A 72,089-nucleotide genomic window follows, 5' to 3' on the forward strand; every position below is an offset into this window, starting at 1 on the left:
ACAAATTACTTGCAAAATCGCCTTGCTCTTTTGATCTCAATTTAGTTTAACTTCTGCATTTGTGCAATACCTGTAAAAGAGAACAATCACTGTCTTTTAATAGGTTAGAAATTAGAGTTTGATTGGGACTCAATTTCTGATCTTTTATCATAATTGAGTCCTTGAAGATATCAAACTCTAACACTCTCTTTATCCGGATTGTGTTCTCTTCATATAAGGAGACTTTCTCCCCTTATCTAATATGCAACCTTTTTGATCAGATCAGGAGATATTGCTGCTTGATCAGCAGGACTTATCTCCTTCACGTGCATCTCACATGTGTAGGTTGATCATGATAGTGCTTCGCAAGATGGACCTGGTCCATGACTGAGTTCATTTGTCATTCTTCAAAACTTCACATGTTCTTGGGCCAACAAATTCCCCCTTTTTGATGATGACAAAATCTGTGCTTTTTACTGATCAAAAAGCCTGTAAGAACTCAGCTTAACCATCAACACTAAACTTAGAAAATTTTCTTTTCATCAAGGACCAGGTTAATTAGGTTATAAATATCACTTATTTCAGAATAATGTGTAAAGCACAATATCTCTTCCCCCTTTTGGCATCATCGAAAAGTTGTATACACAGTGTGAATTCCAGATTTTAATAAGTACTCATGGCCACTGGGGCAACTGCAAGTGCAATCATGGTGCAATCATCAGTAATCAATCAAACATATTTAAACTATCAAGGTCAGAATAATCATTGAACAAGAGAAAACAACAGTTGTCATTGAGAGAGATATGTTTCCACTAACAATCCACAAAAAGAAAGAAAAACATCCAAACCATGAGCAAAAAATAGAAAAATCCCTAATCTGGGTCACTAGGGGGGGGGTACTAGAACTAGTTCAGGAGACAGAAACTAGGAGTCCTAAGGCTTGGAGGAACTGGAGGGTTGAGTTTGGAGAAGATTCAGCATGTTCTGAAGAATTCCATCATTCTTCTCCTTTTCTTTTGTAAGCTTAATTCTGAGACCATCCCTCTCAGCTTCCATTTCAACCACACGAGCCTTGAGCCTAGCAATTTCAGCATCCTTAGCTGCACATTCCCGAACCAAAGTCCTAACCTTGCTGTTGATGGGTGTCCTCAAGGATGAACCAGGTTCAACTGGGATGACATTGATTGGATAGTCACAAGAAAGAAGAGGTTTGATGCCAAAGTGTTCTTTGCTCGAGGCCATTTCCCATTTTTTCAGAGGCACATTGAGCCTGTCTAGAACTGTGGTTAGTATGAAGCCATATGGGGTAGCATGAGCCTTGGAACCCTTTATGACCCTGTCTAGCAGTTTAACTATGAGGGCAGGCCAGTTGATTTGCTTTCCTCTCTCCAGGCATTCCATAAGAACCAGATCCATGTAGTTTGCTGTGTGCCTTCTCTTCTGTCTTGGCAATAAGCACTTGTTGACAAACTCAAACACCACCTTGTGCTGAGGCCTCATCTCACTTTTCTGCACAACTCTAGCTTCATTCACATTCTCTAAATCACAAAACCTTTTGGTGATTTCAAGGGCAGTGGGGAAGGAGTCCAGGCATGACCATCTTTGCCTAGTATAGTCATCAAACCCTTCAGAGGGTATGTCCAGAATCTCTCCCAGTTTCACAACATCAAACTGCACTTGAACTCCCTTCACCTAGCCACTGACAACTCTATCCTTAACAGCAACATTTGCCATAAATTCAATCAACTCATTTCTAGCTAGCCTACCTTGCATCTGAAGGATCATGTCCTTCCATCCCTGAGCAACCAAAGAGTCTACCAAACTCATTATCCCTAGTTCCACCAGGTCCTTCAATAATCTACCTTTTAAGATTTTTCTTCTGCCAAAAATGGCAAGCTTATCCTATCCTTCTCAGATTCATCATCATCATCATCATCATCATCTTCTTCTTCTTCTTCTTCTTCTTCTTCTTCTTCTTCTTCTTCTTCTTCTTCTTCTTCTTCTTCTTCTTCTTCTTCTTCTTCTTCTTCTTCTTCTTCTTCTTCTTCTTCTTCTTCTTCTTCTTCATCAGAAACTTTGGTTTGTTTATCTTTCACTGTAGATCTTGTCCTCTTGGCTAGTGTGTGTTCAGCAGCTACAGGCATAGAGGAGGACTTCTTGGAGGAAGTCTTGGGTTTCTTAGGCTTGGGTGTCGGAACCTCCACTGTTGTACCCCTCTCTTGATGGACCAGTTCCATCTCTTCTTCCTCAACAACCTCTGAGGATTCTGCAACCTTTCCCTTTCCCTTATCCTTTTTCTTTTTCTTGCTTTCTTCTAAAGCCTTTTGTGGATCAGCTTCACTCTGTTTTACCCTGCTTCTTGTGGCTCTACCCTAGGCACTGAAGAGGCAATAGGTGTTGGGGATGAGGCTTTTCTTTTCTTGGATGGCTTGAGAACATTTGGGGATTTTGGTGTAGTAGCTTTAGTTTCTTTGGGTCATAACTTGCCCCAACCTTTTTCAGTAGGTCAGCCAAGGTTTCTTCAGTAGATGAAACAGGTCCATCTCTTTGTTTGCTTAGATGAACCAACCCCTCAGCTGCTTCCCCAGAACCACTTCCTCCTGACTTTATGCCACTCTCATCTAACCTATCTTGTGCAACCCCACATATAGCAAGAACGGCTCCCTTCCCTTTTCCCCTCTCTTCACCACATGCACCCTCTCCCTCTTTTTCTTTTTCAGACTTCTTTTTACCTCCACTCCTACTCATCTTAGGCAACTCAACATCCCTAATGGGTCCAACCAGAACAAACCTAGTTTCTAAGTTTTCAACCACAGAAGAACTTATCTCAGAAGGATATTCTTGAGTCTTTTCAGAGCCAAAAGACTCATGTCCATCTCCCTCAGTCGCGAATTGAAAGGATTCAGACTCAGAGCTAGAATCAGACTTTGGACCTGGGCTTTCTTTCACTTGGGTAGCTTTCAACCTTTCATTTAAAACCTTTCTCAAAGCCCCAGATGCTACATTTTTTCGAGCAAGCATTTTCTTCCTTCGAAACCTATGTTTTGGAGATGCACTTGGTAGAGTAGGTGAGGATGAATTTGAAGGAGATGGTGGTGGAGGGATGCCAGGATGATCTTGTGGGTTAGACATGATTCTTCATTTCTTGAGAGAATTTGGGAATTTTGGAGAAGAGGGCAATTAGAATTGAAGAGAATTTGTTTTGACGGTTTTTGAATTATGAAGAAGACTGGAGATGTGGTGTGTATTTAAAGCAAATTAGACATTAAGTAAGTAACAACAGCTTTTTCAGGGGTCAAATAGAAGTCTAATCAAACTGAAATTCCAGAATTTTAATGATAGATTTGGCTTCCATAGATATTAGGCAAAAATCACGGTTTAGAGTTCTAGATGGACGGAACTGGTTCAATGCTCAACGGATAGAATTTTCTAGGAATTTGAAAAGTATAGGACTTCTTCTCATGATTGAATTATTAATCTTTCTAATTGTGCATAGTATAGAAAACATACCTGAGCTTTCATATGAACCCATACTGATGAACCAGGTTCTTCATATAGAACTCTCTTGAACATGCTTCAAATGCCATAATAGAGAAAATATTGTAAGAGATCAGTGAGTCATATATACTGTTGCGCAATGCCTTCTTGATGTTCTTTGGAAGGGCAACGTAAGGCTAAGCAACCGATGTCAGTGCGGTTGCTGTCCGCCAATGAGGTCCCCTCCGCACGCTAGACTAGATTGTTAGAGTCGTGCGGGAAAACCAATGTCACGAACAATTGTGGAAGCTGAGAGAGAATTGGGTTTTGAATGATGATGATGATTTTATTGATGACTGAAATGCTGATTACAAAAGATGCAGTGTCGAGGGGGAGAGACACCAGAAAATTGCTTGCTTGAAAATGTTTGATTGTTTGGTCCCCTTAATAATGCTTAAAAAAATAAACCAACATTACATGACTAGTCCTAATAAAGCTATAGAAGCACACTGAATGGAAATGATGTAAACTAGCCTATACTTACAATGAAAAGGACTTAGTTTATTACAAGGTAGAAATAAGTCCGATGACAGCAATTTTGTCTTGCGGGTCAGGGTCTGCGCGCGCGTTGCTGTGGGTGCGCGCGACACTTGCTGTGTTGGCCTGAGGCTGGGCGCTGGTGCTTGGCATCAGGATCTGCGTGCGAGGCGCTGCTGGAATGGGCCTGTAGCTGGGCGCTGGCGAGGCATCAGGATCTGCGCGCGCGACATTGTCAGGGCGCGCGGCGCTGTTGTCATTGGCCAGCCCTTGGGCGCTAGCGAGAGGCATCGGTGGGGCGACAGAGGCTCATGCACGCTTGTTACTTGGCACAGCCAAGACCACAGGGCCGACCATGGCGCTAGGCATTGTGAGGCTTGCTAGGCCGCCATGGGGCGCGACCAAGGGGTCATGGGGCGTGTTTGGAAAGCAGCCCATGACATTCTCCCCGACCTGAGTTGGCGCTGTCCTCGGAGCCTTATGATGATGATGATGATGATGATGCTTCTGGTGGTTGTTGGATGAGAGGTATGCGCCCCTCTGTTCTGTGAGCTTGCTATTGTAGCGACGCAATGATTTCATGCGGCTGACATGGAAGACTGGATGGATCTTCCACTAGGATGGAGTTTTCACCTGGTATGTGGACTTCCCAATGCGTTTTTCAATGGGTAGGGGCCCGATGTATTTTTGTTGCAGGCGAGGGTCATGGGTCCTTTCTGCAAACAAGTACCGCTTTGGGATGCATAGCATTACTTTTTCCCCTGTTTGATGTTAGGCAAAGCAAAGATTTTGTTCGGTGAATCTTTTTGCCCGCTCTTGGGCTTTGACGAGATAGCTCCGCACTATCCCCATGTTACGCTCCCATTCGCTCGAGAAGTTGGCAGCTCGAGGAGATTTCGGCATGGTTGATGCATTCACCGTTTGCGGGAGAAGCGGTTGTTGTCTGGTAACAATTTCAAAAGGGCTTTTGTTTGTATTATGGCTCTTTTGAGAATTGAAACACAGTTGAGCAGCATCCAAGAGCTTCACCCAATGCTTCTGTGATCCGGTTGCAAAGTTGCGGAGATATTCCTCCAGCATGTCATCGAACCGGTCTGTCTGGCCATCCAATGGTGGATGGATGTCTGAGTTATGAATCAATGTTGACCCAAAGCACCTAAAAAGATGGGTCCAAAAGTTGCTAGTGAAGCGTGAGTCGCGCCTACTAACAATGTCTTTGGGCAGGCCCCAATGTTTGACAATGTGCGAGAAGAAGAGTCGAGCTGTATCTTCTGCTGATGCGTTTTGCGGGGCTGCTATGAAGGTTGCATAGTTTGAAAATTGATCTATGACAACCATGATGGATGCAAGATTACCGACTTGGGGCAATCCCGTGATGAATTTGAGGGAAACACTTTCCCATGGTCTCTGTAGGACATGTAATGGCTGCGAGGGTCCTTTCTGTGATGAGTGATCCGACTTGTCCTTGTGGCATGGCTGACAAGTCTTCACACGCTGAGGAGCGTCACCAGTCTTTTGAGGCTGATGACATGATGGCCGATTGTTACTACGAAGGGTAGCCGGAACCAGGGGTTCATGTCTTACCTTCTCCAACTGCATGGCCGAGATGTTTTCAGCGGCCATCTTTATGGAAAAGCATGGTATGGTGTAGGGATTGGCCCTGTTTCCTCCCATCATCAGGAGCATGTTGGCATATGGTACCGGTATGGTGTTGGTTTGCCTATGATGTCGAAGTCATCTATGATTGCAATGCGCAGGTCGATGCTTCCTTTGTATGGGCCAAGTTTCACTGGAACATTTTTAGCTGTTCCACCCAATGTCTGGGGTGGTGAGTTGATAGCCTTGACGTGGCCATTGCTCTTTTGCACAACAATACCTAGGCGCTCTACTTGCGTTGACGATAAGTATTTGTGGGTGGCACCCGTGTCTATCAATGCGTGAAGGGGCTTGCCGTTCACTTTCAATTCGACAAACATTAGGGTCCTCGCTTGTTTAGGAGGCCTCTCGTCCATCTTTTCCTTCCTTTTCTTGGTGATTGGTACTGATGTTTTCTTAGGAGGACATGCACTAGTCCCCGCTAAGGCATGCGGGATAGAGCCAACAACTGCATTGAAGGCACCTACCTGGTCTTCTTCTGATGTGTCTGATGCGTCTAACTCATCCTCGACAGTATGATGAGCATTGACCTTTATGTTTGGGCATTCATTGTTCCAATGTGCCCCGCCGCAATGACGACATTCTAAGAGAGGCTTTCTCCCCTGATTGTTGTTGATAGATGCAGCACTGTTGCTGTTGGAGGGAGGAGTCTTAGTTTTGGATGCACTCCGATCTCCCCCACTTTTGCTTGGGCCACCATTGCTGGGATGGTTCCCGTTGAATCCCCCTCTGACAGACGGCTGGGGCCTGTCGTTCTGAGTTCCCAAATGATAACCGCCAAGGCATTCTACAGCTTTAATGGCCTTGGGCAGGGTATCTACCAGTTGTCTCTGTAGTTCCATACGGGAATGAGGTTTCAAACCTTCTATGAATGCGAAGAGTTTGTCTTTGTCCCCCATGTCGCGTATGTTTAGCATGAGTAAGGAGAATTCGCGCACGTACTCCCGCACTGATTTGGTATGGCGGAGTTCCCGTAGCTTTCTCCTTGCATTGTATTCCACATTTTCGGGGAAGAACTGCAGGCGTATGGCTGCCTTTAATTCATCCCAATTCTGAAGAGTATCTTCACCGGCCTTGATGGCTTCGTATTTGACCCGCCACCAAAGTTTGGCATCACCTTGAAGATACATGGCAGCAGTCGCTACCTTTTTGGATTCTTCCAAATGGCCCACGTCATCGAAGTATTGTTCGATGTCGAAGATGAAGTTTTCCACTTCTTTAGCATCCCGGGATCCGTCGTATGGCTTTGTCTCCGGTATCTTAAGCTTTTGTGGAATGGGGGTGAGGTTTGCTGCACCCCTGATATGGTTGTTGCCTCCTCGAAGTAGGCTCTGTAGGGCAGCATTGACAACATTGAGCTTGCCTGTAAAGTCGTCTATGGTTTGCTGCATGACAGTTAGTCTGTCTGCCTCTTGTTGCTGATAGGCTAAATCGTCGGCACGCTCCTGTTGGAGGTCCTCAAATTTGCCATGAATATTGGCAGTTTCGATGGCTGCCGTTTGTCGGTCATCGTCAGAGTCACAACTGATGTTTGCAATGTCATTTTCTGCCTACCGCATTCGGCGGTCTAGGTCGTCCAACCTTTGCACTAGGTTGTTGTTTTGATTAGGCACCGTATCCACGATGGGTCGTAATCGGTCAACCGTCTCTTCTAGGGATGCTAGACGCTCCCCATGATTCACCATGGTCAGAAATGGTGATGATGGCAAATGTGTTCCCTCATCCGATGTCGAGCCTAGGCTCTGATACCAACTGTTACGCAACGCCTTCTGATGTTCTTTGGAAGGGCAACGTAAGGCTAAGCAACCGATGTCAGTGCGGTTGCTATCCGCCAATGAGGTCCCCTTCGCACGCTAGACTAGATTGTCAGTGCCGTGCGGGAAAACCAATGTCACGAGCAATTGCGGAAGTTGAGAGAGAATTAGGTTTTGAATGATGATGATAATTTTATTGATGACTGAAATGCTGATTACAAAAAATGCGGTGTCGAGGGGGAGAGACACCAGAAAATTGCTTGCTTGAAAATGTTTGATTGTTTGGTCCCCCTTAATAATGCTTAAAAAAAATAAACCAACATTACATGACTAGTCCTAATAAAGCTGTAGAAGCACACTGAATAGAAATGATGTAAACTAGCCTATAATTACAATGAAAAGGACTTAGTTTATTACAAGGTAGAACTGAGTCCGATGGCAGTAACTTTGTCTTGCGGGTCAGGGTCTGCGTGCGCGTTGCTATAGGCGCGTGCGACACTTGCTGTGTTGGCCTGAGGCTGGGCGCTGGTGCTTGGCATCAGGTTCTGTGCGTGAGGCGCTGCTGGAATGGGCCTGCAGCTGGGCGCTGGCGAGGCATCAGGATCTGCGCGCACGGCATTGTCAGGGCGCGCGACGCTGTTGTCATTGGTCAGCCCTTGAGCACTGGCGAGAGGCATTGGTGGGGCGACAGAGGCGCATGCACGCTTGTCACTTGGCGCAGCCAAGACCATGGGGCCGACCATGGCGCTAGGCATTGTGAGGCTCGCTAGGCCGCCATGGGGAGCGACCAAGGGGTCATGGGGCGTGTCTGGAAAGCAGCCCATGACAATACACTTGTCACAGGAGTATACTAATTAAAGTATAAAGCTGAGTAAGAATTAATCTAGATATTTACACAGGTTCAGAATTCCTAGCCAAAAAAATATTTTTTTTATTTTTTTCATTGTGCATTCTGAGCTGGACCTATTAGGTGATCTTAATCATCCCTAATTCCAACTTATTCCTTTCAAAGTTTTCTCTACTCAGTGCTTTAGTGAAGATGTCAGCAATTTGCTTATCAGTAGCACAGAATTCTATGGAGATCAATCCTTTCTCATAGTTATCTCTTAAGAAGTGGTGTCTAACATCTATGTGCTTAGTCCTCTTATGATGAACAACGTTCTTTGTCATACTTATAGCACTAGTGTTATCACAGAATATAGGAATGCAACCAACTTCAATGCCAAAATCTACCAGCTGTTGTTTGATCTATAACAATTGAGCACAACAAGATGCAACAACAACATATTTAGCCTCAATAGTGGATAAGGCCACTGAATTTTGCTTTTTAGTGGCCTAGGATACAAGACATGAACCAAGAAAGTGAGCCATACCTGAGGTGCTCTTCCTATCCACTAGGAAACCTGCATAATCAGCATCAGCATATCCTACTAGATTGAAATTACTACCTTTGGGGTACCAAAGACACAGATCAGTGGTGCCTTTTAGATATCTTAGTATCCTCTTGATAGCAGTCAAGTGAGACTCTTTTGGATTTGCCTGAAAACGAGCACAAAGCCCTACACTAAAAACAATGCCAGGTCTGCTGACAGTTAGATATAAGAGTGAACCAATCATACCCCTATACAACTTTTGATCAACTGATGAACCAGGTTCATCAATGTCTAATTTAGTGGCAGTTGCAATGGGTGTATCTATTTCTTTTGATTCTTCCATTTTAAACTTTTTGATAAGCTCTTTTGCATACTTCTGCTGATGGATCATGGTTCCATTAGGACTTTGTTTGATCTGCAAGCCTAAGAAGAAGTTAAGCTCACCCATCATACTCATTTCAAACTCACTCCCCATTAATTCTACAAAGTCCTTACTTAGCTTATCAGTGATGGCCCCAAAGATTATGTTATCAACATATATTTGTACCACACGGAGATCCTTACCTTTTTCCCTTAAGAATAAGGTACTGTCAATTTTACCTCTTTTGTAACCATGCTCCAGTAGAAATTTGGACAGTCGTTTATACCATGCTCTTGGGGCCTGCTTGAGTCCATAGAGAGCCTTGTCTAACTTGTACACATGCTCAGGACATTCTTTGCTCTCAAACCTTGGAGGTTGTTTTACAAACACGTTTTCTTTCAGGTAGCCATTCAGGAAGGCACTTTTGACATCTATCTGATGAAGAGTGAATTCCATGTGTGCTGCAAAGGCTATGAGGAGTCTGATTGCCTCTAGTCTTGCAACTAGAGCAAAAGTCTCATCATAATCTATGCCCTCCTCTTGGCTTTAACCTTAGACCACCAGTCTTGCCTTGTTTCTTGTAACTGTTCCATCTTCATCAAGTTTGTTTCTAAAGACCCATTTTGTACCAATAACTGATCTGTCCTTGGGTCTTGGAACTAGATGCCAAACTTGAATTCTCTCGAACTGATTGAGTTCATCTTGCATTGAATTCACCCAATCTGCATCCTGCAAAGCCTCAACAACATTTTTAGGTTCAATAAGAGATAAAAATGCATCAAAAGCACACAGATTCTTTAATTGTGATCTAGTTTTGACTCCAGATGTTGGATCAGTGGTAATGTTCTCAATAGGATGAGAACTTCGATACTTGTGAGGTTTCACAACTAACTAGTTTCTACTAGATGTTTCTCCCATGTTCTGTTGCTGAGGAACAAGGTCATGAATAGGTTATTTTAGGGGATTTATTTCAATTCCTCTTTGATCAGTTCCCCCTATCAGGTTGCCCTGGATGGAAGAACCTGTTCCATCACCTGTTCCTTCTTTTGGTGCCACTTTGACTTATGCTGAGGCTTCAGTCAAATCCTTTACCAATCCAATGGCTTCATCTTCATGTTCTTGTCTCTCAGAAAGAATGTTAGTTTCATTAAATACTACATATACACTTTCTTCTACACACAAAGTTCTTTTATTGAACACTTTATATACTTTGCTATGTGAAGAATATCCCAAGAATACTCCCTTATCACTTATGGGATCAAACATACCTAGAGAGTCTTTTCCATTATTGTGCACAAAGCACTTGTATCCAAATGCCCTAAGATGGGGTATATTTGGTTTTCTCCCTTTAAGTAACTCATAGGTAGTCTTATCTACAAGAGGTCTAGTCATGCATCTCTTGATAATGTAACATGCAGTGCTTACAGCCTCTGCCCAGAAGCTATGAGGCAGTTTACTAGAAAAAAAAATAGTCCTAGCCATGTCTTCAAGAGTCCTATTTTTTCTTTCAACTACTCCATTTTGTTGAGGGGTCCTAGGGGCAGAGAAGTTATGAACTATACCATTTTCATCACAAAATTCAGCAAAGTTAGCATTTTCAAATTTAGTTCCATGACCAGACCTGATTGATGCAAGTTGATTTCCTAATTGTTTCTGAGTTTTTCTACCAATGGCAGTGAACATGTCAAATACTTCATATTTAGATGTTAGAAATAGTACCCAAGTAAATATAGAATAATCATCAACAAGTACCAATACATATTTCTTTCCTCCTCTACTCATGGTTCTCATTGGACCATAGAGATCCATATGGACCAGTTCCAATGACTTGGTTGTACTTACCATTTTATTGTTTTTGAAAGATGATCTTACCTGCTTCCCTCTTGCACAGGCCTCACAAACTTTGTCTTTTTTGAACTTGATATTGGGTAACCCTATCACCAAGTCCTTAGAAACCAATATGTTTAACTGATTCAGACTGGCATGACCAAGTCTTTTGTGCCACAGGAGGGGATCATTATCTAGCACACTTAGGAAGGTTAGTTCATTTTCTAAGAGAGTAGACAAATCTACAATGTAAATATTATTAACTCTTTTTCCCTGCAAAACAATTTTGTCAGTGGTAAGGTTAATCACAAAGCATTCAGTAGAGGTGAATGCTACAAGGTTACCTCTATCACATAGATGTGACACACTGATCAGGCTGTATTTCAAGCCATCTATCAAGTAGACATTCTCGATAGAGTGAGAGTCTGTCTTACCTACCTTTCCAACCCCAATGATCTCACCTTTCTTCCCATTTCCAAAGGAGACATTGCCTCCCCTTAAGTCCTCAAGTGAAAGGAACTGGTTCTTTCTTCCAGTCATATATTTTGAGCAGCCACTATCCATGTACCATATTTGGCTGCTTCCCTTCACTTGGACCTGCAAAAAGAAATCAGGGGTTATTGTTAGGAACCCAAACTAGTTTGGGTCCCTTTCTCTAGGCAAAGGGATAAATTAGATTTCTTCTAGCCCACCCAGGCAACCTATTTTTTTCTTGAACAAAAGTTTTGTTCTTTTGACTGGCCTTTTCTTTTGCATTACATTCATATTTGTACTGGCCAGTCTTGCCATAGTGTGTGCAAATTTTGTTCTCAGGAAGAGTGAGGTACTTACTTTTAGGATCCCACTTAGGTGCTTGAGTCCCATAACCAAGTCCTCTTTTGTTGCTACTGTGATGTTCTTGTAGCCAGGAGAGTGCATCAGAAGCATTGTTTCATTTGGAAGTTCTGTCTAGTTCATGTTTTACCTTCCCTAGATCTTCTTTTAATACTCTTATCTGCTCATCTTTCCTGTACATCTCATCCTTCATTTTTTCTAAGTTTTCTTCTAGGGTGAGATGTGTGTGATCAACTTTCTTCTTTCCTGTTCCTAGTTTCAGTTTTAAGTTCTCAAACCTAAGTTCTAGGACACTAGTGTCAAGTTCAAGAACCTGGTTCTTTAACTCAGTATTTTCACTTTTACTCTCATTAGCCCTAGACTTTAGATTTTTGCACTTGGCTTTTAAAATCATACATTCCCTAGACAACTCTTCCTTCTCATTGTTAATTATCTCAGACTCATCAATGAAGTCTAGCAGAAGCTCAGACAACCTTTATTTAGACAGGAATTTAATCTTGTATTTGAGATAAAGAATACTTACTTTTTGTTCATCATTTGATTCTCCGATGGCCATAAGTGCTTGTTGATCTCCAGCTTCATCTTCTGATTCCTCATCTGATGTTTCTCCCCAGGCAACAACCATAGCCTTTGTTGATCCTTTGTTCCTTTTTGGTTGAACCTGTTCCTTCTTCTTGTTCCTTCGTTCAACCCTTTCCTTCTTCCACTCAATTTCCCATTGAGGGCAATTCTTGATCATGTGATCAATCTTACCACACTTGTAACAACCCTCATTGGTCTGTTTCTCAAGAGCCCTTGGTTTGTGAAAGGTTGTACCTCTTGAAGAACCCTTTCCTCTCATCAGGTACTTTTTGAAATCTCTTGTGATCATAGCCATTTCATCATCCTCCAGATCTGAACCTTCAGCAATTTTGAGAGCCAAACTTCTTTCCTTCTTTAGTGCATCGTTTTTCATGGTTTGCCTTCTCAATTCATAGGCAGTAAGGTTTCCAATTAGTTCATCCAGCTTGAGGGTAGCAATGTTCTTTGATTCCTGAATAGCAGTGATTTTGCTTTCCCAAGAGACTGGCAGAACCCTTGTCAAAATCTTCTCAACTTTGTCTTCTTCAGGAATAATCCTTCCAAGAGACTTAAGTTCATTTGTCAGTGTGGTGAACCTTGTATACATCTCTTGGATGGTTTCTCCTTCCTTCATGGTAAAATTCTCATGCTGAGAATACAACAGTGTTCGTCTGGACCTCTTCACCTGAGGTGTTCCTTCATGAGCCACTTGCAAAGTGTCCCAGATTTCCTTAGCAGTGGTATAACTTTGAATTCTACTGTACTCATCTGGACCTAATCCACACACAAGCCATTTCTTGGCCTTGGCATTCTTCTCCTACTTCTTCAGGTCTTCAGCAGTGCAGTCAACTCTTGTCTTTGGCACATCCACTCCTTCAGCATTCTTCTTAGTGGTTGCTAGAGGACCATCAATGACTATGTCTCAGAGTTCATAGTCTTCTCCTATGATGTGATCCCTCATCCTGTTCTTCCACCACGAATAGTACTGACCATTGAAAAATGGAGGCCTAGCAGAAGATTGCCCTTCCCAATTCCCAGGTGGTGCACTCATGTTGATCTTTTCCTCAGGTGTTAGCCTTTTCAAGGATAACCCGCTCTAATATCAATTGATGTTCTAAACGTCAATATCACACAAGAGGAGAGGGGAGTGATTTGTGTGATACCCAATTTTTGTTCTAGAAGAACCTGGTTCTTCTAGGTGTTCTAACTACTAATATTTACGGAATAAAGAGTACATAAAATAAAGAACACATAGATTTTTACGTGGAAAACACCTGGCTCAAAAGGTGAAAAAATCACGACCTACTACTCAGTAGGATTTTCCCAAACTTACACTAAAATCACTAAGTCAAAATAGCATTTACAAAAACACTTTGTAAACCTAAGGATTAACTCTAATCCCATTGTGGCACACAGCCTCAACTGTTGCGACAACTTCAAGTTAGCTTATAACACTATAGGAAAATGGCAGAGTTCCGACCGTCAAAACGGTCGGAAATCACGAATTTTCGACTACTTTCCAACCAAAATTGGTCGGTCGAAAAACGGTTGGTCGGAAATCAATTTCCGACCGAATCTGTCAGTGATTTTCGACCAAAGTTGTCGGAACGTTCAAAAGACCTGACGTCCAAATATTCTCAAAATTTACCGACCTAATCAGTCGTAATAATATAAATAAAAATAATTATTTAGTTAAAATTAAATAATAAAAATATATAATTTTCAACCGAATCGGTCGGAAAATAATAATTAAAAAATAAATTTTATTTAATTTCCGATGAAATCCATCGAAAACGATTTAATATTAATTATTTTTTTAAAAAAATTGGGCTGGTGTCCTACTGTTTCTGTCGGAAATCAGTCAGAATTTTCTATAAAATTGGGTAGAATTCTGCCCAATTTTTTGCTACACCACTTGTCAAACTATTACAATACAATAACACCAACAATATCAACCATTAACACAATCTAAACCAATAATACCAATCATTAACACAACTTAAACCAACAATAGCAACTATTAAACCAAACTATTTTGGGCATAAAAACATCCAAATAGTAGGCCGCATTTAATTTTATTAACAAAATATAAAGTTGTCTCTCACAATCAAGTTTATCAATCAACCAAAGCATCACACCTAAACTACTACACATTAGATTCAGTTTATTCATCCTCATCATCAGATAGATCATGCTCATGTTTTCTCATGAATTTTGCATCTTAACAAATGTTCCGAATTGGGAGTCCAATTGTTGCTTCAAATCACGAATTTTCTTTCTCATATCTTCCATGTGATATTGATTTTAGAATAAGAAGAATTGGCTAAGAGTGGGTTTGGATGACCTATAGGTCGTCGACGTACTCCAAGTCCGTAGATTCTGCCTTTGTTTACTCCACTTGCTGCCTCTGTCCACAATGAAGTTATATCATTAGGTATTGGTTGAGTTGAAGGAGGCTGAGTTTGTTGTCATTCGTCCACCCTCTTATGATAATCTTCCTGAAATGAAAATATAACTATTATGTAAATAAATTAATATTAATAAATCATAAATAATTATGAAGTTAGTATTTTACATATGTGTTTGACCCACGCGTCTCCACCCAGTGTTCTCTTATACCATCCTTCTTCTTTTTCTTATGTGTCTCCTCGAAGACCTCAGTGTGACTCATATCTCGCCCTCTTTCCTTTTCCTTCATAACAAAAAGTATGAGTTAGACATTACAAACATAAAATTCTATATGTAAAACCAAGAAATTTTTTATAAGTAATTACCAATCTTAGTTTATAGGCCGCAAAACTAATCGAACCTCGAAAATACTATTTATTTCATTTTGATGTTGAGGATGCCATGTACACTTTGTCTACAATATAAAAAAGTAACATTAGATGAAAAAGATAATTATTTAAATAAATGTAATCAATTTTTAGCCTAAATTGATTCCACATTTGGTCTCTGATATTGTATGTTATCTGTCCCCAAGAATTCCACGGCTCATGATAAAATAGCTTCATAGAATCCACAACCAAATGTGTAGACTGAAAGGATGGCAAAAATCTGCATTAAAATTAACATATATATAATTAATAAACATCAAATAAATTCAAATATTTAGGATCTACAAAAATAATTATGCAAAAAACAAAAATTGATTAATCTACAGCAACAATTTAATAATTTAATGGATGAAACTGATAATAGATTTCAATTAAGCTTAATTCAATGAAAGTCAAAAGATATTAAAAAGGTTAGGAGTAAGACATATTGTCAAAAGTAGTCAACTAGCACTAAGAGTTTTAAAACATTCTTCGTACTTTCTCCCTTTAAAATTAGTACCTTCCCCAATATAATCAAATGAGATGAATTGCTATATATGTAACAACTTTACAAATTAGTTAGCAAAATTATTTAGTAAAATTATCCCCAACTTAGTAATGTTATCCCCAAATTAGTATGTAATTTACCAACATATAAATTTAATTTAACAATATATGACTCTAAATTCCAACATATAACTTTAACATATAACCCTAAATTACCAACATATAACTCTAATTACCAACATATACCTTTAATTTAACTACTAACAATAGTCATAGATTTACTTTAGCTAACACCAATCAATTTTTACAAACCAAACTAGGAGCAATTAAACAAAATCAGTGTATTTTTTTAAAAAATAATAACAAAGGAGGGCGAGGGAAAACTTACCTGGCAGTGAAGGGTCATCGACGGACCTGCAGTTGGGCGGCGGCGACTCCTGCTAGTTGATGGTTGCGGCAGAATTGGGTGGGGGAAAGTTTGAGTGAGAGAGAGAAGAGAGAAGGAAGAAAAGAGGGGAAGGAAAAGAATGGGGTCGCTGGAAGGTTTTTTTTAAAAACTTTCCGACCGATTCGGTCGGAAATTTGGTCAAAGTAGTCAACCCTTATTTTATTAAAACATTCCGACCGAATCGGTCGCTACGTATTATTTTTTTTTTAATTTTTTTTAATTGTTTCCAACCGAATTGGTCGCTAATAGTGATGCGTAATTTTCCGCCAAAATTTATGACGGATATAGATGGGATATTAGTCGTAACTATTATTAAAAATTAAAAAATATATTTTTATGCATTTTTCGACCGATTCCGTTGGAAATGTCCGACTACTTTTTTCCGTCGGAATATTTCGGTCGGAAATGGGCCATTTTTTAGTAGTGTAACTTGAACACTCAAATTACCTAATACACTTGCTTCTATAAAAGCTGAAAGGTACAATTTTAAACCACCTACTACAATTGAACTAGAATAAGAAAAAACGCAATGAAACTGGTTCTTCTATCTCGTTCAAGTAGCTTCAGGAGTGCACACTCAAATCTCACACAAATTGCTTGCAAAATCGCCTTTCTCTTTTGCTCTCAATTTAGTTTAACTTCTGCGTTTGTGCAATACCTGTAAAAGAGAACAATTACTGTCTTTTAATAGTTAGAAACCAGAGTTGGATTGGGACTCAATTTCTGATCTTTTATCGTAGTTGGGTCCTTGAAGATATCAAACTCTAACACTTTCTTTATCCGGATTGTGTTCTCTTCATATAAGGAGACTTTCTCCCCTTATCCAATATGCAACCTTTTCGATCAGATCAGGAGATATTGCTGCTTGATCAGTAGGACTTATCTCCTTCACGTGCATCTCACATATGTAAGTTGATCATGACAGTGCTTCACAAGATGGACCTGGTCCATGACTGAGTTCATTTGTCATTCTTCAAAACTTCACCTGTTTTTGGGCCAACACAGATATAGTGGGACAACATGTAAAATACAAGTGCAGTCATTGTTATTTAGCCTTGTTATTTTTCAAAATGTCTATCAAATTGCAAAATTTATGAACTAAATGATTGGTTGGATTCTTTTCCATGGAACATCCTTTAACTCGAGGTCAATGTTTAATGCTTCATTTGTACTTCAAGAATTTATCGTTTTAAGTTAAGGTTATGTCCAATAAATCTTGAAGTAGGGAGCATTTGTAGGCATATAAATTTATTAAAATTAAATTCATAAAATAATTTGGATTATATTTTAAATTCAAGATATATTGGTCCAAATAAATACTATGGGCTAATATAATTGAATTAATTATATAAGTCCAATATATATGGATTAAATAAATAAGTCTTAAACCATTGGGCTAACCCATTTAATTGGGCTAAAGTGATGAACTCACTTCATTAAGCCCAAGATGACATCTTCCTAGAGGCCAAGTTTGGTGTCACGTGTCAAATGACGTGGCACGCCGGAAGAGCCAATAGGATCATGCCACATGCCAAAATGACAAGGCATGCCAAGTCACACTAAAAGGCCAATGAAATCGCGCCACGTGTGCAAGTGACATGTTCTGGCCAATCAAATGCGGCCATGTCACACTTCAATTTGATTGGTCGGAAAGAGTTTGTTCTTATCATAACTCTTCCTTTCCACAACTATAAATAGGGGTCTTCAAACTCAGAAAAGACACCAGAAGTTATAACAAGAAGCAAGAGAGAGCTCGTGGATCAAACGCCGCAAATTTCTCTATAAGTTTCAAGCTTCAAGTAATCAAGTTCAAAAAATCAAGTTCAAGTTCAAGTTCAAGCTCAAGAACGAAGAACGAATCAAGGTCAAGTTCAAGAACATGATCATCGTTCGTGGAAACAAATATAGATTCAAGATCAAGCTCAAAGGCCCTTGAATTTATTTACTATTGAAAAGTAGAATCAGAGGAATCATAGAGATCGTAACACTCTAATATTCGAAATAAAATATTACGATTGTTGCGACATTTCGGCCTTGATTTTATTTTCTCGACGCAATTTATTGTCTATAGAATCTTACATATTTTTGTATCTATTGTGGTCTTATTTATTTTCTAGTACTAGTTGGACAAAATGTCTATTCTAAGAGCATGTTTGGAAAGCCACCTTGGAAATAGATTTGGGTGTAATTGAGTGTAATTACATAGTTTGACATGTTTGTTTGGCCAAATAATTACTTGGTCAACATGAAATTTGGTGTAATTGGAGGGGTATAATTACACTCTCCAATTCTCAAGGGGGAGGTGAGAATTGGTGGTAATTACAGTGTGCAATTACAAGATTATTTTTTAGTTTCTTTCCTTTTTGTTTTATTTTAATTTATTTTTTATAACTTTTTATTTCTATTATTTTATTTTTAATTTTATTTTTACTTTTTAATTTCTTTTGAAATTTTAAAATATATTTGTATTTGTACATTATTTATCTTTTGTTTCTCTATCTTTACATCTTGTGATTCCATGTAATTGCTTATATTTTATTTTTTATTTTTTGAAACTACACCTCCTAATATTAAAAATATTAATGAGTCATTAACAGACTTGGCATATAATGAGTGATGCAATTAAAGTGAAATTTCATTGTTGAATATGGTTATAAACTTGTCATGTTTTCTAATCTTAAGTTGCAGTGGAACTTACTATATTATGTCGGAATTTGACATATGTTAAACTATTTTTTTTTGAATTTTGAAATTGTATTATATTCATGGTTCTAATTTACTTGTTTTAGTAGTATTGGCTCACATTGCATGTTGTTCATTTTTTAGTTAGAATTAATAGATTAGTTTTGTAAAATATTTGACTAATGTTATGACATTATATTTATAAGTTAATTTATTTTATCAAACATGAATTCCATGATGTTCTTATAAAACGTATATCTTAAATTTTTGTAAGTATCTAAACTAAATATTATTAATTTAAAAAAAATATATAAATTATTTTTACAATATTAGTTATAAATATATGATTACTAAATTAATGTATATTCATGAAAAAATATACATCTTAAATACCAAATATAATATCATTTATACTTATAAAAATTTATAGGTATATATTTATTATATTAACTTTAAGTTTTGATAATTACTTAATTTAAAATTTAATTTAATTATGTAATTACATTTGTGCAGTCAAACAGTAAACATGTAATTACACTATGACAAACAAACAGATCGTCGTAATTATACAACTGTGTAATTACTAGATTGTGTAATTACTACCCTAGTAATTACACCAATTCCAATTATATGGTGGCTTTCCAAACAGACTCTAAACTTTTTTTTCTAGGGAGGGGTAGGCCATAAGTATGCAAAAGATCCTTGATAAAATTTGAATTTGTGCAAATATTCCTATGGGTTCGACCATTAATTACGTGACAACTCAATCTCATCTTTTTACAAGTATCTAATGCTTCAAATCAATTTTCTTTACCAATTTATTTTTTTCCAATTTACGACAAAAAAAGATTATTTAGTCCTACGATGGCAAACAGAATTGCGACTCTTGGATTAGACACATATTATAGTCTTTTTTCTTGAATTTTCACGTACTTCCAGCAAATTCCAAGCCTATAACTTTCCCACGTACTTATCTTTTTTGGAATAATACTAAGAAAAAGATTCTACAGTCTAGAAGAAAAGGGTTGACAGACCCTTTCAATTGTCGCAGATTTCCAAATTTCCCTTTGGAAAAATAAATTGACGAAAAAAACAAATGATCTATTCAAAGCATACGATAGAGGTTTCACACTTAAACAACTTATGAAAACGCCACTGGTTTGTCCTCCTCATAAGTAAAGTAATGACTAACAAGTCTAAGTGGGCGTTTGGAGGGTTAATTTCACTTATGTAATTATGTTTCAATTTCACTAAAGTCACTCAATTATTTTTTATCACTTAAAAGTAACTAAACTTTCACATTATCACTTAAAAATTATTTTGGCTCAAAACCCTACCATAAATATGACATGACATAAAATTTAATGAGAAAAAAATCAAAAATAAATATCACATAAGCTTAAATAGACCATACCCACTTTAGATCCATTTCTCTCTTAATTTAATTTGACCCATAACCCAAATGGGTTTCAATAGCTGGGGAAAAAACACATACCCCTAATAAAATTAGGTCTTGTGTTTTTTTGTGGGATTTTTATCGTACAAATATAATGTTTCTTTTGTGTAAACAATTGCAATAGGTTATCTGTAATTGCATGTCCATCGTGAAAATAGACTCTTATTAGCCTTATTATTCTTGTATGCTTATAATACATTAATATGTTACGTAAGATGAATACAATACTATTTTAATTTCATTAGAAAATTATAAATATGTTATGTAAATTGGATACAGTCATTTTTTAACTTCAGTAGATTTATAAAACGACTCGGATGGAGCTTACAAACAAGATAAGATTTTTTTTAGTATAGAATAATTATAAATAGACATTATGTAACAGAAAAGACAAGAATTTTGTAGTATAGGATAATCATTTTAAACTAATGTAAAATGTAATATTTTTTTTTTATTGAAAACATTTGGGTTATGGGTCAAATCACATTAAGGAAGAAATGGATCTAAAGTGGGTATAGTCCATTTAAGTTTATGTGCATTTATTTTTTTGATTTTTCTCATTAAATTTTATGCCATGTCATATTTTTGGTAGGGGTTTGAGCCAAAATGATTTTTAAGTTGAGCCAAAATGATTTTTAAGTGACATTGTGAAAGTTTAGTTACTTTTAAGTGACAAAAAATAGTTGAGTGACTTTAGTGAACTTGAAACGTAGTTGAGTGACCATCAGTGAAATTAACCCGGCGTTTGGACATAAGAATCATAAAATTCCAAAAAAAGGTAAAAGAAAAATTTCAAGTGAAAATGATATTTGAAAATTAGAGTTGTGTTTGGACATGAATACAATTTTTGGGTTGTTTTTGAAATTTTGTGAATGATCTGAGTGAAAATTTTGAAAAATAGCTTTTTGGAGTTTTCAAATTTTCGAAAATTTTCAAAATTCATTTTCAAGTGAAAATTGAATTTTTTTTGTCCAAACACTAATTTCGAAGAAAAGTGAATATTTTTCGAAAAAAGTGAAAAAAATTCTTATGTCTAAACGGGCTCTTGAGTAGTTGGTTGTGAAATTTACATGCACTCTATCGTTATTCTAGTGTCGAGCTTGCCTTCTCAACACTTACGATAAGATATAGGTTAATCTCACATAAAGAGGGATTACAGTGTAAAGAGTTTAAATACTCTACATAACTATGATCAGCGTTACATCATCACTAAGATTACAGAGTAGAGAGTTTGCTTTCAGATTTTAATAAGTTTAATTCATAATTTATTCTCTCATTTCATTATTTTTTTCTATTTATTTTAGTTGTTAGGGGCATGTCGGATTGAGGCTATGGGTGGTAGGTGGTGTTATACTTTCTATGTGTATGTTAAGAAATTAAAAAATAAATGCAAAATAAATTACACCATTTTTCAGGGAAAAAATTACACCATTCCCTCACTTATGAACCGAAATCATTTTTCTTATAATTATCTTAACTTTTAAATTCATATCATTTGCTCCAAGCATCAATCAACTATTATTATCTATTTTTAATACTAAAACTTTCCATCAAAATATTATCTGTTTTGCTAATATTATTATTAATTACTTTTAATAAATATGTCTTTTGAAAAATATATGATCAAGCGCCGAAAAACAAATGATACATTTTTTCGCGAAAAATGATTTCCACCGTACCACCCCATGTAGTCAAGAAGAGGGGCTATTAGTTTTGACGGAAATTAATGAATTGACGTTCATTTGGCGTACGAATCTTTCCATTAAGAATGATTGTATTCAAACCAAGCAGGATGGCTGCAAATATAATTTTCTCTCTTGTCTCTCTCCAAAGCGTTGAAATTAGAATATATCAATCTGCCATTTGAATTAGTTGCATGGATGAAATAGAAAATGATAAAAATACAAAGTTGAAGAAACTTGGTTAGTTGACTAGTTGACATTTTTATTTAGGGGGGAGTGTAACATGCCAATATAATAACTCTAATTTAGACTTTTATTTTTGTCGTCTCTACCTGTTTTAGAAGAAAAAAATATTGTTAAGATTTGGTGGCTGTCCTATAAGAAGAGTTCTCTAAAGAGAAGAAAGTCTGCAGATGCTAAGAGTGAGTATAGCTCAAAGAGACATGCTAAGGAAACATAGCTAGCGCAGTGGATTCTATTACTACTAAGATCAAGGTAAGAATTATAAGATTTATGTTAGAGTTTAAGTTATATCTATCATCGGTGTAAAGAATTTTTTAAACTATCATGTCACTCAAACATATCTACAGATAAGTCTCTATCTTGTAAAAATTCATTATATATATTGACGGTTTATGTAACATAAACAGTAGTTGTAAGAGCTTTTTTCCCCATAAATTTCATCATCTTCTTGTTATATGATCATCTTTATATATGCAGATCTAGTGTCTATGAGCCGAGGGTCTTTTGGAAATAGTCTCTCTACCCCGGAGGGGTAGGGGTAAGGTCTGCGTACACTCTACCCTCCCAGACTCTACTGGTGGAATTTTACTGGGTTGTTGTTGTTGTCTTTATATATGCAGACTTCTTCTTCTGCTGCTGCCACCATAATTTTTACTTTTTCTTCTTTATCCATCATTTGTTAATATGAATAAGTTGCAGGATTTCATTATTTCTCTTTGAAGATACAATCAAAGGGAGCTGTGTAAATTATCGACATATATGGTTTTTATTTTAAGATTTCATGCGTGAAGATCTTCGATCAATAAATCTTAATTAAGAAGTCATGTTCATAGGAAGGAAGTAATTTTCTATTAAAAATCCTAGGTGAATATATCTCTATATATCTATATTTATATATATAATGTGAATATACCTCTATATTTACATATATAAATATATCAGCAACTAGTGGAAGCAATTTTCTTTTAAAAATTCATGGTGAATATTCTATATTTACATATATAAATGTGGATCGAAATGCTTAGGGATAATGAAAAAGAGACAAAAGGGACGAGAAAGAGAAGAGCTAAAGGAGAGTTCCTTTTCTTTCTTAATTTTTCTAATAAATAAATAATATGAGCAATTTGTCTGGAACTATGTGCACACTAGTGAATTGTTTAATAGTCATCGGTTAGAGTTCATATTATTTAATACTGAGATTACACCACGTGGTGGTGACTTTGTATTATTCTTGAGAGATACTTTATTCAACTTGGGCTGGTCACCAGTTCCAGAAGAAAACAACTATATATATATATAACACTTGGTCAATAACTTATAGTAGATCTAGTACTAAAGAGTGGAGTAATATTTTGAGCCGAAATGACATGTTTGTCCTTTTATCCCCCCCCCCCCCCCCAAAGCACATCGTATTTCACATTTCATCTGTATTAATTAGTCATTCTTTGGGTCCAAATTAATATATCATGTTCATGCAGGCAACTCTAACAACCACCATGAATACCAATTCAAGAGACTCTTCCTTAACCTATAAGAAAAATCAGGTATACACTTGGTATATATATAGATACTGTGTTTGTGAATAGATGACAAAAATCTTGAATGCAATATATATATATATATATATATATATATATATATATATATATAAAATTTTAGTTCGAATCCAAGTGTAGCTAATTTGGTGCTAAGTCGTGTACATGTTTTATCAGGAGGATCAGCTGAATTCAACAAAAGCTCAGATTGGCGAAGCGAAAGAAGAAAACGAAAAACTAAAGTCCATGCTATCTAAAATCATGAAGGATTACCAATCTTTACAAATGCATTTTCAAGGCATATCTCATAAACCTCAAAATTCAAAGGATATTATTGCAACAAGTATTGAACAAGAAGAAGAAGTGGACCTTGTTTCACTTAGCCTAGGGAGAAGTTCAAGAGAGTTCAAGCAAGATGAAAAAGAATATGATCAAAATGAGTGTAAAGATATTAAAAAGCAAAGTAAATTATTTGATGGGCTTGAGCTGGGTTTGGACTGCAGATTTAGTCTAGATTTTACTGAAGTCACGAAAAATTATGATGATAGCCCAGAAAATAGCTTCGAGGAATCAAAGAAGGAGCATATCACTGAACCATGTGTACAAAATTACACTAGTTCAAAAATGCCACGAATTTGTGGAGATGAGGATGAAGATTTTCTGCAGCAGAACCCTCAAAAGAAAGCTAGGGTATCTATAAGAGCTGTGTGTGACACTACTACGGTAAGTAATCACTCAATACTCAATATGCTTCATTGAAATTGTCTATAAAGAAAATCGGGGCAAGTGCAAATATAGCCATTTACATGGATGCTATTTAGAGATTTGTCAATATTTATTTTGTTCTGAAATTTTAAACTAAAAATCTTAACTTCAGGACCGTTTAGAACACTTTTGTCCCCAAGAAATGAACTGAAAAACTGAAATTTAGGATGCACTCACTAATTTTTTAATAACAATCCTTTGGAGTGGCTACGTGGTGGCATTTCTATGAGAAAATCTTGATGTCCTATAAGTATATGTTAAAGGAATTGATGGTTTTATCTGCTAAATAGAGAAAGTACTTATTACTCAACCAAAATCACATTAATCATGTAATGAAAACAAAGATTGTATTCACTTTGTATCTAACACTCCTACTAATTTAAAACGTTCAAAATTTTTTGTACTATATTTTGATATGATATTTTCGATATCAATCTAATTCTGCAAGAACTATTTTAAGATCATTCTGCACCACTACACTTGTAATATAAATGTTAAATAATTGGCATATTGTTACTCCATTGTCCAGTAATCTGGTAGTATCACTTAAAATGGGATGGATGAAATGATATGTTATGGATCTAGTCCAATGTTTAAAAATTAGTTAATCGGTAAAGATAGATGTACTTGATGCCCCGCCCAAGGTAAGACCGGTTTTCGCGCAAGCAGCTGCGCTCTTGCTTCTTGCCCAAAGTATAAAGAAAGTCAAGATTGTTCTTGTGGAGAAAAACCTACTTCCTTGCTCTTGTTCCTTTTGGGAATGCAAGATTTTTTATTTTTCTAGTTAGGATGGATTGGTCGTACAATGGGAATTCCAAGCCGTAAAAGGTAAAGTGAATTCCTATGACTCCTCTCACTCCAGCGAACCGGACCGGGAGAGAGAAAGAATTCTTTTTTCAAGGCTGCGGGTGGGCATATCCACATGAAGTTGGTACTCAATAAGATGTTAGATGTGAAATTAATGGAGTTGCAAATTAAATGCAGATGAATGATGGATGTCAATGGAGAAAATATGGACAAAAAATAGCAAAAGGGAATCCATGTCCTAGGGCATACTACCGTTGCACTGTCTCCCCATCCTGCCCTGTCAGAAAACAGGTAATTACATCAACTGTTTCTTGATTAGGACTTAAGCAATATTATATACATGTAAATGTTTTTACGCTATCCGTGTACGTAAATATAGTATATATGTAGAAAGAGAGTTTAACCTATTATAGTATATTATTCGGAGTACCATTGTTATCAAGTTATCATTGAGGTTTACAGCTAATCAATTTCCATATAAATAATTTGTAAATAATTTTTATACCGGCAATACATAAAATTTAGACTCCATGCAATAATAGTGTTCACTCTTAATATGATGATTCTTTCTCTAGGTTTTCTGACCCTCTTCTCTTCATATTTTGTGATCCAACACAGGTTCAAAGGTGTTTTGAAGACATGTCCATATTGATCACCACCTATGAAGGAACACACAATCACCCCCTTCCATTTTCAGCCACTGCCATGGCTTCCACCACCTCTGCTGCTGCCTCTATGCTTAGTTGCACCTCCTCCTCAACATCACAACAAGGGATAACAGATGCTAATAATAATAATCTTAATGGGTTCAACTTCACCACTTCAAATTGTAATAACTTAGCCACACATGCACCAAATACTTTTTACTTACCAAAAACTTCCATTTCCACATCCCAAACACACCCTACAATCACTCTTGATTTCACTACTGTTCCTGCTACAACATCATCATCTACTCATACATTCTCTTCTCAAAGATATTCTTCCACTTCTCTCAATTTCTCCACACTACCATCAACTCCTCCTTCTTCTTCCTTCATTAATTCCTTCAAAAGCCAAGTTGGCGCTTCATATCTTGGGAGGCCATGCTTTTCTCAGCCCTTCACTTCCAACAACACTCGGAATACGGAGGACAGTGATGGAGCCAGAAATTCTAACATGTGGATTCAAAAAAGGTCAAAAGTGTCGCACCTAGGATTTGACTCTGTGACCTAAAGCAAAATTTTGAACCACTTTTACGCTTAACTAGAATCTGCCTTAATGTTAATGGAAATAAAAAATTCCTATACACAAAAGTATTTGCTTTTGATCAATTTTGTATAGTGTAATTTTCCGACAAAGGAGATTTTTGCATCAACCATGGCCATTTCTATTTAAGGACCCGAGTCTTGGATCGATCTTTGTTGCTGCAATTTCATCAATAGTTTGCAATGGTTTGTGTTCGAGGAAGTAATTTTCTTGAAGAGAACTCAAGCAAAAATTTAAATCGGTAGAGAATTTCCATCAAATATGAAATATGTATCAACCATACAAGAGTAATGGAATTTTGAGATACTTGAACATGTTTCGCCCATGCAATTTCGAGAAAGGAAACTCGGTATTTTTTGGGTAAATAACTCAATATTAACCAAGTGTACCACTAAATATTTTTGGAGTATAGGGGCCAGTAGTTAACATTAGATTAATTTTAAGAAATATGTACATAAAATACGTAATTTGACGGATCGGCCATGGATTCACGTGCCCTATAAATTAGTCAATAGATCCGCCTAATCTATAAAAAAGTTGTTTTTATTATAAATTTATTATTTGAAACCTATTAAACACTACTAATAAATTGGTCAAATAATTAACTTGTTTTTTTCAGCACAAATAACCAACTAAATATTTTCTTATTGAAAAAAAAAGTGAACCTAGTAGCCAATAAACTCTAAGGGGTCGTTTGACAGGGTGCATAAGAATAATGCTGAATAAGGTGTATTAGTAATGCAGTATTAGCTATGCTGATATTAGTTATAATTTTTTTATTCATTGTTTGGTTTGATGTATTAAAGCATTGTACAATTTCTAAAAGATTTGTTTGTTTACAAAAATACTCTCATAACCAATCCATCACTTTATCTTTTTAAAAGAAACATATATTGAAGAATATTTTTATATAAAAAAGGTTTTAAAAAATAATTATTTGATTTGTCTACATATATTATAGTATAGAACTGAATATTAAGAGAGAAAGACCACACCTTCTCTATTCTCTAACCAAAATAGCATCCCAAATTGCCACATCTCTACTCCCGACAGAGGACCCAACCTCTAAAATTTCACCGGAACCACCAGACCACTCTACTGAAGTCATTCAAATGGAAATGGATGAGGATACTCCTCAAAAAATTCTTTCAAGGAAATCCTACTAGAAAGGAACCTAATTTCCTCCACATCGTATGAGCTCAATCACTCTTCTCCCCTGTTATAATTAAACGCGGGGAATATCCCTACTCTTTTGACAAAAGAAGACAAAAATAGGTTGTATCTCCCGTGAAAAAACTCATTAATAGTGAAACTATTTAGAAAAAAAATCTCACACTAGTTGCTGCCAGCAAAGCTTGCGCAACCATGGAATCCCACTGAACCCCAAACCATCACTGATCTGAGATGGGATTATTTCATTGTGAAATTTAATCTTGAAGAAAGCATGAATAAGGTCCCGACAGAGAGGCCATGGTTTGTGAGGGGCCATTTCCTTTCTGTACGCCGGTGGGAATCCAACTTTGTTCCGGCAGAGTTCAAATTAGCTATTACAACAATTTATATTAGACTCCCACAACTACCAACAAAATTTTATGATAGAGCAATCCTAGAACAAGTGGGCAATAGAATTGGTAAATTTCTGAAAATAGACACATGTACCTTATCCACTCTAAGGGTCCGTATGCTAGAATTTGTGTCCAAGTTTCCCTTGATATTCCTGTCACCACCTATGTTACCATCGACACCCATAACCAACCCATCCTATATGAGGGGGAAGGGATCCTTGGCGAGGGATGTGGGAGAATTGGCCATACCCTACGAAATTGCTCATTCCTCCCCAAGCTTAAGGAACTAAATAATCTGGTAGATCCAAAAAATACCACACCAAGTGACGGAACAGTCCTAGATGAGGACTCCCTATGGCGATAGTTCCCTTCACGCGGAACAAAAAAAGATTGCACAAGGGAAATCGCACACAACGACTAGCCGGAGCAACAACGAAGCAGATCCCAACCCAGGTAAAGCGGTACAGTAAAGACACAAGTACGTTCCTTGACCTGGTAGCCACCACCACCAATGGGAGCAACCCTGAGGCCCATAAAGAACTGGACCTAGGTAGCCAGTTGGGCTCTCACGGGCAGGCTCTAGGGAACCACTAAAAATTGAGGCCATCTTAGGCCAATCCTGACAAAAGCCCAACACCATACTTGGGCCAAGTCAAATCAAATGCCTCCTCACACGCCAAAATCACTAGGCTGAAACGACATCTGCCTTCAAGCATAATTCCAAAAGATGCTATTTTAGAGAATATTTTCACCCTAAAAAATCCCAACTCAATCTACAAAAATCGAATTGAAGATTTCACCCCTCCACCCGCACCCACACCCCTCTTCCTTGACTCTGGTTTCTCTAAATCGGGTACTCTTACACATAAAGAGAGTATCTCTTTTCCATACTAACGTGCTTACACCAGCACGACACCCAAATCGCCCCAATCTCTTCTCCGATCATGCCTCTTCCAGTAGAGGCAATCAAGTGCCTATTACAAATTAAATGCCCAATACTATCAATGAGGTGACACTCCTTGTCAATCCCTCAAGATTGATTGCAGAAGGCAAATCGCCTCACGCGAAACCCAAAGAAGGAGAGATGACTTATAACCAAGTACCCCTTCCCCCTATCATTAATCCAAGCCAAACCAACGGACTCCTCCAAGTTGATCTTCCCCATGAAAAACAACACTCCCTCTTCCCAAGCCCAAACCATAGCTCCAATAACCATCTCCTCCACTCTACTGCCACCGGAACTCACGCCGGAGTCGTGACTGGAGATGGCTTTTCAGGGTCACTCCAAAATCTCCAAGTGATGGTAGAGATTGTCATGATGGAAGTAACCATCCAAAACCCTTGCTACTTAGCATGCTTGGCGACCCAACAATCACTCTTGATTTCACTACTGTCCTAACAACAACAACATCATCATCTACTAATACATTCTCTTCTCAAAGATATTCTTCCACTTATCTCAATTTCTCTACACTACCATCAACTCCTCCTCCTTCTTCCTTCATTAATTCCTTCAAAAGCCAAGTTGGCGCTTCATATCTTGGGAGGCCATGGTTTACTGAGGCCTTCACTTCCAACAACACTCAGAATACGGAGGACAATGATGGAGCCAGAAATTCTAACATGTGGATTCAGAGGCGGATCCAGGATTTGAGGCTTATGGGTTCCTACAGTAATTTCAGATTAATATACAATAATAACTAGGTTCACAGTCACATATTTACCAATATTTAGTGAATTTCTTAATATAAATATAGAGTCTATGCAAGAGTTACTGGGTTCCCGGGAACCCGTAGTCTATGCACTAGGTCTGCCCCTGTGTGGATTCAAAAAAATTCAAAAGTGTCGCACCTAAGATTTGACTCGTGACCTAAAGCAAAATTTTGAACCACTTTTTTCACTTAACTAGAATCTTCCTTTATTTTAAGGGAAATCAAAAATTTATATACACAAAAATATTTGCTTTTGATCAATTTTGTACAATGTAATTTTCCGACAAAAGAGATTTTTGCATCAACCACGACCATTTCTATTTAAGGACCCGAGTCTTGGATCGATGCTGCAATTTCTTCAATAGTTTGTAATGGTTTGTGTTCGAGAAAGTAATTTTCGTGAAGAGAACTAGCAAAAATTTAAATAGGAAGAGAATTTTCCATCAATATGAAATATGTATCAACCATATAAGAGTAATGGAATTTTGAGGTACTCGAACATGTTTCGCCATGCAATTTTGAGAAAGGAAACTCGGTATTTTTTTTGGAGTAAATAAATCAATATTAACCAAGTGCACCACTAAAGATTTTTGGAGCATAGCAATCAATAGTTAATATTAAATTAATTCCAAGAAATATATATATATATATATATATATATATATATATATATAATACTTTGTTCACATGCCATATAAATTAGGCAATAGATCCGCCTAATCATCCTATAAAAAAGTTGTTTTATTACAAAGTTATTATTTGAAACCTATTAAACACTACTAATAAATTGGTCAAATAATAAACTTGTTTTTTTTCAGCACAAATAACCAACTACATATTTTCTTTATTGAAAAAAGAGGTGAACCCCAGTAGCCAATAAACTCTAATTGCAAGTTCAGTGCCACGTTGAGTAAGACCTCAGACGTGGCAGAGCTATAGAAACCAGCTAATTAACTGCCAATATTTCTTGGAACTTGGAAGCAACACAGAGTACCATACCACACAACATAAACTTGACAGTTCTCACACAGATCTTTCAGAGAAGATGTTGCGGAAGCAGAGAGGTAAGTTTTTGGATTAGGCTTTTTTTTTGTCCATTTTATCATTTTCTTTCCTTCTTTTAAACCAATTGATCATGTTTAGTGTTTGGCCATTGTGTTGCTAGTCATTGCTAGTATAATGATCAGTCTTAAACATTTAACTATGCAAATAAAGTCTTATATTGATAGCTGAAAAGATTAGACAATTAATTACATATCCTAATGACGTGAGGTCATTTAGGAAAAACTGTACGAGGCTTGGTTTAAAGTGTATAATATCAGAACATGCTAAGAATATTTTGGGGCTGGTTGAGCCTAACATATACTACATAGAAAATACTAAAAGGAGACAAATTGACTTTACTGGTCCTAGGAATAAATTCTTGGGATATTTTGCAGCTATATAGAATCGACTCGTATAAATAACTGTCATTTAATGTTGCATTCAACAAAAATTGCTTAGGCATGATAGAAGATGGAGCTAGCTGAGGCAAAATATGGTCTTTCCAGACAAAGAAACAATTATGAATGACTCACAAAGTGTTAAGCATATGTTGCATCAGTCTAGTGTCATATAAATCCAGTAGTACATGTTGGTGAGTATCTAGTATAAATTTGTCACTCTAATTATTGTGTGTGTGCTACTCAGAAGTAGATAAAATAAGCTCTATTCTTTGAATTTAATGCAGTAAATGGCACAAGCACAAATTACAACAACAACAACCACAACCACCTAGTATAATCTCACTAGTGGGGTCTGCGGAGGGTTGTGTGTACGCAGACCTTACCCCTACCCTGGGGTAGAGAGGCTGTTTCCGATAGACCGTAGGCAACCCTCCCTCCAAGAACTTTCCACTTTGTTCTTGGGGTGACTCAAACTCACAACCTCTTGGTTGGAAGTGGAGGGTGTTCACCACTAGAGCAACCCACACTTGTCACAACCTCGTCACAAGCACGAATTATAAAGAAGAATTCACAGCTTGCAAGCTCTGATGCTTACTTTGAGATGGTCCAGAGCAGAAAGAAACTGCCCCTTCAGTTGCAGGAATCCTTAACAGCTGCTTTTGCTAAAATTTCAGTTTCATCCTTCCCTCAAGTCCCTAGAGGCGAAGGTGATCCAAAAATATGCCAGCCTTTCATATTAGTTACTTCCCTCTGCTCCATTCTATGTGACACTGTTCTTTAGTCTGTTCCAAAGACATGGCACCTTTTTATATTTGGAAGCAATTTAACTTTGAACTGCACATTTTTATCCTTAATAACATGATGTTATAGCCACACAAATGTCATGATATGTTTAAGGTGCCAAGTATTTACATAAATGAAATGAAATGGAGTACCAAGTAGTAATAGATTACTATTATTTCTGCACCCTGGTAGATTTCTTGCAACCTCATTGCAGTGATAGAACTAGATGCAGAAACTTCGATTGGTGATGCTGTCAAAATTCTATCTGAATCAAACATCCCGTCAGCTCCTGTGAGGAACTCAGCTGTCCAGTATAGTAATGACTGGAGAGAACGATACTTGGGAATACTTGACTACTCTGCTATTGTTCTTTGGGTGCTCGAGAGTGCAGAAATAGAAGCAGCAGCCCTATCGGCCAATTCAGCCGCAATTGCTGGAGCTGGTGTAAGTGCTGCTGGTGCTCTTGGAGCACTAGCATTGAGCAGCACAACAGGTCTTGTTGTTGCTGCTAGCCTAACTGTTGCCGCAGTTGGTGCAGCCGTGGCAGGTGGCATTGCTGCAGAAAGAGGAATAGGAAAGGATGCTCCAACTGCAGCGGATAAGTTGGGCCAGGATTTCTACAAAGTTATACTTCAAGAAGAACCTGTTATGTCAACAACGGTAAGCTGCTCTTGCAAAAAGAATTCCCTTAAGCTTCTAGTATTTCATTCAGACAGCTTGATAGACCAAAAATTCATTAAATATTTAATCAAGTTGAGTACAAGAAACCGTACCATTATCATGAACTTCAGTCATTAGTCTGAAACAGGTGTGGCAAATGGGTGGGTTGGGTCAAATTTGGGCGGATCAAAATGGGTTATGTTAATAGAGTAAAAATAGCACGGTATAGCCAGTTTTCGGACTGGTCATTCAAAAAATAGTCAGCGTTTACCAAGTCAATGAAAAATAACCACTATTTTGCTGCAACAGAGACCGGTCCAGCATAATATACTGGAGTTCGGTGCACCTGTGTATGAACTCCAGCATATTATGCTGGACCAATATACTTTGCTAGCTCCAGTATAATATACTGGAGTTTGGAGCATCGGTGCTCCAGTCTCCAGTATATTATGCTGGACCGGTATACTTGCTGGAACTCCAGTATATTATGCTGGAGTTCAAGTATACTTATGCTGGAACTCCGTCATATTATGCTCGAGTTACAGCATACTTATCCTGAAACTCCAATATAATATGCTGGAGTTCAAGTATACTTATGCTGGAACTCCAGAATAATACACTGACGTATTTTCCGGGTTTTGAACAATGTTTTCGCTAAGATTTATCTTTACATGAAAAGTGGCTAAATTTCATTTACTTTTGAAACTGTGCTATTTTTGAAAGACCAGTTGTAAATCTGGCTATTTTTGAATTTCACCCGTTAATAGACGATCATGACCCAATCTACCCAAAGTTTACTTGGGTCAAGATGGTGTTAGGTTTTAGTTTTAATGATGAAAAATAATAGAAGTGTTTTTGGTGTAGGAACTCAAGGTAATCAACCAAGATCAAAGTGCAACAATCAAAGCCGAAGGGAGAAATCAATCAAAGATTGATTGAAGCACTAAGAATCCGGCAAGAAAATCAAATCAGAGATTGCTTGAAGAGTTAAAAAGGAAAAGAAGCATTGAAGATGGAAGGACCCAGATTTAAGGAGCAAATCCGGCGCTACCAAGACTCAAAGATGGAAAGTTGTCAAAGTCCACACATCAAGGAAGAGTAATGGAATTAACCTTATTCTTGAAAGAATCAATTTCTTTCTAAGGATCAAATCTCTTGGGTTGGCACATTTCTTCGGTAACGGTTTCCTACAAAGTATTTATACGCAACCTTAGGTCTCAGAGAAATATACTTTGATCTAATCAATTATTCTCTCTTTGTTCTATTGTAAACAAAAACTGTAGCTCTTCTAAATCTGTTGTGTAACAAGTTAGAGAAGAAAGAGAGAAAAATACTGGTGAGTCATTGTATCAAGAAAAGACGAGTGACATAGAAACTGAGCTGCTGGTGTAAACTAAACCATTCACTTTGTACTCAAGAAACTCAATCACTGAAAAAGAACTCCCTTGCAATCCAAGGGGACTAGACTAGGACTCACATTGAATCCAAACTAGTATAAAAATTTCGGTGTCTTTAATTCCTGCACTTTACTTCTGCATTTTAATTCTGCACTTCTTAATATCTTGCTATTACATCTAATCGACTAATTGGAAAACTAGTCAACTTATAATAATTACTTTTAAAAATAAGCATTTCACCCCTTCTTGTGCTTTCAGATGGTTGGGGCAAGACTGTAAAATATATGATGATTCGTGTGTAATATTGGTTTGAGATGAGCTTAACTGTAGCGATATGGTCAATAAGGACTCATATAGTTGACCCTGACTTGCATGGGATTGAGGTATAGTTGTTGTAAAATGATGACTCGTGCACCTATTTTTGCAGGTGGAGTCCATTGTAAAATCCTATCCCGGGGCAACTTTTGTACCAGTAGCTACAGATAGTTCTATGTTGGCTGTCATGCTGCTGTTATCAAAGTATAGGCTAAGGAGTGTGCCCGTGATTGAAACGGGGAAGCCATTATTGAGGAACTTCATAACTCAATCCCCTGTGATACAGGGCCTTGAAGGATGCAAAAGAAGGGATTGGTTTGACAGTATTTCTGCTCTTCCTATATCGGATCTTGGTCTCCCTTACATGTCCCCTAATGAGGTTAGCTATTTCATAGCTAAGGATAGTATTAATCTTTCTGATAATACAGAAAACGACGATGCAAAGTTCGTGATTTTTTCACATATGCACCAGGTTATTAGCATCCGAAGTGATGAACTGATTTTCGAAGCATTTAAGAAAATGAGAGATAACAACATTGGAGGTCTTCCAGTTGTTCAATGGCCAAAAAAGAAGATTGTTGGCAATGTAAGCATAAGAGACATCAGATTCTTGTTACTTACGCCTGAACTCTTCTCCAATTTCAGGTATATTTTAGGTCAACTTTTCTGTTTCTCTTGATATATCGGATCATTTTCAAGATTATTAGTCCCCATTTTAGTGAAACTTTCTCATAGTTGAACTATGTTAGCAAATCAGACAATACTATCCATGATAAGCTCGCACATTAAGTCAATTCTCAATTTTACTATGATGAGAAATAATCATAAGAGTTTAACTTTTATGCACTGGCCGTTTAAAACTTCAATACTATCAGGTCACCTAAATAACCATGTACAGGTAACAGTCTCCTAAAAAGTGAGATAAGTAACGTGGAAAACAAGACAGGTTACATGTTACAACAAGTTAATAAACATTCATCAGTTAAATCCTTATCGTACTAGCTCCTTCATATTTCCTATCTATCGTTATAATGGCATTGGAATTTGGCCATCCTGATTGCAGGCAATTGACTGTTGAGGATTTTATGAACACAGTTTCTTCAGCAACCCATGAACCTAGTAAGGTTGCTACACGGATAACATGCAAGCTTGATTCAACTCTTGGTAATGTGAAAGACATTCTTGCTTCCATGTCAGTTCGCAGGATATATGTCACAGCTGATGAAGATAATGAAGTTGTTGGCGTGATTACTCAGAGATGTCATCTCTTGCTTCATCTTCGATCCACTAAAGTTTTTTGATAACTATTTTGGTTTTTCCGCACATGCATGTGCTGATGAATAAGCAAGATGTGTGTTAGTAGATGCAAATAAAATACAAGATTCAGTCAGTTTAACATGTACAAGATTTTCTTTATGTCATTACAACAATTTGTTTTTTCTTACTATTCTACTTTAACCGAGTCAACAGACAATTCTGAGTTTTAGAGAAGTAAATGTGTAGAGCCAAGTGTAGTGTGTAGTAGTAGGCACTTCTAGGCCTCTTCCCGGTTACTGGATCACTCCGGTGCTTCGGGTACTACTACAGACTCTCTGCCATCCATTGCAGCAGCGCCTAGGGGAGGAAGCTATGACCTCTGGCTAACCGTACTTCGAATACATATCTACTCTAGAGGCGGAGCAGCAGTATTGGCTACGGGTTCGGCCGAACCCAATAACTTTAGTTCAAATCATGTATACGTCTTATAATTTTCATTAAATATGTAAAAATTAGTAATTTAGAACACAGTACCTTAAAAAGATTGGGATCCCGAACTCATAAGCTTGTAAATCTGGCTTCGCCTCTGATCTACTCTTGATGTTCCCAAGTACACCGTGACACACTTGGTGTTCACAACAGAATGTGTATTAATTAATTATGATTTAGTGATAAGAATATATGAGAAGACACATTTTGGTACTCATTAAGTTGGTGTAAACACCGGATGCAAGCAAGGTTTCTCCGAGATCCCAGCATAGATTCTCAACTAAAAATATATGATTTGTATACTTGGGTATTATTCTGATGGAGATTAAAAAAACATTTATTCAGTAAGCTACTGAACTGCACTATACAGGAGGCATACAAATGACTATAACAAGGTAAAAACAATATCATGCCAGATCTCTAATCAGTAAAACTTATTGCTAAGGTTTCCACTGATTTTCCCACTGAGGTTCCCGCTGAGGTTTCCACTGTTAGTTGCTCCTTCTTGAACCTGAATTGAGTATTGCATATGCCAAAGAACATCTTCAATTGATGGCCTCCTGCTCGGTTCTTTTTCAAGGCAGTTTACTGCAATCTGGACCATAGTTTTCAACGATTCATATGCAAATGTACCGCGAATACAAGGATCTGTTAAATCTCGTAGCTTTGATGGTGATTCCGCTAAGCAAGTCTCCACCTGCATGTCATAGAAGATGCAATTTCGGTTTTGAGGTTGTCAGACGGATTTAAGTTATATACACTGGCATCGTAAAGATAGTTTACACTATCGGTGAATGTAAGCAAGTTAATTATCATTTCTACTGAGTTATCAATTAGTGTTTATTTGGAATTATCTTCTAAGTGACTTGATTGTGCAAATAATTTTTGTACCGTCAGTACATAAAACTTAAAAACTCGTTAGATAGATTGTGTAAACAAACTAGGCTCACATAGTTCTATGTTTTGAGAGTTATTAAGGTCTTATTATTGTTACCTGAAGCTTAAGGTCTTCTGTTTCACTTTGAGAGTTGATTGGCCGACCAGTAATAGCCTCTAGTAGAATTGTTCCCAATTGATAGATGTCTTTCTTTTCTGCTTCTTTCGCGCTGAATGTGAAGTTTATATTAGTACGTAGATTGGAAATGATAGCAGAAAGCAAAGAAAGTAAAGGGAAAATGGAGGTAAAAAGCAAAACCTGGTTAATTGATCCGGCCCAGCAAGAGGACTTTCAGAACCAACCTGTAAAAATTTTGGATGGTCAATAACGCGTTTTGAGCAAGATTTTTGTATAGTTGTTTGTAAATTTACTAGTATTACCTTAGAAGGCAAAGATATATTATAGCAGCTTATTCTAGCAGTAAGAGTCTCATCCAACAAAACATTCTCAAGCTTAATATCATTTCCAGTGACTCCTCCAGTGTGCAAATACTGGATTCCTTTCGCAATTCCCATTGTTATTCCCATTCTCTGTGGCCATTTCAATACATCCCTTTTTCTCCAATCTGCCAAAAGAACAAATTTGGGAAAATAAATTCAGGCCTTTATCGTTCAGATTGCAGTTTTAGGGATGCGATTAAAATAATAATAATAACAATAGCTTACCGCTAAGATGATCCTTTAGTGATCCATTGACAACATTTTCAAGCACAATAAATACAGTGCTAGCTGTATTTGGGTGATCTTGGTAAGTGACAACACAATGTCCAAGTACACTAACCAAATGCCTATGTCTTAGCTTTGATATCATCTCCATGTGCTGCTGCAGAATTTGAGGTGAATGCTTCTGCTTCAATTTCAGACATTTCACTAGGACCACTGCTCCATCTCTAAGCCAACCTCTATATAGCTGTCATTAATAAAACACCAATTCCCATATCTCAAAAAACATGTCAAAAAGAAAAGCCTGTATTCTCCAAGATTTTTGACAAACACATCCATATTACTATCTCCTTTCCATATTATCCGTCTTTTGAGGTTTTTGCATACCCTTTAATAAAGACATTTTAATAGCCTTAATTCTAAGAGGATTTGTCTACATTATACTTTATCTCTCTCTTAAACGTCTCGCTTAATAAATGCTCAACTAATCGGAGCAGTAAGGATGAATTAGGAAAAAGATAATAAATGTTTCTTGTTTTCTAAAACGCTGAATAAAGGGCAGCTCGGTGCACTAAGCTTCCGCTATGCGCGGGGTCCGGGGAAGGGCTGGACCACTAGGGTCTATTATATAGAGTCTTACCCTGCATTTCTATAAGAGGCTGTTTCTACGACTCGAAACTATGACCTCCTGGTCACGTGACAACAACTTTACCAGTTACGCCTAGACTCCCTTCTTCTCTAACATGTTGAATATTTTGAAATAAATTCAATTTGCCAAAACGACAAATAATATGGATCGGAGATAGTAATATCTCTCCCTCTTATTTCTTTTCATTTTTATAATGAATCAACAATTTTACCTGACCCTGGGAACCTTCTCCAACCAAATTAGTTGGATCAAAATTGTTTGTTGCATCTTCCATTTCCTCAAGAGTGAAAACATGATATGGTGGCAATCCTAATGATGTCAACCTCATTGTCCTCCTTGCATTCCCTGATCAAAATCAAGTTAATAATAATATTGATTAAACTACAATCTAAAATATTAAAATTCAAGATTCATTAAAGAAATTTACCTCCATCAGCAGTTTTTGAAAGGGTTGAATTCTTCTCAAAAGCAAAGCTATCATTCTTATACCCTTGAACTCTATTTCTTGTAACTTTCTTGACAATGAAAAATACCAACAATCCAATTGCACTCACTATTACCACAATGCCAACAATTAATCCTATGACAACACCAAGTTTGATTGTAGATTGTTGTTTCTTCTCATCTTGATCTTTTGGAATAGGCTTAACAGCTATTGCTTGTTTTTCACAAAATGTATGTGGATGTTGATACTTAGTACTACTTGTACTTGACAAACAATTCCAAACATTAATCACTGTCCTGTTTCTTGAACTTGATCCAAGACAAGCAGGCAATTTTCCTATCAAAAGATTACTCGAAACATCGACAAAATTAAGCTTATTGCTACAAGAAACACTTGCTGGAAGTGCACCACTTAGTTGATTTTTAGCAACATTAATGGATTGAATTTCTGGCATTGAAAACAGAAAAGAAGGGATTGGACCAACAAGTTTATTTGAAGAGAAATCAAGAATTTGCAAATGAGTAAACTTGTTGAGTCCATTAGGAATTTCTGATCTGAAAAAATTGTTTCTCAAATTGAGTGTAACAATATTATTTCCTATAGATGGAAACTTAGGTCCTAAATGATTGTTACTCAAATCCAATTCTTGAATTGCTACTAACCCTTTCAACTCTGGTACAGATCCATTAAACAAATTTCTAGCCAAAACAAGAGATTTCAGATTCTTGAATTTTACTATTGATGATGGAATTTCACCAACAATGAAATTTGAACTAATATTTAGTACCTCAAGTGAGTGAAATCTACTAATCTTGGCAGGTAATGGACCCCACAATCCAAGTGAAACTAATGACAATTTCTTTAAACTTGAAAGTTTAGTGACAACAGTGAAAAATGAATCAATGGAAAATTTACCAGATAGAGCTTGAGGAGTAGAGGATTTTAAAGTCTGAGGGGGGGATTTTTTGTTGCCAACAATTGTTAATTCTGTTATATGATTACCAGAACAAGTAATAACAAGAGAAGGAGATTTAGGAAGGTAACAAAAATTTGTCCAATTATTCCAACTTTGTAAAACTGGTGGATATTCAAGAAACTGTTGAATTTGGAAAAGGATTCTATTTTCAGCTGGAACTAACTGAGCGTAAGAAGATGGAATTAATAAAAACAAAAACAGACCAAGAAATAAGAGACTGAAAGGAAACTGGGAATTGTTCCTCATTTTCTCTTTTTAGCAGAAAAGAGAAATCAAAGCTATAAAAAAAACTCAAAATCACAACAATATTTTCAGCTCATAAAAGAGTGAGCAGTTTTGTTTAAACTGGCTAGAGAGTTTTGTGGAATGAAATAATTTCAAGAATCCAACAATAGAGTAATGATACACAGAAGAAGAAGCTTTAAATGATTACATTAATAAATAATGGAGTACAGATGTGTTGTCTGTAGCTAGTCTAGTTGTACAACTTTTGTGACAAGGATTCCATCCTATGCCACACCGTGTATTGGTAGAAAAGAATGTGCAGAGAGTGAGATAGAGAGAAGAAAAAAGAGTATAGTAATTTTTATACACTAATAAAATAAAATCAAGTTATCTAAAAGAAAATTACAAATAATTATCTATAAAAAGCGAAATTAGTAACATAAAAAATAATGTATCTTACATGTGACAATAAATTTAAATACATTAACAGTATAAAAATTAATTATATTGTTAGTTACAAAAGATGTAGAGCAAGTCCTCGGTGCAACGATAAAATTATCTCTGTATGAACTATAGGTTACGAGTTCGAGTCGTAAAAGCAGACATTAATGCTTGTATTAGGGTAAATTGTCGATATCACACCATTGGGGTGCGACCCTTCCTCGGACCCTGCGGGAACGTGAGATGCTTTGTGCATCGTATTACCTTTTTGGTTAGTTATAAAAAGTGCAGCATGTTGCATGCAACATTTGTATTTGTATGATCCGGGGAAAAATCGCATCCTAAAGGAATATAATGTAGACAGTTTAACCTAATGCAAATGCCAATGATTAATGATACTTATAGTTTGAACCCCTGACTAAGTTATAATAAAAATAACTTTTCATGTTATTCCAAGTCTGCCCTCGTACAAATTATTAGTGTATATAAGTGAAAATTCCAAAAGAAAATGGTGAGAAAGAAATGTGGAGAGAGAGAGAGAGAGGGGGAGCTGCTTAAAAAGAATAAGGGAATTGAATGAGGGGAGGGGTCAGAGATGTGAGAGGAAAGAAAGTGAAGTTTCAATGTGAAATTAAGGTAACATGGTGAATGGTTGGATCTGTCAGTCGGTGCATATGTACAAAACAATAAAGCCAATGCACATTTCCTGGTCCTGCGGTTAAGGATAGAGCTAAGGGGCTCTTTCTTATTAAAAATTGCAACTTGTTTTTTGTAACGTAGATTGGATTTATATATATTTTTGTGCATGGATGTTAGTATAGCTAAGGATGCCAAAGTCAAAAGTGGCTCTGAAATCAAAACACTTCATATATTGTAGTACTAACTAGTATTCTACTTGTTTGACTGTTTATACTTAGAACTAAAGTTCTTGACTTATGACTTAGTCTATCTTTATTGTCACTTGCCCAAGGGTCCTAGTACAACTCATAATTCTTTGATAACGAGTGGTGGAATGGTAACTAGCAATAATTGAACCAATTGCCCCAAACCCACTTCTTTCATTGGACAAATAATTATGAACTTTCAAACTCCACTTCTATAATTTCTGCAAAATATTCTCTAGTTCCAGACTGTCCAAACTCTAGTAAGAGGAAGATTATTTAAGGGAAATCAGAACTAGTTTATTTACAACTGGTAATTGAAAAATAGTCATGTTTCAAAAGTAATTTAAATTTAACTATTTTGATGTAAAGATAAAATCTAAACAAAAACAACCTTAAAACTTCGGAAAATTTCAGCATAATATGCTAGAGTTTGAATTTCTTACATATGAGATTCCAACATAATATGTTAGATGTCATAATGCACTGAAATTCCTATATAATATACTGAAAATTTATACGCAAGAGCTCCATGATCCAGCATATTATGCTTGAACTTTCCGTGTGCTGGAGTTCCAACATAATATGCTGGAAGTTTATACGCAGGAACTCCATAATTCAGCATATTAAGCTGGAACTTTCCGTGTTTCAGCAATATAATGGCTATTTTTCAATGACTTCACAAACACCGATTATTTTTCAATTACTAGTCCGAAAACTGATTTGCCATACTATTTTCACGATTATTTATTCTGATAGGTTGACAATTACCATAAAGTGAAATCATAATGAATCTTGTATTCAATAAATAGTTGAATAGACCAAAATAGGTATAGAAAATTCATATAGCCAAGCTAACAGTTTGAGATTGAGATATAAAGCCCGTTTGAAGTAGCTGATTATAAATAGTTGATAAGCTTTAAGTGTTGAAAAGTATTTTTAAGTGCTGAAACTGATTTTTTGAATAAGTATTTACGTGTATGAATAGACGTGCTGAAACTGATAATAAGCAGTTGATGTGTTTGGTAGAAAAGTGTTGATAAGTTGTTCTTTTATTAAAACTAGTATTTGTAACGACTCGGCCGGTCGTTTTAAGAATTTACGCCCTGATCCCCTATTAACTGCTTTCCCCATGTTTGTTTCTGCTATTGTGAGTTGTCGGAAGGAATTATTTGGAGTTTCGGAGAGTTTTGGGACACTTAGTCCCTAAATGAGAGCTTAAGTTTTGGAAATTTGACTGTAGTCCGAACAATGTGAAGACGACCTCGGAATGGAATTTCGATGGTTTCGTTAGCTCCGTTGGGTGGGTGATTTTGGGTTTAGGAGCGTGTTCGGATTGTGTTTTGGAGGTTCGTAGCTAATTTAGGCTTGAAATGGCGAAAGTTGAGTTTTTGAAGTTTCTGGTTCGATAGTGAGATTTTGATGCGAGGGTCGGAATGGAATTCCGAAAGTTGAAATAACTTTGTAATGTTGAATGTGACGTGTGTGCAAAATTTCAGGTTTGATAGACTTTTTGATCAAAAGCATATTTTGAGAGTTTTTGAAGTTCTTACGCTTTAATCTAATGCTAATTGGTTGAATCGATGTTGTTTGAGGTGTTGTGGAGATTTGTATAAGTTTGGATAGTGGTATATGACTTGTTCCTACTTTTGGTTGAGGTCCCGGAAACCTCAGGATGATTTTGGATGTTTGACAGAAAGGTTTGGAGTTGTGAGTTGCAGGTGAAGCTTCAAGGCTGATGTCATAACTGCACCTGCGGCTTGGGGACCACAGGTGCGAGACTGCAGAAGCGGTTTGAGGCCAAAGGGCAATTGACCGCAGATGCGGTCAGGGCATCGCAGAAGCGGCACCGCATCTGCGATAAAGCAGTCGCAGGTGCGGAAGCCCCCTTTTAATGAAATGTCGCAGATGTGGGACCGCAAATGCGGTTTCACTGGTCAGAAAAGGGACAGAATCGAGGGTTTAGTTCAAAACTTGAAAAAATCAAATTGGAGTTCGGGAGAGGGAGATTTTGGGAGGAACTTGAAAAGGAAATCATTGAGTAACAATTCCTTAACTCTTTCTAGTTGTATTCCATTAATCTATTGTTAGTTTTGTCATTTAATTTTGGATTGGAGGTGAAAATTTGGGAAAAATTGGAAGAAAGTTCTTAGACCTAGAATTCGAATTTTGATTGGGAATTTGACCTTATATTTGGATAATTTTGGTATGCATGAACTCGTGAGAGTATGAGGATTCTGAAATATAAATTTTACCCGATTCCGAGACGTGGGCCCGGGGGCGTTTTGGTCATTTTACGTAATTTCTCGTATTAGCTTAGAATTTATTTATAGAATTAGTTACTTGAAGCATTATTTATATTATGCAATTGAATTGAATAGATTCAGGCCATTTGGAGTCAAGTACTCGTGGCAAGAGCGTGGTTTCGGGGTAAGTGGCTTGCCTAACCTTGTGTGGGGGACCTCCCCTTAGGATTTGGTATTATTGTTAATTGAAATGCCTTGTACGTGAGGTGACGAGTGAGTACTTGTGTTAATTGTTGAAAAATCCGATTTTCATTAAGTAATTACAACTATGTTTCTTTTCCTATTTATACTACTTGCAATTTAAGCCCGTTGTTAGCTTAGGGAAGCATGTCTAATTGACTTAATTGCCTTACTTGCTCAAACTGCCTTGTTTGGATTACGTGCAACATGCTAGGTTAGAAATACCTATTTTACCTTGGTATGGAACTTGAATTGAACTGTGTACTCTTCTTTTTGTTGCTGTGTGTTTACTTTGGGACAACGGGATGGTATCCTGGGAGATCCCCCTGTATGTTTACTTTGGGACTATGGAACGGTATTCCGGGAGATTCTCCTGCACATTTATATTGGAACTACGAGACTGCACCCAGTAGATTCTCCCTGTACTGAGTATTTACATTTGGGACTACGGATCGATATTTCGGGAGATCCCCTCGCATTTTGAGTTGGACTACGGGACGATATCTCGGAAGATCCACTGGATATTTATATTTGGGACTACAGGACGGTATCCTGGGAGATCCCCGGTTGTTATCTTTGTGTTGAACTGTATTTCATTTCTGTGTTTATTTTGCCTCTATAATAGTTTTTGCTGTTCTTTCTATCCTGTGTTACTTATACTATTTTGTTCTACACTGTTGAACCTTATATTTTATTTAACCTCAGTAGGGCCCTGACCTTCCTCGTCACTACCCGAATGAGGTTAGGCTTGGAACATACTGAGTACCGTTGTGGTGTACTCATGCTTTTTCTGCGCACGTTTTTCATGTATAGATCTAGGTACTTCGACTCAGTCCTATCACCCTTGAGGCGATGCGACTGTTTCAGAGATTTCGAGGTATATCTACCGCGTCCGCAGACCGAGGAGTCCCTTTCTATTCTCTCTTTAAACATTAGCCCTTATGTGTTTTTCTTTTGTTAGACATTCTGGAGTTAGATACTTGTAGACATCCAAAAGCTAGTGGTTTTATGAGATTCCGGGTTTTGGGAAATGTTGATAGTTTCGAGAGTTGTTATTGTATATGTCGAGCGGCATCTTAAACACTTTTTTATTTTACTACTTCGGTTTTTATTTTTTATTTTTTATTTCTTACACAATTTTTGTTTATTTTCTGCATTGTTAGGCTTACCTAGTCGTAGAGACTAGGTGCCGTTATGATGGTTCACGGAGCGCGAATCGGGGCTGTGAAAAGTTGGTATCAGAGCTCTAGGTTCATAGGAGTCATGAATCATAAGCCGGTTTATTAGAGTCTCGCTGATCGGTACGGAGACGTCTGTACTTATCTATGAGAGGCTATGTAACTGTTGGGAAAAATTCCACTTCATTTGATTTCCTTGTCGTGCGAGATTTTGATATCACAATTCTAAACTTCTGTCTTCTATTCTCTCACAGATGGTGAGGACACGTGCTACCCGAGATGATCAGGCACCCGCTCCCCCTATTGCAGCCATCGGAGGTCGGGGTCGAGGTAGAGGTTGAGAACGTGCACGCAGTGCAGCTAGAGCACCTGCGCGAGTTGCCACCAAGGAGCCACCAGTAGTTCCAACCTGAGCCCAGGCACCAGATACGCCTACTGCTACTACTGCTCTAGTACTTCAGGAAACTCTGCCACAGTTCATGAGCATCTACACCACTTTGGCCCAAGCAGGGTTGTTTCCCCTTGCTGCAGCCACATCTCAGGCCGGGGAGGAGCATAGACTCCCGCCTCCCGCACTCCTGAGCAGCGAGTGAATGTTGATCAGGTCCTAGAGATTATTCCTGTACAGCCTGTAGTCCCAGGTCAGCCCGAGGATAGGGCAACGGCTTCAGAGGATGAGCAACAGAGACTTGAGAGGTTCAAGAATTATGATCCTCCTGTATACAGTGGGTTAACATCAGATAATGCCTTGGGATTTCTGGAGGAGTGTCACCGTATCCTCCACACTATGGGTATATTAGGATCGAGTGGGGTTTCTTTTACTGCCTTCCAGCTTTGAGGAGTTGCCTATGAGTGGTAGCGTAATTATGAGTTAGACAGCCCAAATGAGGCAGCTTCCCTGACTTGAACTCAGCTTTTAGATATGTTCCTAAGAGTATATCTCTCAGAGCCTCAAGGACATATAGCGTGCCGAGTTTGAGCATTTGTGCCAGGGTACTATGACTGTCTCGGAGTATGCTATCCGTTACACCAGCTTGGCTAGACATGCACCAGCTTTGGTTTCTACTATTCGCGAGAGGGTTCGCCGGTTTATTGAGGGGCTTATTCCCAGCATCAGGTCTAGCATGGCTTGTGAGTTGGAGATGGATATTTCTTATAAGAAAGTGGTGAGCATTTCTAGGAGGATAGAGGGTATGCATGTTAGGGAGAGAGAGGAGAGGGAGGCCAAGAGGTCTCGAGAGTTGGGCCATTATTCTGGTGCCCATGACCCATCTACTGGTCGTCATGGTAAGGGTTATATGAGTCGCCCCATTCATTCAGCTCTTCTAGTAGCCATTGGTATTCCAGCTCCTCCTAGGCCTCAGGAGCCTTATTATGCACCTCTAGTATCTAGTACGCCTTCTACGCGGGGTGCTTTCAGTGGTCAGTCCAGCAGACCTGGCCCAAGCCAGTCACAACCACCATGTCCTCCCAGAGCTTGTTTTGAGTATGGTGATACACGCCATATGGTGAGGTATTGCCCCGGACTTAGGAGGGGTGCACCTCCACAGACTTCTCAGCCACAGCGTGCCCTACAGAGTTCTCAAGCTATGATTACAACACCAGTTGCTACCCCACCTGCTCAGCTAGCTAGAGGTAGAGGTCGGGGAGGTAGAGGTCACCCTAGAGGGGGAGGCCAGGCTAAGTACTATGCCCTTCCTGCCCGTACCGAGGCTGTTGCCTCCGATTCTGTCATCATAGGTATTGTCCTGGTTTGTCATAGAGATACATCAGTTCTATTCTATCCAGGCTCCACTTATTCTTATGTATCTTCTTATTTTTCTCCGTATTTGGGTGTACCTTGGGATTCTTTGAGTTCCCTTATTTATGTTTCTACTCCGGTGGGAGATTCTCTTGTTGTGGACCATATTTATCGGTCGCCTTTGGTTGCTCTTAGTAGTTTTGAGACCAGAGCTAATTTATTGTTATTCAGCATGGTAGATTTTGATATTATCTTGGGCATGGACTGGTTGTCACCCCATTATGCTATTCTTGATTGTCATGCCAAAACCGTGACGCTGGCTATGCCAGGTGTACCGCGTGTTGAGTGGAGGGGTGCTTTAGATCACACTCCCAGTAGACTTATTTCTTTCCTTAAGGCTCAGCGAATGGTTGAGAAGGGGTGTGACACGTATCTAGCTTATGTGAGAGATATCAGTATTGATACCCTTTCAGTTGATTCAGTTCTAGTAGTACGTGATTTTTCTGATGTGTTTCCAATTGACCTTCCAGGCATTCCGCTCGATAATGACATTGATTTGTTGCCGGGCACTTAGCCCATTTCTATTCCTCCGTATCGTATGGTTCCTCTTGAGTTGAAGGTGTTGAAGGATCAATTATAGGAATTGCTTGATAAGGGTTTTATTATGCCCATTGTATCACCTTGGGGTGCTCCTGTCTTGTTTGTGAAGAAAAAAGGATGGTTCTATGCGTATGTGCATTTATTATCGCCAGTTGAACAAAGTTACAGTGAAGAACTGTTATTCTTTGCCTCGTATTGATGATTTGTTTGACCAACTATAGTATGTACGAGTATTTTCTAAGATTGACCTGCGTTCAGGGTACCATCAGTTGAAGATTCGGGAGCTAGATATCCCGAAGATTGCTTTCAGGACTCAGTATGGTCATTACGAGTTTCTTGTTATGTCATTTGGGCTGACCAATGCCCCAACAGCCTTATGCATTTGATGCACAGTGTGTTCCGACCATATCTTTACTAGTTCATCATTATTTTTATTGATGATATTCTGGTGTATTCCAGGAGTCGGGAAGATCATGAGCAACACTTGAGGACAGTGCTCCAGACTCTGAGGGAAAAGAAGTTATATGCTAAGTTCTCGAAATGTAAGTTTTGGTTAGATTCCATGACATTCTTAGTCCACGTGGTTTCGAGTGAGGGTATTCAGGTGGATCTGAAGAAAGTGGAAGTAGTGCAGAGTTGGCCCAGACCATCTTCAGCCACAGAGATCCGTAGTTTTCTTGGCTTGGTGGGTTATTACCGTAATTTTGTTGAGGGATTTTCATCGATTGCAGCCCCTATGACCAGGCTGACCTAGAAGGGTGCTCCATTCCAGTGGACGAAAAAGTGTGAGGTGAGATTTTAGAAGCTCAAGACAGCTTTGACTACAACCCCAGTTTTGATATTGCCTACAGGTTTGGGGTCTTATACTGTCTATTGTGATGCCTCGAGGATTGGCCTTGGAGCAGTTTTGATGTAGGACGGTAGGGTGATTGCCTACGGGTCCAGACAGTTGAAGGTACATGAAAAGAATTATCCTATCCATGATCTTGAGTTAGCTGCTATTGTTCACGCCTTGAAGATCTGGTGTTATTATTTGTACGGTGTGCCTTTTGAGATTTATACTGATCACTAGAGTTTGCAGCATCTGTTCAAGCAGAAGGATCTTAATTTGCGTCAGAGGAGATGATTAGAGTTGTTGTAGGACTATGATATCACTATTTTATATCACCATGGCAAGGCCAATGTTGTGGCCAATGCTTTGAGTCGCCAGGCGGAGAGTTTGGGGAGTTTGGCTTATTTACCAGCATCGAAGAGGCCTATGGCGATGGATGTTCAGGCCTTAGCCAACCAGTTTGTGAGATTGGATCTTTCGAAGCCCAGTCGGGTTCTAGCTTGCGTGGTTTCTCGGTCTTTATTATTTGTTAGTATCAGGGAGCGACAGTTTGATGACCCTCATTTGCTTGTCCTCAAGGACAAGGTTTTGCATGGCAATGCAGGAGATGTGACTATTGGTGACGATGAGGTATTGAGGATGTAGGGTCGGGTTTGTGTACCCAATGTTGATGGGCTTCGAGAGTTGATTCTAGAGGAGGCCCATAGTTCGCGGTATTCCATTTCTCCGGGTGCCGCGAATATGTACCAGGATTTGAGACAACACTATTGGTGGAGGCGGATGAAGAAAGATATAATTGGGTTTGTAGCTCGGTGCCTCAATTGTCAGCAGGTGAAGTATGAGCACCAGAGACCAGGTGGGTTGCTTAAGCAGATAGAGATTCCGAAGTGGAAGTGGGAGCGGGTCACCATGGACTTTGTAGTTGGGCTCCCACGGACTTTGAGGAAGCCCGATGCCATTTGGGTGATTGTGGATCGGCTGACCAAGTCCGCGCATTTCATTCCTATGTGTACTACCTATTCTTCGGAGCGTCTGGCGGAGATTTATATCTGGGAGATTGTTCGTCTGCATGGTATTCCAGTTTCCATCATTTCATATAGAGGTACTCAGTTCACATCACGGTTCTGGAGGGCCGTTCAGCATGAGTTGGGTACTCTGGTGGAGTTGAGTACAACATTTCACCCTCAGACGGATGGACAGTCCGAGCGCACTATTCAGATTCTTGAGGATATGCTCCGTGCGTGTGTGCTTGAGTTTGGAAGGTCTTGGTATCAGTTCTTTCTATTGACAGAGTTTGCATACAACAACATTTATCAGTCCAACATTCAGATAGCACCGTATGAGGATTTATATGGTAGGCGGTGTAGATCCCTAGTGGATTGGTTTGAGCCGGGTGAGGCTAGATTACTGCGCACAGACTTGTTTCAGGATGCTTCGGAGGTATCGCGACGATCTGTCGCATGTGTTAGATTTCAGTTCAGTTCAGTTGGACAAGGATCTATCTTATGTTGAGGAGCCAGTGGCGATATTGGACAGGCAGCTTCGAAAGCTGAGGTCAAAGAACATTGCATCAGTAAAGGTTCAGTGGCGGTGTTAGCCGGTTGAGGAGGCGACCTGGGAGACCGAGCAGGATATGCGCAACAGGTACCCTCATCTTTTCACCACTTTAGGTATGTCCCTATGCTCGTTCGAGGATGAAAGAATGTTTAAATGTGGGAGGATGTAATGACCCGGCCGGTCGCTTTAAGAATTTACACCCCGATCCCCTATTAACTGTTTTCCCCATGTTTGTTTCTACTATTGTGAGTTGCTGGGAGGAATTATTTGTAGTTTCAGAGAGTTTTGGGACACTTAGTCCCTAAATGAGAGCTTAAGTTTTAAAAATTTGACCGTAGTCGGAACAGTATGAAGATGGACGCAGAATGGAATTTCAATAGTTCCGTTAGCTCCGTTGGGTGATTTTAGGTGTAGGGGCGTATTCGGATTGTGTTTTGGAGGTCCGTAGCTAATTTAGGCTTGAAATGCCGAAAGTTGAGTTTTTGAAGTTTCCGATTCCATAGTGAGATTTTGATCCGAGGGTCGGAATGGAATTCCGGAAGTTGGAGTAGCCCCATAGTGTTGAATGTGACGTGTGTGCAAAATTTTAGGTCATTCGGACGATGTTTGATAGACTTTTGATCAAAAGCATATTTTGAGAGTTTTTGAAGTTCTTAGCTTGAATCCGATGCTAATTGGTTGATTCGATGTTGTTTGAGGTGTTGTGGAGATTTATGACTTGTTCGTGCTTTTGGTTAAGGTCCCGGGGACCTCGGGATGATTACGGATGTTTGGCGGAAAGATTTGGAGTTGTGAGTTGCAGGTGAAGCTTCAAGGCTGCTGTCATAACCACACTTGTGGCTTAGGGACCGCAGGTGCGAGACCGCAGAAGCGGTTTGAGGCAAAAGGGCAGTTGACCGCAGATGCGGTCAAGGCACCGCATAAGCGGCACCGCATCTGCGGTAAAGTAGTCACAGGTGTGGAAGTCCCCCTTTAATGAAATGTTGCAGATGCGACAGGTCTTTGCAAAAGCGGGACCGTAAATGCGGTTTCACTGGTCAGAGAAGGGACAAAATCGAGGGTTTAGTTCAAAACTTGGAAAAATCAAATTGGAGCTTGGGAGAGGGAGATTTTAAGAGGAATTTGAAAGAGAAATCATTTGATAACAATTCATTAACTCATTCTAGTTGTATTCCATTAATCTATTGTTAGTTTTGTCATTTAATTTCGGATTGGAGGTGAAAATTTGGGAATAATTGGAAGAAAGTTCTTAGACCTAGAATTCGAATTTTGATTAGGAATTTGACCTTGGATTTGGATAATTTTGGTATGCATGAACTCGTGAGAGTATGAGGATTGTGAGAATATAAATTTTACCCGATTCCGAGACGTGGGCCCGAAGGCATTTTGGTCATTTGACCTAATTTCGTGTATTAGCTTAGAATTTATTTGTAGAATCAGTTACTTGAAGTGTTAGTTACATTATGCAATTGATTTGAATAGATTCGGGCCATTTGGAGTCGAGTACTCGTGGTAAGAGCACGTTTTCCGGTTGATTTTGAGCTGGTTCGAGGTAAGTGGTTTGCCTAACCTTGTGTGGGGGACCTCCTCTTAGGATTTGGTATTATTGTTAATTGAAATGCCTTGTACGTGAGGTGACGAGTGCGTGCTTGTGCTAATTGTTGAAAAATCCGGTTTTCATTAAGTAATTACAACTATGTTTGATTTCCTGTTTATACTACTTGTATTTTAAGCCTGTTGTTAGCTTAGAGAAGCATGTCTAATTGACTTAATTGCCTTACTTGCTCAAACTGCCTTGTTTGGATTACGTGCAGCATGCTAGGTTAGAAATACCAGTTTTACCTTGGTATGGAACTTGAATTGAACTGTGTACTCTTCTTGTTGTTGCTGTGTGTTTACTTTGGGACTACGGGATGGTATCCCGGGAGATCCCCCTGTATTTTTACTTTGGGACAACGGAACGGTATTCCGGGAGATCCCCCTGCACATTTATATTGGATCTATGAGACTGCACCCGGTAAATTCCCCATGTACTGAGTATTTAAATTTGGGATTACGGATCGGTATTCCGGGAGATCCCCTCGCATTTTGAGTTGGACTACGGGACGGTATCCCGGGAGATCCACTAGATATTTATATTTGGGACTACAGGACGGTATCCTAGGAGATCCCCGGTTGTTATCTTTGTGTTGAACTGTATTTCATTTCTGTGTTTATTTTGCCTCTGTAGTAGTTTTTGTTGTTCTTTCTATCCAGTGTTACTTATACTATTTTATTCTACATTGTTGAACCTTATATTTTATTTAACCTCACTAGGGCCCTGACCTTCCTCGTCACTACCTGACCGAGGTTAGGCTTGGCACTTACTGAGTACCGTTGTGGTGTACTCATGCCCTTTCTGCGCACGTTTTTCATGTGCATATCCAAGTATTTCGACTCAGTCCTATCACCCTTGAGGTGAGGCGACTTTTCCAGAGATTTCGAGGTATATCTGCCGCGTCCGCAGACCGAGGAGTCCCTTTTTATTCTCTCTTTAAACATTAGTCCTTCTGTATTTTTCTTTTGTTAGACATTCTGGAGTTAGATACTTGTAGACATCCAAAAGTTTGTGGTTTCATGAGATTCCGGGTTTTGGAAAATGTTGTTAGTTTCGAGAGTTGTTATTGTATATGCCGAGCGACACCTTAAACACTATTTTATTTTACTATTTAGGTTTTATTTTTTTTATTTTTTATTTCTTCCACAATTTTTGTTTATTTTCCGCATTGTTAGGCTTACCTAGTCGTAGAGACTAGGTACCGTTATGATAGTTCACGAAGGGAGAACTGGGGTCATGATAGTATTAGTACCCGCGCGGATGCGCGGACACTAATTACGGCAAATATTTAAGTTATTTGGATTGTATGTAAATAATCTTAAAATTTACACTTTCTCAGTAAGGATATTAACTGCATGAAAAAAATTAACCATTACTTCTATTTTTCTTTTTTGATACATTCTTGTCGGTGTAATTGGATCTTAAAATAGTCAGGAAGCAAAATAATAACTCATATTTATGACAATTGATCAAATGTTGAGACAATAAATGACTATTTGGGTAAGACTTACTCCCTCCGGTCCACAATAAGTGACCAATTTGCTTTTGGCATCCCCATTAAGAAAATACTAAATTTTATACAAAAATACCTAGTATGACTTAACTACCCTTAATTAAATATTTAATATGAGGAGTAAGAAAACTTTTTATGTATATGTACATAAGGGTAATTTTGTAAAAATAAATTAAATTCTTTCTTGATTATATAAATGGACACTTATTTTGGACCAACATAAAAAACAAATTAGTCACTTATTGTAGATAAGAGACAGTAACTCTTTTACTACTACTTGAACTCTTATTTGGTGTATTGATATGTTGTCACGACCCAAAATCTACTAAGAGTCGTGATGGCGCCGGACACCATTGTCAGGCAAGCCAACCAAAATACTTAATTAAATTCTTATCTTAAAATTTTGAAAAGTGAAATTTTCCTTCAATTCAGCTAGTAAAAGATAATCTTTGCAAAAGAAAAATAAATAAAAGAATCTTTAGAAGTAAGTACAGAATACCCATAGTCATCCCAGAACCCGGTGTCACAAGTGCATGAGCAATTTTTAGAAAATAATGTAATATAACAACCGTTCGGAAAATAATATTGGACAAAAAATAAATACAGTAATCTGAAAGAGACTCTGCTCGCTGCGGGTCGTCTCGAGTAGTGCAGCTCACCTAAGTCTCCGTATCAATCATGCTGTTACGCCCACTAGGCCACTAAAGATGCATGTGCCTGTACAACAAAAATGCATAGCAAGTGTAGTATGAGTACGAAAACAACGTTTACCCAATGAGTATCCCGTCTAATCTCAAAGAAGTAGAGACGAGAGATCGACTTCTACACTTACTAGTGGTATAATAATAATAATAATTGTAATAAAATGGGAGGAGATCATGAATTTTATGAAGCAATTATAAACTCATAAAGCCAGATAATAGGTAAAAAAACTTCTCAAATAATAATGGATTCCAAAGATTTACTTTTCATCATCTTTTATCAGTTTATCTCTGGCCAGGAAAGACAAATATCAACATTTATAAATCTCAGGCAAACAATACAAGCATGCGCATATTATGCCGAGGTCGTACGGCCCGATCCAATATAAATGTAAAATATGCACTGCCGAGGGTCGAACGACGCGAACCATAGATGCATCTATTACCCCGCTCGAGAATCATACATGCGATGCGGTCAAATTTAAATAAACAATCACCCTGCTCGCGAATCATACATGCGACGCAGGTACACATAGAAATACATGCTCAAGCAGCCAATTAAGAATCTATTGGGGAACGTTTATCCAAATAAAAGCCAATTCTCTTTTACCGATTTAAGAAAATGAAGTTTAATCCCTTTTAGAAATTCATTTACCAATTCGATAAGATTTAAGCAATTCAACTGCCAACAAGATTACATATATTTCAAGTATAGCATGTTTTTGGGTCCTAGACCACCCGAACTTACACATAATAGAAGCTACGCACGGACTCTCGTCACCTCGTGCATACGTAGCCCCCACAAATAGGAGTACATAACCAATTATTTCACCTATGGGACAATTGCCTCTTACAAGGTTAGAAAGGAGACTGACCTCGCTCCGAAGATCCGCAACCGGCATTCCACGCCCTTCCGAAGACTCGAATCAATGCGAAATGATCCAAAACTAGCCAATAATTATGCAAATCCATTAATATATGTTCAATTACTCATTACAATCCAATTTATAACAATTCCTAACCCCGATCGAATAGTTGACAAAATTGCCCTCGGGCCCATGTGCTCGGATTCCGAAACTTTTTCGAAGATAAAGTTTACCCATGAACTCACGAACTCAAATATATGTTTTTTCTCCTAATTTCATAACCAAAATTGTGGTCAAGATCCAAAATATCAATTTTCTAGGTTTTCCCTCAACCCCAAGTTTCAACCAATTTTCATGCTCAAATCCGTAACAAAACCATGTATTTAAATCACAAGGAGTGAAATTAACTTACCTCATGTTTGATGATGAAATCCCTCGCTTGAAGCTCTCCAAAAATCGCCCAAACAAGAGTAAAGTGGAGGAAAAAGGCCAAGACCCCCGATTTAAAGAACCTTATTGCTTCCAGCAATTCCGCACCTGCGGTCACACGACCGTTTTTACGGTTCCGCAGGTGCAGTCCCTCTACCTCTCCTGCAGTTTCTCTCCAGGCTCTCCTTTCCGCTTCTACGCCTCGACTCTCGCAGGTGCGGTCCCGCTTCTGCGGCGAGATGACCGCATCTGCGGTCCTTACACTTCCAGCTCAAAATCGCATCTGCGGCTCCGCACCTCGGCCCAAGCCTCGCAGGCACAGTTACACTAGAAGACAGCTACTGCACTTCCTCTTCCAATTTCCAAAATTGATCCGTTAACCATCCGGAATCCACCCAAGGCCCCCGAAAGCCCAACCAATCATACCAACCATTCCCAAAACACATTACGGACTTGCTCGAGGCCTCAAATCATATCAAACAATGCTAAAAATCATGAATCGCACTCCAATTCAAGCTTAATGAACTCTAAAATTTCAAACGTCTACTTTCGGTGTTTAAACCTATCAAATCACGTCCGATTGCCCTCAAATATTTCACACAAGTCATATTTGACATTACGGATCTACTCCAACTTCTGGAATTGGATTCCGACCCCGATATCAAAAAGTCCACTTCCGGTCAAACTTCTCAAAAACCTTCAAATTTCTATCTTTAGCCAAATGACTCCAAAATGACCTACGGACCTCCGAATTCACTTCCGATCGCTCTCCTAATACCAAAATCACCATAGGAAGCTATTCCCAGACTCGAAATGTCAAATGGACATCGATAACACTGAAGTGCACTTCAACCCAAACTTATTAAATTCTTTCAAACATGTTGGCTTCCACAATAGGTGCCGAAACGTTCCTGGGTCTTCCAAAACCCGGTCCGGACACACGCCCAAGTCCGAAATTATCATACGAACCTGCTGGAACCTTCGAATCCCAATTCTGAGGTTGTTTACTCAAAAACCTAACCTTAGTCAATTCCTTCAACTTAAAGCTTCCGAAATGAGAATTATCTTTCTAAATCAACTCTAAATTCCCCGAAACTCAATTCCGACCATACGTACAAGTCATAATACCTGAAGTGAAGCTGCTCATGGCCTCAAACTGCTGAACGACGTGCTAGATCTCAAAATGACCGGTCGGGTCGTTATATTCTCTCCCACTTAAACATACGTTTGTCCTCAAACGTGTTAAGAACTGCGCTGGAGTTGCCCGAAATCACTGTTTAACACCTCGAGCACCTACCCGTGCTATCACAACTCAGTTGGGCACCCTAGCTCGATCAATCTGAGGATATCCTTTTTCACTTAGGCAAATAAGCCTTAGAGCCCAATTCCAACATCCAGAATTCTCTGCCAGGCCTGTTCCAACATAGGCTTACCGAATCAATAACTACATGCATCACCAAAACATGACTGCATACCTTAGCTGAATTCACACCTTACACCACTTTACTCACAGGACCACATAACATTCTCTGATTAATTTAGTTGAAATTCCATGAATCAGATGCTCCCATTGCACCTCATGACATACATAGGTCTTGCTCTAACTCTTACAATACCTCTACGACGGAAGAGATGTGTAGAAATTCATAACTAACTGCCGAATCAACAATCCATTAGGTTTATACTCCTGTCAGGAACCGTCACCTCATTCTGAACCAAATAATAGTCTTTGTTCCTTAATATACTTCATATAATCAGATTGCAATGATCCTAAATCCAATGCCCTCGTCTCACCCTGTACAAACTACTCAGGCAATAAGCCACCCCAAACATGATCAAAAGTCTCATGTGCAACCACAATGTGCCAATAGGCTACCAATTCGAACATGATACATAAAGGAAACGAAGTCTGAAAAGGAGATTCGATTACCCCGCTTGCGAATCATACATATGACGCGGTCAACATAATTGAACAGAAACCCTACTCGCGAATCATACATGCGACGCGGGCACACAACTAATATGAGTTTTCCTCAGAAAAATTGGAAACAAAACACATAAAAATAGATATATGGAACTGTACTCAACATCATACTGTTGCGGCGCGCAACCCGATCCAAACAACATACCCATGGCGGCGTGCCACCCGATCCACACATAAAATTCACAGAAGGAGATACACACCTAGCTAGATTTTTTATTACAACAAAATATCGAATATCGGTCACAAGCACGCTAAGTGCATAATACCATCCCTGGGATGACATATAACTCTATAAGCTACAAAACTCAAGCACAACTGAGGTGCGGTATACGATCTGAATCTCAAGAGCCATTCTGCTCGTATAACATCATATCTACGCGGAACCTCAACACATAAGAAATTCACCAAGTCGTTTCACAACTCACACGGCGCAATACATCATTACATGAAATAGCTGACGACGAAATAACACCCTGACTACTCTCACATAAGGAGAACATTGCTGAAATGAATATATCTGGCCTGATATAGAGCCCATAATCACATTTAAATCCATCCATAGACCTTAAGCTGATTCTGATCGCACTGAACTAGGCTAATAACCTTTCAAAGGTCCATAATCACCCCTTTTTTCTTGTAACACACAAGAAAAACCATCATAACCGGAATAATCCTTCACATTCCACAACCCAATAAACCGAGTGCCCTCCAGGCATCAATTCCCAATTTAACAACATCACTACAATCTTCATACTTGGTTTAACTCTTCAATCAATCAAGTGGCTACATGCCACACTTATGCAACCTTCCAGTGGGGCACACTCCCACAACCTTCCGTAACAGATAACAGGTCTGTACATCCAAACCATCGGATACACTAACGCTGAAAAGCGATCAAGAATGCTTGACCCGGATGCAAAGCCTTTTTCACAAAACATCGATCTCAGGTGATGCTGAAGGCAATACCCACTTACTTTAAACATCGAAACGCCTTTCCTACTCATCCGAGCTCGTGACATCCTTGTCAACACTGAACTGCAACCTTTATCCTCACTTCAAATTTCATACCACTCACTGCACCCATCATGCCAATATACGATAGAACACGATTTTCGTCATAACTCCGGAACCACTGATAGATTAACACTTCATCATATAAAAATCTTTCACTTCACTCACTTCAGGAGAACCATAGCAACACACAGGTAAATTCTCATAACCATAAAATATTCAAATATCTAAGTAGTGGTCTAAGCCACCATAGCCCTTTCGGATATGCCTACACATACCAGACCGTATCAGTAGAATACTTCTGAATAACATCAATTACGGCGGACAAGCCTCACACGTACCATCTCAAATCACTTGCATAACTTGATCACGCTAAAGGAACTGATCACTACCACCAATATGCCAATTCAACTATGGCTAGCCAATCTATCTTCGTCCAATTTATCCTTGATTTCCTTTGAAATAATAATAACACCATTCAACACATAGCTCTCTCCATCCGTACTCATCCCGAGTGACCTTGAATCACGAGACCATGCTATCTCAAATCCCACGGAGTATTCCATACCTCCCTTGTGCGCACATTCGCATCCTCAACTGGTATGCCTATTCTGATAATCTCTCTACAAATCTGAAGTCTTTTCTCATTTTCCTCCCAAATGCTGCACTGCAAGTCAAAACATCATAGAACATTCTGGGCCTCTTCTCATAAGCTGCTACAAAGCTTGATCCTTAACCGTACCCATAGGCTCGAAATCATTAGGTACCACATTTTACCCCTTTGAATCCACTAGGGTTGTTGTTGAGATCCACCCGCTCTGACTTGGCCCCGAATATAATCTACTCTACGAATCTTCTAGCACATGAATACCCTCTCGACGAATCACCCAGTAGAATCATTTTCCTTGAAACCCGCATCTATACAAGGCATAAATCCTGAATCCTTTCCCAAGTCTGAACATGAGACAAAAAGGCCAACCATAACACACCTTTAACAACCCCTTGCTTAAATTACCACTTATGTTCTCTTCCTGTAGCTAAAATAACCCATCAATATGCTAATAACTAGAAACCCCACAAGTAGTTAACCATGAAACCCAATCATAGGTGGCGGGACCCTCCCACCTAGCTTGAAGCCACTATTACACAACTCTGGAATTTCACGGGGATTCTTTATCTCTTATTGACATAACCTTGCGTAATCAACCACTAAAATTCTCGGAATCTTTCTATTAAAGTCCGTTTTATACTCTGAATCATCAACGACATTCACACGACCGATCTCTTTGCTGTATAACCAGTAGAATTCTTCGAAGAAGCTTCGCTAACCATGCGACCGCCAATCTGCTCACTGGGGGTCACCCAGTTGTGGAATTTATGTGCCGACATCTCCCAACGCTGCTGCACGGGGTACAATCACTACGACATCACTAACCCATCCTGAGTTCGAGCTCACTCTCTAGCTGCACAAGTCCATTCACCCCTCGTGGACATCAATTAGATGTGCGGTAACATCCTTCCAATTCAAAGTTATGTTGTATCCTTCTCCATTTCAAGCAGCTCCTTTACGTTATATCAAATCTCTTACCGCATAATAGCCCATGCTTCAAATTAAATCCGTAGGCCCCAATCACCAATCCCTAAAATTCCCAAATCATTCCAAACTCTCCTCAAGGTGCGTGGGCATCCTACCACAAATCCTATATGCAAACTCTGCCACTTTCCTACTTTGGCCGAACTCAACCCTTTAATCGACTACTCGACCTTTGCTTCTTATACTTGGCCTTCTAGAAATTTTGATTCAATCCTGAACCACCGCACCTCGCGATATCTAATAGTCGTTTCTCCAATATTATTTCACAATATCTTACCCTAAAGGCGAATTGCAGAAGACCATAACACCGCCAAACTTAACACATACAATCGAGGACAACGACATTACATCGCAGATGAAAATTCCACCACGCTCGAAAATACCAAGTCTCGTTACTCCATCACCCCAAATCCGGACATTCAGAGGCTTATTGCTTTTCCTCTACTGGAAATGAAATATCAAATCTCTAAATTGTGCACTGAGTGGACTTCCTTACAAATCATTCACCGCCCCAACACATATGCAAGTATCCTATCATCAAGTCAATACTGCGCGATAACCAATCGTGACCATCATAGCAACCTGTGCATAGTCTCCAAGCTCTTAGAAGCACAACTACCGAGCCGAAATGATAGAAAAATCCTTCCACAAGGCGACGACAATAGCCTAATCAACTATACCAGGAGAAACATCCCGCACCACATCCGTAGTACCATTACAATTCCTCAATTCTCAATTTATAACAAGCGATTCGCATCGCATAAGATTGAGTAGGAAGGAAACAAGGGCATAAGCCCCAAGGAATCAAATCACACGATGATATATCAAGAAAGGGAAGTGCTCCTAACAGCCCTGCAACCTCTCGAAGATAAGTACAGACGTCTCTGTACCGATCCACAAGACTCTACTAGACTCGCTCATGACTCGTGAGGCCTAAGGGAACCTAGTGCTCTGATACCATGTTGTCACAACCCAAAATCCACTAAGGGACGTGATGGCGCCGGACACCCCTGTCAGGCAAGCCAACCAAAATACTTAATTAAATTCTTATCTTAAAATTTTGAAAACTGATATTTTCCTTAAATTCAGCTAGTAAAAGTATTCTTTGCAAAAGAAAAATAAATAAAAGAATCTTTAGAAGTAAATACAGAATACCCATAGTCATCCCAGAACCCGGTATCACAAGTGCATGAGTAATTTCTAGGAAATAATGTAATACAACAATCGTCTGGTATACAATATTGGACAGAAAGTAAATACAGTAATCTGAAAGAGACTCTGCTAGCTGTGGGTTATCTCGACAACTACAGCTCACCTAAGTCTCTGTATCAACCATGCTGCTACGCCCACTAGGCCACTAGAGATGCATGTGCCTATGCAACAAAAATGCACATTAAGTGTAGTATGAGTACGACCCAATGTCATGACCCAAATTCCACTAAGGGTCGTGATGGCGCTGGACACCGCTGTCAGGGCCAACCATAATACTTAATTAAATTCTCGTTTAATTAATTTTGAAAACTATGATTTTTCCTTCAATTTTTTTTACCAGTAAAAGATAATTTTTTCAAATAAAATATGAATGTTAAGAAGTTAATACAAGATACCCCATAATCATCCCAGAACCCGGTGTCACAAGTGCATGAGCATTTATTAGAGAATGCAATAAAATACAGTAACTGTCCGGAATACAAGTGGATAGAAATGAAAAACACAGTAAAATACTCTGAAGGGGACTCTGCTGGCTGCGGGTCGTCTCTATAAATGCAGCTCACCTAAGTCTCCGTATCAACCATGCCACTATACCACTAAGCCACTAGCCACATATGAACCCGTGCAACAAAAATACACAGCAAGTGTAGTATGAGTACGAAAACAACACGTACCCAATGAATATCCCGTCTAATCTCGAAGAAGTAGAGACGAGAGGTCGACTTCGACACTTGCTAGTGGTCCAATGTTAATATAGTAAAAATGTGAGGAGATTAGGGAAATTTTATAAAACAAAAATTTTAATTCATAAAGCCATGTAGCAGGTAAACAACTTCCCAAATAATAATGGATTTCCAAAGATTTACTTTTCATTATGTTTATCAATTTATGTCCGGCCTGGAAAGGCAAATATCAACATTTATAAATCTCAAGCAACAATACAAGCATGCACATATCATGCCGAGGTCGTACGGCCCCATCCAACATAAATGTAAAATGTACACTACCGAGGGTGGAACGGCGCGAACCATAGATGCATCTAATACCCCGCTGGCGAATCATACATGCGACGCGGTCAAATTTAAATAATTAATCACCCTACTCGCGAATCATACATGCGACGTAGGTACACATAGAAATACATGCTCAAACAGCCAATTAAGAATCTATCGGGGAACGTTTATCCAAATAATAGCCAATTCTCTTTTAGCGATTTAAGAAAATGAAGTTTAATCCTTTTAGAAATTCATTTACCAATTTGATAAGATTTAAGCAATTCAACTACAGATATTCCAGGTATAGCATGCTTTTGGGTCCTAGACTACCTGGACTTACACATAATAGTAGCTACGCATGGACTCTAGTCACCTCGTGCATACGTTTCCCCCACAAATAGGAGCACATAACCAATTATTTCACCTATGGGGACAATTTGCTCTTACAAGTTTAGAAAGGAGACTCAACTCGCTCCAAAGATCCATAACTGGCATTCCACGCCCTTCCGAAGACTAGAATCGACGCACAATGCTCCAAAACTAGCCAATAATTATGCAAATCCATTAATATATGTTCAAATACTCATTACAATCCAATTTATAGCAAATCCTAACCCCGATCGAAAAGTTAACAAAATTGCCCTCGGGCCCACGTGCCCGGATTCCAAAATTTTTCAAAAATAAAGTTTACCCATGAACTCACGAACTCAAATATATAATTTTCTCTTAATTTCATACCTAAAATCGTGGTCAAAATCCAAGAATAATATTTTCTAGGTTTTCCCTCAACCCCAAGTTTCTATCAATTTTCATGCTCAAATCCCTAACAAAACCATGTATTTAACTCACAAGGGGTGAAATTAACTTACCTCATCTTTGATGATGAAATCCCTCTCTTGAAGCTCTCCAAAAATCGCCCAAACAAGAGTAAAATGGAGGAAATTGGCCAAGACCTCAGATTTTTAAAGAAATTTACTGACCAGCAATTCCGCACCTGCGGTCATACGACCGCTTTTGCGGTTATGCAGGTGTGGCCCCTTTACCGCTCCTGCGGTTTCTCTCCGGGCTCCCCTTTCCGCTTCTACGCCTCGACTCCGGCAGGTGCAGTCCCGCTTCTGTGGCAAGATGACCACCCAGAATCCACCCGAGGCCCCCAGAACCCCAACGAATCATACCAACCAGTCCCAAAACACATTACGGACTTGATCGAGGTCTCAAATCATATCAAACAATGCTAAAATCATGAATCGACCCCCAATCCAAGCTTAAGTAACTTTAGAATTTCAAACTTCTACATTCAATGACGAAACCTATCAAATCACGTCCGATTGACCTCAAATTTTGTACACAAGTCATATTTGACATTACGGACCTACTCCAACTTTCAGAATTGGATTCCGACCCCGATATCAAAAAGTCCACTTCCGGTCAAACTTCTCAAAAACCTTCAAATTTCTATCTTTAGCCAAATGACTCTGAATGACCTACAGACCTCCGAATTCACTTTTGATCGCGCACCCAATACCAGAATCACCATACGGAGCTATTCCCAGACTTGAAATCTAAATGGACATTGATAACCCTAAAATGCACTTCAATCCAAACTTATAAGATTCTTCCAAAAATGCTAACTTCCACAATAGGCGTCGAAACGATCCTGGATCTTCCAAAACCTAGTCCGGACATACACCCAAGTCCGAAATCATCATACGAACCTACTGGAACCTTCGAATCCCAATTCCGAGGTCGTTTACTCAAAACTTTAACCTTAGTCAATTCTTTAAACTTAAAACTTTCGAAATGAGAATTATCTTTCCAAATCAACTCCGAACTTCCTGGAATTCAATTCCGACCGTACGCACAAGTCATAATACCTGAAGTGAAGCTGCTCATGGCCTCAAACTGCTGAACGACGCACCTAAAGCTCAAAACGACTGATTGGGTCATTACATTCTCTCCCACTTAAACATACGTTCATCCTCGAACGTGCTAAGAACTACGCTGGAGTTGCCCGAAATCACTATTTAACACCTCGTGCACCTACACGTGCTACCCCAACTCAGCTGGGCACCCTAGCTCGATCAATCTGAAGATACCCTTTTTCACTTAGGCATATAAGCCTTAGAGGCCAATTCCAATATCCAGAATTCTTTGCTAGGACTGTTCCAACATATGCTCACCGAATGAATAACTACACATAGCATCAAAACATGACTGTATACCTTAGCTGAATTCGCACCTTGACCACTTTACTCACAGGACCACAATAACATTCTCTGATCCATTTAGTCGAACTTTAATGAATCTGATGCTCCCATTGCACCTCATGACATACATAGGTCTTTCTCTAACTCTTATAATACCGCCACGATGGAAGAGATGTGTAGAAATTCATAACCAACTACTGAATCAATAAATCATTGGGTCTATACTCCTGACAAGAACCATCACCTCATTTTGAACCAAATAATGGTCTTAGCTCTTTAATATACTTCATATAATCAGATTGCACTGATCCTAAATCCAATGATCTCGTCTCACCCAATACGAACTGCTCAGGCAATAAGCTATCTCGGACATGATCAAAAGTCTCATATGACACCACAATTTGCTAATAGGCTACCAATTAAACGTGATACAAAGGAGAGCAAACTATGAAAAGGAAATCCAATTTCCCCGCTCGCGAATCATACATATGACGCGGTCAACATAATTGAACAGAAACCCTGCTCGCGAATCATACATGCGACGCGGGCACACAACTAATATGAGTTTTCCTCAGAAAAATTGGAAACAAAACACATAAAATAGATATATGGAACTGTACTCAACATCATACTGTTGCGGCGCGCAACCCGATCCAAACAACATACCCATGGCGGCGTGCCACCCGATCCACACATAAAATTCACAGAAGGAGATACACACCTAGCTAGATTTTTTATTACAAAAAAATACCGAATACCGGTCACAAGCACGCTAAGTGCATAATACCATCCATGGGGAGACATATAGCGCTATAGGCTACAAAACTCAAGCACAACTGAGGTGCGATATACGATCTAAACCTTGAGAGCCATCTTGCTCATATAACATCATCTCTACGCGGAACCTCAACACATAAGAAATCCACCAAGCCGTATCACAACTCACACGTCGCAATATATCATTACATGAAATAGCTGACGACGAAATAACACCCCAACTACTCTTTCATAAGGAGTGCATTGCTAAAATGAACACATCTAGCCTGATATAGAGCCCATATTCACATTAAATCCATCCACAGATCTCAAGTTGATTCTGATCGCACTGAACTAAGCTAATAACCTTTCAAAGGTCCATAATAACTCCCCCTTTCTCATAACACACAAGAACAACCATCATAACTGGAGTAATCCTCCACAGTCCACAACCCAATGGATCGAGTGCCCTCCAGGCATCGATTCTCAATTTAAAGTCATCACCACAATCTTCATACTTGGTTTAACTCTTCAGTCAATCAAGTGACTATATGACACAGTTATACAACCTTCCCGTGGGGCACGATCCCACAACCTTCCGTAACAGATAACAGGTCTATACATTAAAACAACCGGCCGCACTAACGCTGAAAAGCGATCAAGAATCCTTAAGCAGGATGCAAAGCCTTTTTCACAAAACACCAATCTCAGGTGACGCTGAAGACAATACCAACTTACTTTAGACATCGAAACTCCTTTCCTGCTCATTCGAGCTCATGACATCCTTGTCAATACCGAACTCCAACCTTGATCCTCAATTCAAATTCCATACCACTCACTGCACCCATCATGCCAATATTCGATAGAACACGATTTTTGTCATAACTCCGAAACCACTAATAGATTAACACTTCATCATATAAAAACCTTTCACTTAACTCACTTCAGGAGAACCATAGCACACACAGGTAAATTCTCATAACCGTAAAATATGCAAATCTCTAAGTAGTGGTCTAAGAAACCATAGCCCTTCTGGAATCCGCCCAGACATAACATGCCATAATAGTAGAATACTTCTAAATAACATCAATTGCGGCGGCCGAAAAGCCTCACACGTACCGTCACAAATCACTTGCATAACTTGATCACGCTGAAGGAATTGATCACTACCACCAATATGCCAATTCAACTATGGCTAGCCAATCTATCTTCGTCCAATTTATCCTTGATTGCCTTTGAAATAATAATAACACCATTCAACACATAGATCACTCCATCCGTACTCATCCCGAGTGACCTTGAATCACGAGACCATGTTGTCTCAAATTCCACGAACTATTTCATACCTCCTAAATGTTACACTGCAAGTCAAAAGATCATAGAACATTCTGGGCCTCTTCTTATAAGCTGCTACAAAAGCTTGATTCTTAACCGTACCTATAGGCTAGAAATCATTAGGCACCACACTTTACCCCTTTGAATCCACTAGGACTATTGTTGAGAGCCACCCGTTCTGACTTGGCCCCGAATATAATTAACTCCATGAAAATTCTAGCACATGAATACCCTCTCGACGAAGCACTCGGCAGAATCACTTCCCTTGAAACCTGCATCTATACAAAGCATGAATCCTGACTCCTTCTCCAAGTCTGAACATGAGCCAATAAGGCCAACCATAGCACACCTTTAACAATTCCTTTTCTCAAATTACCACTTATGTTCTGTTTCCGTAGCTGAAAAAACCCATCAATATTATAATAACCAGAAACCTCGCAAGTAGTTAATCATGGAACCCAATCATAGGCGGTGGGACTCTCCCACTTAGCTTGAAGCCACTATTACACAACTCTGGAATTCTGCAAGACTCCTTATCTCTTATTGACATAACCTTCAATCAACCGCCAAAATTCTCGGAATCTTTTTGTAACCCCCTTTTTATACTCTGAATCATTAACCACATTCACATGACCGATCTCTTTGCTGTATAACCAATAGAATTATTCGCAGAATCTTCGCCAACCATGCGACCACCGATCTGCTCACTGGAGATAACCCACCTATGGAATTTACGTGCCGACATCTTCCAACATTGTTGCACGAGGTACAATCACTACGACATCAAGAACCCATCCTGAGTCCGAGCTTACTCTCTAGCTGCACAAGTCCATTCACCCCTCGTGGACATCAATTAAATGTGTGGCAATATCCTTCCAATTCAAAGCTATGTTGTATCCTTCTTCATTTCAAGTAGTTCCCTTCCGTTATATCAAATCTCCTGCCGTATAATAGCCCGTGGTCCAAATTAAATCCGTAGGCCCCAATCACCAATCTCTAAAATTTCCAAATCATTCCAAACTCTCCTTAAGGTGTGTAGTCATCCTACCGCAAAACCCATATGCAACTCCGCCACTCTCCCACTTTGGCGGAACTCACCCATCTAATCGACTACTCGACCGTTGCTTCTTATGCCTAGCCTTCTAGAAATTTTAACCACAGCCTGACACTACCCACATGTCCTTTATCATCCTTTGCTGCTCAGTTGTTGCCTTAAATAAAATATATCTTCACAACACTTGAACCCTCAAATCGCTACTAACCATAAACTTTTCCGAAGAAAATTTTTATCGAACCGTCAACATTAGAAACACAAATTCAATCCTGAACCACCGTACCCCGTGATCTCTGACAGTCGTTTCTCCTATATTATTTCATAGTATCTTACCCCAAAGGCGAAGTGCAGACCATAACACCGGCGAACTTAACACATACAATCGAGGACGACGACATTACATCACAGATAAAAATTCCACCACGCTTGAAAATACCAAGTCTCGTTACTCCGTCACCCCAAATCCGGACATTCATAGGCCAATTGCTTTTCCTCTGCCGGAAATGAAATATTAGATCTCTGAATCGTGCACTGAGTGGACTTCCTTTCAAATAATTCACTGCCCTAACACATAGGCAAGTATCCTATCATCAAGTCAATATTGTGCGATAATCAATCGTGAGAATCATGGCAACCTGTGCATAGCCTCCAAGCTCTTAGAAGCAAAACTACCGAGCCGAAATGATAGAAAAATCCTTTCGCAAGGCGACGATAATAGACCAACCAACTATTGATACCCAATTTTTCCCTAGGTATTTTTGTACCCAAAATACTTCCAAAATCGCATATATGTGCATACATAAGTATGCCCAAGAGTTTTGGTATTTTTTCCTAATTCTTAAAGATTTTTAAAATCATTTATTGTCTATTTTAGCAGTGCAAAACCCATAATTATTCCCAAAATCATCGATTTTGGTGAATAATCTATTTCATTCCTATATTTATACCACAATATATTTAAGATAATATTTTTTGGTATATTTTTCCAAAATTATTTGGTATGTTAAAAGCTAAATTGTATATAATTGCAATTTTAGCCTACTTTACGATTAACAACCTTTTATGATTGTAAAATTAGGCCCAACATTTTTAAACTAATATTTATATATTATTAATTGGCTCAGTACTTTTAATTTGCTTTTAAAATCTTTTTTACTAATTTTTATAAAATAAAAGGGAAAACTAGCTATTTAACATTTAGTCTCCATTTCATTGCAAATACAACCTATTTACATTTAAATTTTGGCCCTCAATTGACCCAGTTTCGTTTTTAACCCGGCCCCCGACCCAATTGAAAAACCCGCCCGACCTTTCTTTCAATCCAGGCCATTGATAATTTGGATCAACGGCCAGGATTGTCCCTTACATTTTTAATCCCCCAACTACACCCTAATCCCTTCATTTCGTTTGGTCTGCCGCCTTTGAAACCTCTCATCTCTCAAACGCTCTCGAGCTATCTCGAACTCTAATCGCTCTCTACCACCTCCAACCCCAAATCCACCGGAATCCATGGTTGTTCTAACCATGGACGACCTATACTCAACCCCTACTCCTGTCACATGCTTGATACCTATAGGTTCGAGGCCAGACTACAAGGGTCTTCGCTCAGACCTTCGTTGATTCGAGGTTCTCAACCATCTCCGGCCTTGGTCCAGTGTGTCTTGGCCTCCTGAGCCTAATTCCGACCTTATCGACTCCAGATCTGATCTTGTTTCTTCCAAGCCTTTCTCGTTTTTAGTTTTCTCAGAAACCCTAGCCTATTCGAGGTTCTTTTTCGTTTATTTGTTTGGATCTGTGCTATATGTGATGTTTTAAGCGTTTTCCCCAAATTTCCTTTTCAAAACCTTTTGATTTCAAACTAGTGTTTCTGAGTCTATCTGTTTGATTTACTTTGTTTACACCAGATTAGTGTTAAAGAACCCCAATTTTCGGGGTTTTACTAGAGATTCTGAGACCGTTTATTTGTTTCACTTGCTTATCGCCTATAAACTCTACTGATTTCGAAAACACTAGTTCTTTGGGGTCTGTTTGAGTTCTTAAGTTTGTTTGTGCAACTCGCCTGTTTGAAATCGCTCCGTCTAGTTCCTTTACTGCAACATCTCGTATTCTTTATGTGATTCCTTTATTCTGAGCTCTTGCTATTTGTCAAACTCAACTATGTTTTCAGAAAGGTTTTCACCTAACTTTTGCATGCTTCTGATCGTTTCTCTATTACTAAGCTAATGAAGTTTGACCTAAGTGACTATCATGCTATTACTGTATGCTGTTTCTTCTTGCCATAGCTTGGCCTCACATGTCTATTACTTGTGTACTTCGTTTATATATTGAGTCCCTTCTGCGATTGATTTTCAAACTCGTGATTGATTTTTCAAAACTTTTCCTTGTGAAATTCTGATTTTTACTTGCCCGTTAAGGGTTAATTGGTTCTCTCTCTTTGTTTGGCCTTACCAGATCTTTTCCAAAATAAGTACACTCCTGTATTTAGACTTAATCCCTTACTATATGGTTTACTGCTCCTTTTTTGGTAACAATCATTCTGATTACAAATCGATCTTCTTTCCTTATATTAATCTTGTTAGTGTCCGTTGAGCAGTAATCCTTTGATTAAAGGGAAAAAGCTGTATTAATTGATTTTGACTGTGATTATTTCCATGTTTGTGTTGAAACCTTATTCATTGCCTTGTTTTATACTCGTTTTCAAAGCTATAAATACCTGTACCTTTTTCTCTTTCAAAAACAGGTTCTAGCAGAACAAGTCACTACTTCTCTCAAATATACTTAGAATTTCTTAAACATTCGAGTTCTCTGATCTCACAAGCTTGAAACTTTCTTGTGGTTTGACTGAAAGAAATCCTGCTTTTCCCTTTGCTTACTTTTTCTGCAACTGGTATGTCTATCTTTGTTTAGTTTCTGCCTCTCCACTACATGTTTATCCTTCAGCCTTTCCTATGTTTGTCTTACTGTTTCGATGCTGTAATTTTTGCAAGTTTATTTACTTCTTTTCTCTGTGCTCACATGAATTCCCACCCACAATTTCCTTTGTATGTTGAGTTATGGTCCAGAAAGCGTGACAACACTTGACATTGTTGCTCATGTGTATGGGCTGGATTCCCTGAGTCCTAAATTTTTTCCAATTCCCCTTCCCCTTCCCCATTTATATGTATTCTGAGTTTAAGACTATGGTCTAACAATGTCCTAATCATTGTCTAGACCTTAGCCTGACCTTCAACAGGTCTGTGCCTATATTTGTTAGCTGAACAGGTTTGGTCAGGGGTGTGCCAGTCTACCTTATGACTAGGTATGACTACCAGCCTGCCTTGGCACTCCCTAACCCCTCTATTGCACTTGCACTCATTCTTAGAATATTAAGTTCCGCCCCCCTCTTGTGAGCCTTGCTTTGGGATCCATGATCTCCCTCTGAACTTGGACACCTGAGGGCTGGCTCTTCCACACTGCACTATAACTCTTTCTGATTAATATCTCGAGTGTAAGCACAACCTGGAATTTTTGAAATTCCTTGGATCTCTGAAACACCCTAGATAAGAGAAGGCTTTCGAAACCTTGATCTCGGAAGTGGTTCATCCCTAATTGTTAGACATTAAGTCTGAATTAGGTTCCTCGGATGCAGCTGTTAGTTTCTGATGTACTTTTAATTTCAGTCCGATTCACTGGTTTGTAATAATTTGTATTAAACTCATGTGGATTTAGTAAAGAAGGAAGGGGGTTTACTTTTATGCACAAGGGTAGAAAGCATCCCTATAGGGGTGTTACTTCTGATTTCTGCAACTCCACACGTAGATATCATGCCTATAGACTCCTATATTTCTATGTAATTCCATTAGGCAAACAGTTAGGCTTAATAATAAATTTGTACATAGATATCATGTTCATAGGACTCCTATTAAAGTTTGAAAGGTGTTAAAATCAGTAAAAACTTGTAGAAAGCATGCCTATATGAAATCTTGGATATAAACCGTCTCACTCGTTTAAAGCCATATCAGATTTCTAAAACTCACAAACCTTTTTCTGAAACGCGTCTTGTTTACTAAAACTGGTTGTCTTCTGCATACCTTTTCTGAAAACTCTCTTCTTCTTGACAAAATTAGCAAACCCTTTCCTGTAATCAATCCGCATTTTTGAAACCCATCTCTTTCCTGATAAATCTGATAAATCTTTTCAAAGTTGGTAAACGTTTTTCTATATTAAATCTGCATCTTTTCTGAACCTTATTTTACTATCAAAAAAAACTGGCAACTCTTTATCAGTTTATTTTTGAAATCAGTAGTTCTATTCAACACATAGACAAAAGGTTGATTAATCAATTGGATCAATCTTAGGCAACTACATTCGAGCGAACCTAATGCGGACTTCCTGTCTAAAAGTCTGTGTTGAACCAGTCCGCTTATCGTCTTAATTTATTTTTAAGACCAAACCAGTACATGGAAGACATGCTAAACTCTATGGCCTATCTGATTTAAGGAGGTTTTGCTTGAGCCTTACTTGTTTATCTGCCTCCACTTTCACTTGTATTACGTGTTGTGATTGACGCCTTAGTATTTTGTCCTTTGAAACTCTCAAAAGGCCCCAAATCCCTTTCCCTTTAGGATTAGTAGTCCTAAATGCCTCCGGGACTGATAGGACTGGGACGGGTACTAGCATGCAATAAGTAACGACACCATCCGCGCTTTAATACCTTAACAGGGAGGGAAAGGTAGAATATGGATATGATGACCGATGCGCTAATATCACGTGCGACCCCTCTTCTGAGGAGTGATTGCTGGATATTGCATTGATGTGATCCATATTAATCACAAACCTAGGACCCCTTTTCTTTATTTGTTTCCTTTAGAGTTATTTAAACTTTTCAAATCCTTGCTCTCTTTTTACTTACTTTCATAAGTTTCAACCTAATTGAAATGTTGTATGCAAGTCCTTATTTAAGCCTTGATTGTTTACTTATAAAGTCACAATTGTAGCATGGCCAGGAACCACACTTGTGGATCCTGAGGTGTGCCTAACACCTTCCCCTCGGGATAATTTCTAGCCCTTACCCT

General features: G+C 38.7%; 3 protein-coding genes across 5 annotated transcripts; 2 read left to right on the forward strand and 1 right to left on the reverse strand.

The window, feature by feature from the left end:
• Positions 1-22,358: 22,358 nt before the first annotated feature.
• On the forward strand, positions 22,359-26,862 carry LOC104244825 (WRKY transcription factor 72B-like). Of its 3 annotated transcripts, none has more exons than XM_009800324.2 (6): positions 22,373-22,445; positions 22,671-22,736; positions 23,672-23,737; positions 23,906-24,451; positions 25,478-25,591; positions 25,919-26,862. In XM_009800324.2, exons 3-6 carry the CDS (start codon positions 23,690-23,692, stop codon positions 26,513-26,515), a joined length of 1,305 nt encoding a protein of 434 aa, XP_009798626.1. In that variant the 5' UTR covers positions 22,373-22,445; positions 22,671-22,736; positions 23,672-23,689; the 3' UTR covers positions 26,516-26,862. The 3 variants fall into 3 exon arrangements, with proteins under 3 accessions (XP_070016511.1, XP_009798626.1, XP_070016512.1); XM_070160411.1 differs by having other exon boundaries at positions 22,671-22,731; XM_070160410.1 differs by lacking the exon at positions 22,671-22,736 and having other exon boundaries at positions 22,359-22,445.
• A 5,009-nt stretch (positions 26,863-31,871) lies between these two features.
• On the forward strand, positions 31,872-36,256 carry LOC104244824 (SNF1-related protein kinase regulatory subunit gamma-1-like). The gene is made up of 5 exons (XM_070160110.1): positions 31,872-31,977; positions 32,268-32,713; positions 34,538-34,804; positions 34,898-35,070; positions 35,489-36,256. The coding sequence occupies exons 1-5, from the start codon at positions 31,872-31,874 to the stop codon at positions 35,724-35,726; spliced, it is 1,230 nt and encodes a 409-aa protein (XP_070016211.1). The 3' UTR covers positions 35,727-36,256.
• Positions 36,257-36,442: 186 nt separating this feature from the next.
• On the reverse strand, positions 36,443-40,271 carry LOC104244823 (probable LRR receptor-like serine/threonine-protein kinase At1g14390). The gene is made up of 7 exons (XM_009800323.2): positions 38,847-40,271; positions 38,631-38,764; positions 37,774-38,017; positions 37,489-37,673; positions 37,367-37,410; positions 37,166-37,277; positions 36,443-36,868 (listed from the first exon to the last, which is right to left on the reverse strand). Exons 1-7 carry the CDS (start codon positions 40,084-40,086, stop codon positions 36,596-36,598), a joined length of 2,232 nt encoding a protein of 743 aa, XP_009798625.1. The 5' UTR covers positions 40,087-40,271; the 3' UTR covers positions 36,443-36,595.
• Between the last annotated feature and the right edge of the window lie 31,818 nt (positions 40,272-72,089).

The sequence above is a fragment of the Nicotiana sylvestris genome, chromosome 10 (assembly GCF_000393655.2).
Source record: "Nicotiana sylvestris chromosome 10, ASM39365v2, whole genome shotgun sequence".
NCBI classification, from domain to species: domain Eukaryota; kingdom Viridiplantae; phylum Streptophyta; class Magnoliopsida; order Solanales; family Solanaceae; genus Nicotiana; species Nicotiana sylvestris.

What these genes read in the sequence shown, in the direction of transcription:
- LOC104244823 (XM_009800323.2), bottom strand. Translation starts at nt 40,086, where the DNA reads ATGAGGAACAATTCCCAGTTTCCTTTCAGTCTCTTATTTCTTGGTCTG. An exon ending in GAGAAGGTTCCCAGGGTCAG is followed by an intron (nt 38,018 to 38,630) that starts GTAAAATTGTTG and finishes TATTAATGACAG; the next exon opens with CTATATAGAGGTTGGCTTAG. An exon ending in CAGAAGACCTTAAGCTTCAG is followed by an intron (nt 36,869 to 37,165) that starts GTAACAATAATA and finishes TATGACATGCAG; the next exon opens with GTGGAGACTTGCTTAGCGGA.
- LOC104244824 (XM_070160110.1), top strand. Translation starts at nt 31,872, where the DNA reads ATGGTCCAGAGCAGAAAGAAACTGCCCCTTCAGTTGCAGGAATCCTTA. An exon ending in AACCTGTTATGTCAACAACG is followed by an intron (nt 32,714 to 34,537) that starts GTAAGCTGCTCT and finishes CTATTTTTGCAG; the next exon opens with GTGGAGTCCATTGTAAAATC. An exon ending in CTTACATGTCCCCTAATGAG is followed by an intron (nt 34,805 to 34,897) that starts GTTAGCTATTTC and finishes CATATGCACCAG; the next exon opens with GTTATTAGCATCCGAAGTGA.
- LOC104244825 (XM_070160410.1), top strand. Translation starts at nt 23,690, where the DNA reads ATGAATACCAATTCAAGAGACTCTTCCTTAACCTATAAGAAAAATCAG. An exon ending in CTGTGTGTGACACTACTACG is followed by an intron (nt 24,452 to 25,477) that starts GTAAGTAATCAC and finishes AATTAAATGCAG; the next exon opens with ATGAATGATGGATGTCAATG. An exon ending in CCTGCCCTGTCAGAAAACAG is followed by an intron (nt 25,592 to 25,918) that starts GTAATTACATCA and finishes GATCCAACACAG; the next exon opens with GTTCAAAGGTGTTTTGAAGA.